Raw genomic sequence first — 71,551 nt, 5'->3', positions numbered from 1 at the left:
GTCTACGACGCTCCTGCGGCCGATGAGTACCCCAGCGAGGTACTTGACTTTTCTGGCTCCCCCATTTCCCTCGACAGCAACGCTCCTGCCGGGGCAATGGACCTCTGCATGGAGGTCTTCGTCACCGACACCGGCGCCTCTTCCTCGTCTAGCGCGGCAAGGAAGGCCGCCGCCACCAAGGCTGCAGCTGAACGGGCCGGCTTCCCCAACCCGCTGCACGCCACGATGCAGAGCCTTCGCGTCCCCATCAGCACCGACATCGACGCCTCAAAATCGTCGAGGCCCGAACTCGGCTCGAGGAGGACCGCCAGCGCGTGCTGGACCTCATCGAGATCCTCGCCGCCACGCAGCATCGCCTGGACTCCGCTCAGCTGGAGCGCAACCCCGCCTACGGCTTTATGCCGGCCGCGCCCGAGCCAAGCCGGGTCGCCGATGTGTGGGCCCAGGCGGCGCGATCGGGCGCGCCTTCGGCGCCCTCCCGCCCGTTTACGAGACTCCCGTGAAGAACATGCGCGTCCCTCGGGCGGCGGTGGTCGGCCTGGATCAGCTCGCGGGCAAAGAGCTGCAGGACCACCTCCAGAGGTTGGACGACCTCCTCGCTGCGGCCAACGCACAGCAGGACCGCCTCAACCAAATCGCGAAGCCGGCGGGATCCGCCTCCCTCCGCGATGACAAACCCGGCGACCATCAGCACACGACGTCTTCACCATCCGGCGAGGCGCACTCCGGCCGCACCCGGACCCGACGCAACCCCACCCCGACGACTACCGGAGCCCTGGGCGACAAGCCGGCCTTGGAAGACTGACGCCGGCTTGATCCCCCTCCCCAACCCAGTCGACGTCCGACTGCAGTCGACACGGTCACTCATGGCACGGGTACCAGCCGGCCGGGCCCCCGTGCCATCGACGACACCGACGCCTGCCACCGCCTCGACCGGCTCGCCCTCTGCCAGGAGCTGGAGGAGAGCGGTCTTGTCGGCCCAACATGCTTCGGATCATGCATCCGGGACGAGCCCTTCACCGAAGGGTTCACGCTCCCCCGCGACACCCCCAAGTACAACAGCACCATGAAGCCGGAGGACTGGCTCCCTAACTACACCACCGCCATCGGCATCGCCGGTGGCAACCACCGCCTCGCCGTGCGCTACGCTCCGCTCATGCTCCAGGGATCGGCCCGCCCGTGGTTGAACAGCCTGCCGGTAGGCAGCATCAACACGTGGGTCGACTTCGAGCAAGCCTTCGTGCGCAACTTCACCGGCATCTACAAATGACCCGGCCTCCCCAGTCAGCTCGCCATGTGCGTGCAGGGACCGGCGGAGACCGGTCGTGCGTATCTAGCTGCTGGACCGAACTCCAGAACAGATGTGAGGGCGTCCACGAAGTCCAGGTGATCCAGTACTTCGTCAACGGGTGCCGGGATGGCACCCTCCTCAAGCACAAGCTCTTGCGCTCTGAGCCGGCCACCATGGCCATGCTCATGGTGACGGCGGATAAGTACGCCAACACCGACTCCGCCATGAAGATCCAGGTGGCACTGGATGAAGCCGGTAAAGCGAAGCCGGTTCCCCCTCCAAAGCCGGCCGGCGAAGGAAGCCGGCAACAGCACAACCAGTAGAACAACAAGCGCAAGGCCGATCAGCCGGCCCAGCGATATGACAACCGGCTCATCGCGGCCGCTGAGCAGGCGCCCGCGACCGACCCGGACGCCAAACGTCGGTAGACCGGCAAGATGGCGTGGCAACCTGCCATGAGCTTCGAACAGATGCTCGACGCCCCTTGCAAGCACCACAGCAGAGCAAAGCCATCCACGCACATGCTGCGGCAGTGCGCCATCACCAAGTGCCTCATAAGGGGCAACATCCCGCCTCCTCCAGCCCCGGCTCTAGGAGCAGGGCAGCCGCCTCCGCCTCCATCGCCGCCTCCGGCAGGTGCCGCGATGCGCGACGACACCTACCCGGCCCAGAACACGACCTATGTGGTTTTCACCAGCCTCGGCGACGACAAGTGCAGCGAGCGCCTCCTTCCGTACGAGGTGAACACCGTCATCCCGGCCAAACCAGAGTACATGCATTGATCGGAGCGCCCGGTCACATGGACCCAGGAAGACAACCCAGCTATCATGCTGAGTCCAGGTGGCTAGGCCCTCGTCCTCGACCCCACCATCGTCGTGCCTCGGTGCACGTGCAAGTTCTCCCGAGTCCTCATCGACGGCGGCAGCAGCATCAACATCCTCTACCGCGACACCATGACCAAGTTCGGCCTCGAGGCCAAAGACCCGGAGCCGACCCGGACGATCATTCATGGCATCGTTTCCGGCCTCTCCTGCTCTCCGATCAGCCGGGTCTGACTCGACGTCCTGTTCGGCAATAGCGACCATTTCCGACGCGAGCCGCTCTGGTTCGAAGTGGTGGATCTAACCAGCGTGTACCATGCACTGCTGGGCCGACCCGTGCTTGCCCAGTTCATGGCGGTTCCCCACTACGCCTACCTGGAGATGAAGCTACCAGGTCCGAAGGGCCTCAACACCATCATCGGCGACTGCCGCAAGTCCATAGAGTGCGCCCGAGATGGCGCCAAATTGTCGAGTCGCTGGTCGTAGCCAGGGAGCGGCGCCAACTCGACCGGATCATCGCCCTGGCCAACGAAGCATCGGCCACGCCGATCCCGACTGAGGAGCCAGCCGACGAGGCCAAGCCCTCCAAGGAGACTAAGAAAGTGAAGCTGAACACGGAAGACCCCAGCTGCAGCAAGTACGTTGTCGTGGGCACCCGCCTCGACAGCAAATAGGAAGGCGAGCTCGTCGACTTCCTCCGTGAGAATCGGGATATTTTTGCATGGACCCCAAAGGACATGTCGGGTATCCCGAGGAAGTACGCCGAGCACAAACTCCACATCCGCAAGGATGCCCAGCCTGTCCACCAACCCCTGCGACATTTTTCCGAAGAGAAGAGAGGGACTATCGGTGAAGAGGTCGCCAAGCTTTTGGCAGCCGGCTTCATCATGGAAGTATTTCACCCCGAGTGGCTGGCCAACCCACTCCTCGTCCTGAAGAAGAACAAGGCCTGGCGCATGTGTATTGACTGCACCAGCCTGAACAAGGCCTGGCCCAAAGATCCATTCGCCCTCCTGTGAATCTACCAAGTCATCGACTCCACCACCGGGTGTGAGCTCCTGTCCTTCCTGGATGCTTACTACGGCTATCATCAGATCAAGATGGACCCGGCGGACGCCCTGAAGATGTCCATCATCACGCCCTTTGGGGCATATTGCTACATCACCATGTCGTTCGGCCTGAAGAACACCGGCGCCACCTTCCAGCGCTACATGTAGAAATGCTTGTTGCCGCAACTCGGTCGCAACATCCACGTCTATGTGGATGACATCGTGTAGGATCGAAAGTATGTCTAGAGGGGGGTGATTAGACTACTTGACCAAATAAAAATCTAGCCTTTTCCCAATTTTAGTTCTTGACAGATTTTAGCTATCTTAGCACAAGTCAAGCAATCTCCACACAATTCAAGCAAGCATGCAAAAGAGTATATGAGCAGCGGAAAGTAAAGCATGCAACTTGCAAGAATGTAAAGGGAAGGGTTTGGAGGATTCAAACGCAATTGGAGACACGGATGTTTTTGTCGTGGTTCCGATAGGTGGTGCTATCGTACATCCACGTTGATGGAGACTTCAACCCACGGAGGGTAACGGTTGCGCGAGTCCACGGAGGGCTCCACCCACTAAGGGTCCACGAAGAAGCAACCTTGTCTATTCCATCACGGTCGTCGCCCACGAAGGACTTGCCTCACTAGCGGTAGATCTTCACGAAGTAGGCGATCTCCTTGCCCTTACAAACTCCTTGGTTCAACTCCACAATCTTATCAGAGGCTCCCAAGTGACACCTAGCCAATCTAGGAGATACCACTCTCCAAGAAGTAACAAATGGTGTGTTGACGATGAACTCCTTGCTCTTGTGCTTCAAATGATAGTCTCCCCAACACTCAACTCTCTCTCACAGGATTTGGATTTGGTGGAAAGAAGATTTGAGTGGAAAGCAACTTGGGGAAGGCTAGAGATCAAGATTCATATGGTTGGAATGGAATATCTTGACCTCAACACAAGTGTAGGTGGTTCTCTCACAGAAAATGTGTATTGGAAGTGTAGGTATGTTCTAATGGCTCTCTTCACGAATGAAGAGTGGGTGGAGGGGTATGTATAGCCTCCACACAAAATCTAACCGTTACACACAATTTGCCAAACTTGGTGGGACCGAATGGTTAAACTCGGTCGGACCGATTCAGCAAACCTAATGACCGTTAGGATTTTCGGTGGGACTGAGATGCAACTCGGTAGGACCGATATGGTTAGGGTTAGGGCATAACGTAATCTCGATGTGACCGATTACACAAACTCGGTGGGACCGATTTTGGTAATAAGCTAACCAGAGAGTTGGTCAGGTAAACTCCGTGGGACCTATTCGCTCATCTCGGTGAGACCAAAATGTTATAAAAGGGAAACAGAGAGTTTACATTGCAATCTCGGTGGGACCGATCGCTCATCTCGGTAAGACCGAAACGTTACGAAGGGAAACAGAGAGATTACAATCCCATCTCGGTGAGACCGAGATCCCTATCGATGAGACCGATTTTCCTAGGGTTTCTGGCAGTTGCTATGACATTTGAAACTCGGTGGCGGCGGATAGAAAGAATCGGTGGGGCCGAGTTTGACTTTTGGTTTAGGTCATATGTGGATGTGGGAAGGTAGTTGAGGATTTTGGAGCATATCACTAAGCATTTTGAGCAAGCAAGCCATTAAGCAACACCTCATCCCTCCTTGATAGTATTGACTTTTCCTATAGACTCAATGTGATCTTGGATCACTAAAATATAAAATGTATAGTCTTGAGGTTCAAGCTTGAGCCAAACTTTTTGTCCATAGAATTTTGAGGGATCCACTTTCCTCATCCATGCTATGCCATTCATTGAGCTTTTCCTGAAATATTAATCTTGGAATAATGTTAGCTCAATGAGCTATATGTTGTTAGGAATTACCAAAACCACCCAGGGATAGTTGCACTTTCAATCTCCCCCTTTTTGGTAATTGATGATAACATATAGATCAAAGCTTCGACAAATGATAATAAGAGTGAAAGATATTGTCGCTTTGAGAAGTATGTGAAAAGCAAGAGCTCCCCTAAATTTGTGCATATCTTTAGATTTGCTTTGGACTGCAAATGCACAATGAGTTAGGATCATGGGTTACTCTTCCATGTCACATACATCTTGGTGGAGCACTCAAAATAATAAAGATTGAATACATGCACTCATCACCAAGCAAAGTGAATGATCATATAAGGATAAGTAAGATAATATCATCTAACAAGCATAAGTGTAGCTTATGATCAACCACATGATCATCAATGTCTCACAGATAATAGCATAGTATCTCAAGCAATCAAAAGGCAAACAAAGTTCAACCATCAAAGCAAGAGAGAATAAAAAGCAACGCTCTCTCTCGAAGCCTATGATCTATACATGTTTCTCCCCCTTTGGCAACAAGTTACTAAAAAGTTCATAGAAAATGCATAGCACTAAAACGTCTCTCAAGCTTGGTCTTCAGTTGGTGGTGTCCGGATAAGTCCAAGAACGAAGGCTTCAGTCGAAGTAGATGGAGCTGTTGGGGCTGGTTGCGCTGAAGCTGTAGCTGGTGCAGATGAAGTGGCTCTAGTGTCTGGAACAGGCACTGCAGAAGTCCTCTGAGCTCTAGGCACTCTGGAAAATGCATCAGTGGTTGTCTTGCCCTTCCTCTCCTGCATATCATCTTGAAGTTGCTCCACAACAGACTGAATCTTAGTTACCTTCACATACAAGTCATAGAATTTTTGCTCCATGATTCTTTCCAAGCTCTCCTAGTTTTGATTCAGGGTGGCCTGTCCCTTCTCAATCCTTAGAGTGGATGCAATCAGGTAGCCAAGCTGATCTTGCTTGCTCTTCAGGAGATACTGAGATGCTTCTTCAGTAGTTGGCATCCTTGCAGCCTTTTCAGCTTTTGCCTTCTCCTTCTTGGCTTGTGCGTGCATAGAAGATGGTTCATCCTCATTCATAACCATAATGTTGTCCTCGAAGTCTGGATATATAGGCATGTGCTCCTTGTCCAGCAGATATGTACCAGTGCCCATCTTGGAGTTGATCAGCTCCTAGATCTGTGGGGCATACCCGCAACTCCTCTTCTGATCTGCAGCTGTCCTCTTGATAGTTTCAACTATTAGGCTCATGACTTTGAACTTCTGTGGGACATCAAATATGCGAAGCAACTTAATTGCATGGCCTCTGATCATCTTGTGATCACCTGACTTTGGCAAGAGAGTGTGCCTGAGGATCCAGTTGATGGTTGTCAAGCCTGACAGAAGGTAATGTACAGATCCAAACTTATGTGTCTTAAGAGCAGCATCTGGGATCTCCTTGTACATGTGTGCCATTGTGTTGTGATCCTTCTTCCTATTGGCATAGACATCCAAGTCATCTTCACTCTCTTTTGGGGCATTGATCAACTTCGCCCATTCAGCAACCGAGGGCTGGTACCTCGTACCTTCAAACATCCAGACAATCCTTCCATCTGGGTAGAAATGAGCTGTGGAGTAGAACTTCATGATGAGCTCATCATTCCATTTTGTGAGCTTATGAGCCACAAACTCATCGACTCCACAAGCCTTGAAACTATCATGTACACCTGGATAGTGATCCTCATTCTCCTTGATGTAGTCCCAGTCGACCCATCGCATGTCACACACTATGGGCTTCTTGTCAAGCAACATTGTCTCATAGAAGTCCTGTTGTTCCTTTGTGTGGAACCTGCAATCAATAGCAGTCCTTCTCCTGGTGGCATATGGATCTGACTCTCTCCATAGCCTCAGACCTGAGTCCTTCCTTATCTTCATGTTCTCAGCTACTGGATGAGCATCATTGTGATCTGGGATTTTTGGCTTCATCTTCCTCAATACATGTGACTCATCATCTTCTTCTTCCATTGCAGCTTCAGGAACAGGGGCCTTGTTCTTTTCAGCAGCCGGTATACTCCTGGTATTCCTCTTAGGTGCACTCTTGGGCTTGGAGGCTGCTTTGGATGCTTCTTTGGGCTTTGATGTTGCAGCCCCTGACTTTATAGCATCACCCATCAGCTTTTGTGCCTTGGGTGCTGGTGCAGCAACCTCTTCTTCCTCTTCCTCTTCAGAATCTCTCATGATGGAGGATCTCCCAAGCACTCTAGCAGTGGTCTTTTTGATCCTCTCCTTCCTCTTCTTCCCTTCTGCAGCAGCCTCTTTGGGTTCAGATCCCAAAGGGACTTGAGTAGATGCTCTGGCCTTAGACATTGGAATTCTCTTTGCAGGAACCTTTTGCTTCATGCCTGGCTTGGTGGCAGCAGCAGTGCTATATTCCTTATTAACCACTTTCTTCTTGGAAGTGGCCTCATCCTCAACTGCCACATAGTCTTCATCCTCAGATTTAGAGGTCTTCTTCTTTCTGGCCCTGGTGGCAGCTTTGGGTAAGTTGCTTGGGGTGCTCCTGCTACCATCATCTGAACTGCTAGAGGGACTAGTGCCCTCACTCAGGTGAACCTGCTCCTCTGACCTATTCTGGCTGTCACTCTGATCAGACATATTGCAAACACTGACAGCAGACCCTGTGAATAGATATAAATGAGATAGAGTGGATGAGCATCACAAAATGCAGAGGTTTTTGCAAAAGAATGAGTCAAAAACTTAGTTTTACCACAGAAAGCATTTCGGATCAACCAATTTGCAAACTCGGTGATACCAAAGCAGCTGTTGGAACCTAAACTAGTGAACTCGGTCAGACCGAGTCACAGTTCGGTGGCACCGAGACTGCTAGGGTTTCACAAAGTCCTAAACTCGGTCACACCGATTTGCAATTCTCGGTCAGACCGAAAATTACATGTGCAATGGCCTGAGCCGAATCGGTGGTACCGAGTTCCACAACTCGGTGGGTCCGAGATGGTTTCGGCGGAAACCTAACCCTAAATTTTCAATTCATGACTAAACTACGGAGTGTTTTGACTGGATAAGAATGATCTCAATCGTGGCAAGATACATGGTGAACACAATGTGCTAGGAATCAGATAGGGATAGCACAGTGATCGAGTTCATACCCTAGTTCAGTGATGAACTCGCTACGGCGGCAACGGCAGGGATGATTCCTGTTGACGGCGGCAGAGACCAGCGGCAGGAGGCGGCTGGCGACGAGGAAGACGATCCGGAGATCCTGGAGGCAGAGCGGGCTAAGCGCGGGTCGAGAAGGTTCGGAAAGTTTTCCAAACTTTGACCCATGGGTATATATAGCCCGACCCTGTCGGTGTGACCGAGTGGAACAACTCAGTGGCACCGAGATTCATAACTGCAATCAGTTACTGAAACTCGGTGTGACCGAAAGGTTCAAATCGGTTGCACCGAGATTGAAAACCTAGATCGACTTAGTGATCTCGGTATGACCGAAATGGATGAATCGGTCAGACCGAAACGCACAAAGAAGTTTTGGAAGTTTAAGTCTATGACGAATCGGGGACTCCGAGTGCTCCTCACGCAGAGTGGTTAGAATCTGACTTGATCAAATTTTGTGATGTAGCATGAATAGAGTTTGAGAAGAGAAAAGCATAGATAGCTACAGAGGGTTCTTAGGCATTCTTGTCCATCCACTTGGCAAAAGAAAAGAAAACCAATCAATCAAAACAACAAGTGGATGTCCTCGAATGAGTAAAATATGCAATCAACATGCTCACACAATAAAATGGCAATTGAAATATGTGGCAAATCATGCACAACCAATTCTAGCATCTATCAAACAATTTGCGATGACTAGGTCATCTATATATGAGTATATTGACTTAGGGGTCAAATGGGAACATTTGATCATAGGTCATACTCATCGTTTAAGCACAAGTGGGGTTACCACTTTTACATAAAGCATTGTTGTGTTCACACCATTAGAGTTGATTTAGCTCAATTCTTAGAGTAAAGCTCCCCCTAGATGTGAGATCCACCCCTAAGAGGGATGAACTAACCTTGGTTTTTGTCGATGATGACTTCATGTAGATGTTGAAGATGTGGATGCTCAATGTTGATGTAGATCATTTGAAGCTATCCATTGGAGTGAGTTGCACTCTCAATACCTACACGGGTTAGTCCCACAAGGAACAAACAAGGATATCCATAGACATAAAGTTATGCACACACAAGATGATGTCTATGGAATCTTTTAGGTTACCTTGTCCCTTGTCTTACCAACAAGAGGGTTTGTGACTCCTTGAACTAGTGCAAGATGTGGAAGTTCATTGCACTTGTTCTTGCCAAGATGATAAGAGTGAAGTATGTTGGCGGAGACACCCTCAAGAACTCTCTAGTTCTTCTTCTTAGGGATCCACACCATCTTGATGGGAATCCTCGGTGTTGTAGTTGTACTTGATGAAGTGGAACTTGAAGTAGTCTTGGGAACCCACTTGACCAAGGCCTTAGGAGCTTCTTCAAATGCATCAATTTCCTCTTGAAGCTTGTCCTTGCCTTTTTGCTTGTAGTCTTGTGGTGGAAGATCATCTTGATCTTGTGTCCCTTTGAAAGAAGTAGGATCATACCTCTCTTGTTGAGGAACAAACTTCGTCTTGGGGTGTTGATCTTCTTCCCACTCAACTCCATTGGCATTGAACTTTCGTTCAAAACCAACACCTTGATTCTTCCGGTGCCTTCCTTGCTTGCGTACAATTTCCTCGAATTTCTTACTTCCGGCAAGGCTCTTGTAAACACATTTCTCTATAATTCCCTTCAATAAGCTATTTTCTTGCTCAAGTGTAACTTGGCTAAGAGAATCATTAGTGGAATCAAGAGAACTACTAGAAGCAACAATATTGGAATTAGCATGATTATTGTTACTACTAGAGGAAGAATCCTTTTTGTTCTTGTTACTAGACTTGACTTGAGGCATGTAAGTGGATAAGAGTAAATGCTTGGCAATGTAAGAAGAACTTCTCTTACGAAGATCATCATTGATTGCTTTTAAGAACTCATGCTCTTGCTCAAGGTTGAGCTTTTCAAAGCGTAATTTCTCATGAGTCCTTAAAAGTTCTCGATGATCTCCTAAGATAGTTTCATGAGCTAACTTAAGAGTGTTTAGTTCTTTAGTTAGAGACTCAATCTTCTCCTTATCATTGTCATTCGTTTTATCTTGATTAGCATGATTAATTGATGTTTCATCACAGTATTCATCACTAGAGTTGTCAACAAGTAAATCATCATCACCTAACAAGTCATCTTCATCACTATTGAAATCAACATACTCGGGGTGAGATACCTTTGGGCCTTTAGCCATGAAGCATGTTCCAACTCCTTCATTCAGTGAGTCAAATATGTCGTAGGAGTTGGTTGTCACAAGTGCTAGACCAGCAACACCTTCATCTTGAGTATATTCGGAGTCGGAGTGATAGCTTCTCTCGGAGTGGTTGTCGGAGTCGGAGCCGGATACCCATTCACCAACATGAGCTTGATGTCTTCGTTTTGTGTAGCTCCTTGATGACTTGTCCTTTCTTTCTGAATCCTTGCTTCTCCGTGAGGGTCTTCGTTCATAACGATCATCTCTACTCCTTCTTTCTCTATATGGTGATTCTTCTCTTCTACTTCTTCTCTTGGGAGAATCTTCTCTTCTCTTGTAGGGGGGCGTACACTCATTGGAATAGTGTCCGGGCCTTCCACAATTGTAGCAGTTTCGCTCTCGACTAGAAGATCTTTTGTCATTGTAGGACCTTGACTTGGAGCTTCTCTCCTTGCTTCTACTCTTGTAGAACTTGTTGAAGTTCTTCACCATTAAGCTCAATTCTTCATTGAAGGTTTGTTTCTCACTCGATGATGTGGGGGCTTCACATGAGGCTTTGTAAGCACCACTTGATTTGTTGTGAAGTTCCACTTTATCCTTGAGTGACATCTCATGAGCAACAATTCTTCCGATGACTTCCGTTGGCTTGAGATCTTTGTAATTTGGCATCATTTGGATCAATGTGCACACGGTATCATATTTTCCATCCAAGGCTCTTAGGATCTTCTTGATGATGAATCTGTCTGTCATCTCTTCACTCCCTAAGCTGGCAATCTCATTTGTGATAAGAGCAAGCCTAGAGTACATTTCAGCAACACCTTCACCATCCTTCATTTTGAACTTGTCAAGTTCACTTTGAAGCACATCCAATTTGGATTCCTTGACGGAGTCGGTACCTTCATGCATATCAATCAAAGTATCCAAATTTCCTTTGCATTCTCAAGTGGTTGATTTTGTTCAATTCTTAGGGGCACAATCCGTTGAAGAGGATATCACAAGCTTGAGCGTTGTATTGCAGCATTTTCAACTCTTTTGCGGTGGCTTCACGGTTCGGTTCTTTCCCGTCAAAGAATTCACCTTGCAAGCCAATACACACAATAGCCCAACGGCGGGGTTATGTCCAAGAAAATGCATTTTCATATTATGCTTCCAACTAGCAAAATTACTGCCATCAAAGTAAGGACCTCTACGGTGATAATTTCCCTCGCTAGACGCCATACTCTCCTAGGTTGTGAAACCAAGGCTATGACCGCCAAAAGCTATGGAAATCAAAGAAAATGGAGACCAAAGCTCCGATACCACTTGTAGGATCGAAAGTATGTCTAGAGGGGGGTGATTAGACTACTTGACCAAATAAAAATCTAGCCTTTTCCCAATTTTAGTTCTTGACAGATTTTAGCTATCTTAGCACAAGTCAAGAAATCTCCACACAATTCAAGCAAGCATGCAAAAGAGTATATGAGCAGCGGAAAGTAAAGCATGCAACTTGCAAGAATGTAAAGGGAAGGGTTTGGAGGATTCAAACGCAATTGGAGACACGGATGTTTTTGTCGTGGTTCCGATAGGTGGTGCTATCGTACATCCACGTTGATGAAGACTTCAACCCACTGAGGGTAACGGTTGCGCGAGTCCACGGAGGGCTCCACCCACTAAGGGTCCACGAAGAAGCAACCTTGTCTATTCCATCACAGTCGTCGCCCACGAAGGACTTGCCTCACTAGCAGTAGATCTTCATGAAGTAGGCGATCTCCTTGCCCTTAGAAACTCCTTGGTTCAACTCCACAATCTTGTCGGAGGCTCCCAAGTGACACCTAGCCAATCTAGGAGACACCACTCTCCAAGAAGTAACAAATGGTGTGTTGATGATGAACTCCTTTCTCTTGTGCTTCAAATGATAGTCTCCCCAACACTCAACTCTCTCTCACAGGATTTGGATTTTGTGGAAAGAAGATTTGAGTGGAAAGCAACTTGGGGAAGGCTAGAGATCAAGATTCATATGGTTGGAATGGAATATCTTGACCTCAACACAAATGTAGGTGGTTCTCTCTCAAAAAATGTGTATTAGAAGTGTAGGTATGTTCTGATGGCTCTCTTCATGAATGAAGAGTGGGTGGAGGGGTATATATAGCCTCCACACAAAATCTAACCATTACACACAATTTGCCAAACTCGGTGGGACCGAATGGTTAAACTCGGTCGGACCGATTCAGCAAACCTAGTGACCGTTAGGATTTTCGGTGGGACTGAGATGCAACTCGGTAGTACCGATATGGTTGGGGTTAGGGCATAACGTAATCTCGGTGTGACCGATTACAAAAACTCGGTGGGACCGATTTTGGTAATAAGCTAACCAGAGAGTTGGTCAGGTAAACTCAATGGGACCGATTCGCTCATCTCGGTGAGACCGAAATGTTACAAAAGGGAAACAAAGAGTTTACATTGCAATCTCGGTGGGACCAATCGCTCATCTCGGTAAGACCGGAACGTTACGAAGGGAAACAGAGATATTACAATCCCATCTCGATGAGACCGAGATCCCTATCGGTGAGACCGATTTGCCTAGGGTTTGTGGCAGTTGCTATGACATTTGAAACTCGGTGGCGCCGGATAGAAAGAATCGGCGGGGCCGAGTTTGACTTTTGGTTTAGGTCATATGTGGATGTGCGAAGGTAGTTGAGGATTTTGGAGCATATCACTAAGCATTTTGAGCAAGCAAGCCATTAAGCAACACCTCATCCCTCCTTGATAGTATTGGCTTTTCCTATAGACTCAATGTGATCTTGGATCACTAAAATATAAAATGTAGAGTCTTAAGCTTCAAGCTTGAGCCAAACTTTTTGTCCTTAGAATTTTGAGGGATCCACTTTCCTCATCCATGCCATGCCATTCATTGAGCTTTTCCTGAAATATTAATCTTGGAATAATGTTAGCTCAATTAGCTATATGTTGTTAGGAATTATCAAAACCACCCAGGGATAGTTGCACTTTCACATCGTGGTGAAGACCAAGCGACACCTCACGCTCCTCGACTATCTGAAGGAAACCTTGGCCAACTTGCGTGAGTACAAGGTCAAGCTCAACCCGAAAAGGTGTGTTTTCAGCATCCCGGCCGGAAAGCTACACGGATTCCTCGTCTCGGAGCGCGGCATTGATGCAAACCCGGAGAAGATCAAGGCCATCGAGCGCATGCGCAAGCCGGCTCGGCTGCGCGATGTCCAGAAGTTCACCGGCTGCTTGGCCTTGGTTAGCCAGTTTCTCAGCCGGCTGGGCGAGAAGGCCTTGCCCTTGTACCAGCTGATGAAGAGGACGACGCCGTTCGAATGGAGCGACCAGGTGGACGAGGCTTTCCGGGACCTCAAGCGCATGCTCTCCACCGCACCCATCCTGGCCGCACCAACCGAGGAGCCGTTGTTGCTCTACATCGCCACAACCTCACGGTCAGTCAGCACGGTGATGGTGGTCGAGCGACCAGAGAAGGGCAAGATCCAAGCCGTCTAGCGTCCCATCTACTACCTGAGCGTGGTGCTCTCCGCCTCCAAGCAGAACTACCCGCACTACCAGAAGATGTGTTACGGCGTGTACTTCACCGCCAAGAAGTTGAAGCGGTACTTTCAAGAGCACGTCATCACCATGGTCAGCACGGCCCCCCTCGGCGAGATCATCGGGTGCCGGGATGCCTCTGGCCGGGTCGCCAAGTGGGCGCTCGAGCTAGCCGCTCACACCATCCTCTATGAGCCCCGCACCACGATCAAGTCCCAAGAACTGGCCGACTTCCTCGTCGACTGGACCAAGACTCAGTACCTGCCGCCGCCGCCGGACTCAACGCAGTGGCACATGCACTTCGACGGCTCGAAGATGCGTCTCGGCCTAGGGGCCGGCATCGTGCTGTCCTCCCCAAAAGGCGACCGCCTCAAATACGCACTCCAGATCCACTTCACCGCCTCCAACAACGTTGCCGAGTATGAAGCGCTCGTGCATGGCCTCCGGCTCGCCAAGGAACTCGGCATCCAGCGCATCCTATGCTATGGCGACTCGGATCTGGTGGTGCAGCAATGCTCTGGCGAATGGGACGTCCGCGACCCCAACATGGAGAGCTACCACTTCCTCGTCCAGAAGTTATCCGGGTTCTTCGCGGGTTGCGAGTTCCTCGACCTCCCGCGCGCAGAAAACGAGGTGGCCGACACGCTCGCCAAGATCGCCTCGTCACGGCAATCCATCTCGTCCGGTGTCTCCCTCGAGCACCTGCGCAAGCCGTCCGTCAAGCCGTCTCCGTACTCCGAGTCCATCTACGTCCCGAACGCCCCGGCCGCACCTCAACCCATCCCGGGGACTGCTGAACCCGGCCCGGGGGCTGCTGTCGTCGACCCGGCCGCCGCCGTACCCGACCCGGGTGCCGCTGAACCCGGCTCGGAAGCTGACGTCCTGGAACCCACCATAGTGTCCATCCTTGCCGTGGTGACGGCACCATCATGGGCCCTTCCCATCTTAGAGTTTATGGAGAACATAGTTCTCCTCATGGACGAGACCGAAGCCCAGCAGGTGCAGCACCGGGCGTCCGCCTACAACATCATCAACGACGAGCTTGTCAAACACAGCTCCACCGGTGTGTTCCAGCGTTGCGTCGAGCAAGACAAGGGCATTGAGATCCTCCTCGACATACACCAGGGCGAGTGCGGGCACCATGCTGCCTCGCGGTCCTTGGTGGCCAAGGCCTTCCGCCATGGTTTCTACTAGCCCACGGCCCTCGAAGACTCCGAGTCACTCATCCTCAAGTGCGAGGGATGCCAGCGCTTCAGCAAGCGCAGCCACTAGCCGACGTCAGCACTCCGAACCATCCTGATCGTCTGGCCCTTTGTAGTCTGGGGACTCGACATGGTGGGACCTTTCAAGACCGCTCGAGGCGGCATGACGCATTTGCTGGCGGCGGTGGACAAGTTCACCAAATGGATCGAAGCAAGGCCAGTCAAGAAGCTGGACGGGCCAACGGTCGTCCGATTCGTCAAGGACATCGCGGTGCGCTATGGCATGTCGAACAGCATCATCACGGACAACGGCACCAACTTCGCCAAGGGCACACTCGCATAGTACTGCTCCATCTCCGGCATCCGCCTCGCCATAGCTTCCGTTGCACACCCGCAGTCCAATGGACAGGTCAAGCGGGCCAACGGCCTCATCCTATCCGGCATCAAGCCATGGCTCGTCGAGCCGCTTGTCCATTCACCCGGCAGCTGGCTTCACGAGCTGCCGACCGTCCTCTGGAGTCTTTGAACAACGCAAAACCGGTCGACCAGGTTCACCCCGTTCTTCCTCGTCTATGGAGCGGAAGCCGTCATCCCGACTGACCTCGAGTTCGACTCGCCGCACGTCGCGATGTACATCGAAGCCGAAGCCAAACAAGCCCGTGAAGACGGTGTCGACCTGCTCGAAGAAGCATGTCTCCTAGCGCTCAGCCGCTCAGCCATTTATCAGCAAGGCCTGAGGCACTACCACAGCAAGAAGATCAAACCCCTAGCGTTTCGGGAGGGAGACCTCGTCCTCCGACTCGTCCAGTAGCAAGCCGTCCAACACAAGCTGACCTCCCCGTGGGAGGGCCCCTTCATCATCAGCAAGGCCTTGTGTGATCGCAATGCCTACTACCCCATCGATGCCAGCAAATCATACAAGGGCAAAAGAGACACCGCCGGCGAAGAAACAACCTGGCCGTGGAATGCGAAACTCCTCCGCCCGTTTTACAGTTAGCCATGTGCATGTATGTATCGCTGCCTTTTGTAATCATCTGAAAACTATGGAGTCCCCGAACGATGCTCGGGGGCTGCCCTTTCCGACCAAGCTATTGTGTCTCCTACATTAGTGCATTATTTACCTCTCCATCAAACCCGGCCACCGGTCCGAATCGCTCGACCCGGGGGCTTGGGGGCTGGCAGGCTTGGTCACTACCCGCCGCCTTACTTAGTGGTTCCTGACACATTGGGATCGATGCGGTCTTCCACGTCGCCCTAAGCCACAGAACCGGCTCCGGCTGTCGGTCGGCAAGCGCGCAAGGCCAGAGCACCAGCGCGCCATGAACACTAAGTTAAGGACCGCCGGGTTAACCAACCCGGCCACGCCACTTTAAGTTACCGCACGACCGACTGCTCACCAACCGGCTTTGCCGGGTTGCCGCCAGCCGGCCCAGTGGGTGTTTCGCTCGTGCTCAATGTCTCGACAGCTAAAATAATGCGTGCTCCTCTCAAAGGTCGAACTCCTTGTCACGGACTGGAGCCTCGGCCGTCAGATTCGCGGGGAGGGGGCGAGAGGGGAAAATCGCAAAAAACGGCTCGAGGGACAAAAAGCAAGAACGCAAACATCCATGAAATTTATACATCACAAGTTCAAATTTAAGCAGGCCCCAAGGCCAGTATTCATTACACCCGGAAACCCCCAGTGGGTGGGTGGACCTACTACCTAACAGAAATTTTTGCTAAGGTAAAAAGCAGGCGGCTTCAGGCATCACCTTCGGTGGCCTTCGGCTCCGCTGAGGTGCCAATGTCTCCCTCCTCGGCGCCCACGTCGTGGTAGACGCCCGTCTCCTCGGAGCTACCCTCCGGGTCGTCAAGAAGAAGGTCGTAGTCGTCAGCAGGCACGACTCCGCCATCTTCCGCCCACTCCGGCCGGAACTTGTCATGGAAGGCAAACCCGCCGATGTAGCTGGCCCACACAGCAATTCGGCCGGCCTCCGCCTGCAGCTGGCTCTCCGAGCCGTCTTGCTGGCCCGTCAACGCGTCCAGCGACAGGTCCGGATGCCAAGACATCATGAACCTGAGCGCCATCTCGGCGATAGCACGAGCGGCAGAAACACGCCAGTCATGAAGCCGATCTGGCCCCGCCTCCAGCCACCGCGCCTGCCGCGTGACACTGTTCGGCGTGACGGAACCCGGCCAGAGGGCCGCCGTCATCGCCACGCCAGCTTGAGAGAGCCGCCCCATTTGGTCGCCCAAGACTCATAGACGAGCCTCGGCGGTCACGATCTCCGGGAAGGTCCAGGCCACCTATGGATCGGTCCTGGAGCCGACAACCCCTTGCAGGTCACGCTGAAAGCGGACGGCCTCCTCCGCTAGCTCGCGCGTCTCCGGGAAGGCCCCTGCCAAGAAAAAGAGCAAGTCAAAAAAATTAATGCACCACTCCAGGGCAAGGGTGCGGTCGCGCTCCGGCAGCGACTTCTCCATCTCGGCGACCTTGGCAAGGGTCGCCTTCAGCTCGGCGTCCTTGGCCTCGGTCGTCTTCTCGGCCTCCTCGCACCAACGGCTTTCCCCCTGCCGGGTCTCCTCCGACGCGGCCACCAGCGTCTTCAGGCACTCCACCTGGCCAGGAGCTTGGCCAGCTTGCCGCGTTGCTGGTCCGCCTCGGCAAGGGCCCGCTGCACCTCCACAACCTTGGCGGCTTCCGCCTTCAGGCGCTCCACCTCGGCCTCGAGGCGGCCCTTGTCGCCCTCCAGCCGCTCCCCCAGCCGGCTGTCTTCGTCGAGCGCCTGCCGGGCTCCCGTCGCCTCCGCCCTCGTCCTCACCACCTCAGCCCCAAGCCGGCCGGTGTCGGTGACAAGCCTGTCGTAATGAAGGCCGGCTCGAATCAGTCGGATCCTCCAAGATAGTACCTCGGCTGTAGAAGAAAGAGTCAGAAACGAAGACAACAATATAAGATTCGACCCAACTGCTACACAGTTGGCCCGAATCTTGGGGGCTACACCCAGTGGGTGCGCTAGCGCGCCCCCACTAAAGAAGAGAACACAAAAGAATACCTGTCGTGGCGCGGAGCTCCTCCTCCTTGGCGGCGAGTTGCTCCTTGAGCTGCCGGTGTTTGTCGAGGAGCCAGTTGAAGATGCTGACCCAGTAGGAATCCAGTTGATTAAGGAAGCGACGGTCAAAGGACAACAACTTAAGATTCGACCAAACTGCTACCCATTTGGCTCAGATCTCGGGGGCTACACCCAGTGGGTGCGCTGGCGTGCCCCCACGAAGAAGAAGCAACGGGAAAAGAAAAGGCAGAAGGCAAGGAAAAAACTTATGGTCACAATGCGCTCCAGCTCCCGCGCCTGCTCCACCTCGGACTAGGCGAAGGCCTCGATCCGGTCCGCCCGCCCTCGCAGGCGCCGGGTCACGGCGGCCATCGCCGCCTCCTCCTGGGTCAGAGGCCCGAAGAAGACCTCGCTGGGCCCGCCCCGCGTCGGCTGCGACCCAATGGTTCAGCGCCCCCCTGGCCTAAGCACCAGGGCGCGCTCTCCGATGGTCGCCTCCCCCGCGGCCGGCGCCATCGCCGGTTCGATGCCAGAGGTGGCATGCGGCCCCACCACCATTGACGCCCCCTCGGGCACCCCCTCCGGTGCCGTCCGCGGCGCCTTCCTCAAGACGGCGTCGCCGCCGCCTCCGCTAGCCCCCGCCCGCTCGACCACGTCGGTCCGCGGTGGGGTGCCGTCCTCAAGCACCACGACCTCTTGGTCGAGGTCCATCACGTCCGCACGGCCATCCCGGCCGTGCTATCCCCCGACGCCGGCACGAAGACCATCGCCGCCGCAACCGTCCCCACCGGCATCTCCGGCCACGCCGGTCCCTCACCGGCCCACGCCCACATCGTCGTGGCGTTAACCCAGGCCTGGGTCAACATCGCCTCTAGCTCTGCCATGGCCCGGTTCCGGTCTCGCCAGCCCTGGCTTTCGGTGTCGGCCAGGTCCAGACCGAGGTCCGGATCCGCCGCCTCCGCCCGCTCCTCCTCCTCATCCCAGTCGACGGTGCCGGACCGGCTCCTCCGAAACGTGGCGCCCTCATTGGACGCAGCGTCTGCCGCCGCCACCGCCAACGAGATCGGTGACCTGAAACAAAAGGTAGAGTAAAAACACAAGAGCCAAGAAGAGCAGCTCAGCCACTCGATTCAAGCAAGGAAACTCACCCCGGCACCACCGAAATGGTGGGCCTCGCCGCCCTCTCCTGCGGAGTGCCGCGCCTCCTTTTGGTGGGCGGCTTTGCGCCACCAGCCAGAGCCCGCGGCACGACGCTCTCCTTCCCATGCGGCCGGCTCGTTGCCGCCGCCCCCCGAGATGACCCGGCTCCGGCTGCGCCGCCTCCACCACCTGCCACCACTACAACAATAACTCGCGTTAGCATCGCCAAGACCGTCCCGGAGCCGGCAACTCAAAGAAATGGAGACAAGCTTACCCGCACGTTGCCCTGCACCCGCATCGGCGGTCGCCCCCACCCCTCTGTCATGGGCCTCGGGCCCCTCCGAGACAGCACGGGCCACCTGCATCCGTGCCCAGTCGTAAGGATGCCGGATGGTGTTCAGAAGTATCTCCCGCGTCGCGTCGGGACGAACAAGAAGATGAGTAGCAACAAAGTATGGAGACCAAGGACTCACCGCAGGCGCCGGGTTCGTGTGGCTGTACGGAGACTTCCCGAACTCCCAGTCGTCCCGCGGGTTGGCCTGGGAGATGTCGTTGACCCGACGGGCGACCTGGTCCGCCCCCAGCCGCATGTTCGACATGTGGGTGGGGTCCTGAAGCCCCGTCATCTCGCCAATGAGATGGCTGCGCTGCTACAGCAGCAGCACTTGGCGCCTAATGAAGGCGGTGACGAGGTCGGTGCCGGTGAGCCCTTCCCGCTCCTTCATCACCGACACTCGTTCGCACAGGATGAGCACCTCCTGCGACGGGTGCTTGGGGTAATAACCCTAGTTCTTCTTCTCCTTCTGCGGCAAGTTGACGAAGGGCGGCTAGTTGATGCGGTCCATGCCGAGGTCGCGGACGTAGAAGAAGGAATTCTGCCATTTCTTGGCAGAATCCTCCAGCGGCATCTTCGGGCAGTCAGCGCCCGACCGCTTGGAGATGATGGCGGCCCCGCACTAAGACATCTCCCCGACCCTCGACCCCTTCTGATTCAAGGAGAAGAAGCGCACCCAGAGGTCGATCGAAGGCTCGACCCCCAGGTACCCCTCGCAGAGGGTAACGAAGCCAGAAAGTTGCACGATGGCGCCGGCGCCAAGATGGTGGGGCTGGATCCCGAAGAACTCAAGAAAGTCGTTGAAGAAGGTGCTCGCCGGAAGCCCAAACCCGCGCTTGAAGTGCGGGTAGAAGACTACGCGCTCCGTGCCCTCTGGCCGCGGCTCTCACTCGCCCCACGGCAGGCGCACGGCAACCTCTGTCTCCCCCGGCAAGCGCCTGGAGGTGCGAAGATAGGGGATTTCATCGGGGGTGACGGTCGAGCCCATCCACGAGCCCGACAGCAGCGCCATGGACGAAGGCGAAAGAGGGAAAGGAAGGAGATGACGATGAAGCTCTGCTCGAGGCAACAGGCGTCGCAGTGCGCGGTGGTCGCAAGAAGCAGAGGAAGGAAGAAGAAGCGGGGGAGCGTGTGCGAGAATGACTTCCGTCGTCCCCTCCCCCAATTTATAGCCCACAAGTCGAAACGTGGGGAAGTGGGATCATTTGCGCTCGCCCCTCCCACTTCCCCGCAATAACTGCACACGTACACGCGCAGTAACTGCATCGAGAATGGCAACCGGCCCGTGGACGCCACAATAAATCCGCGCGCATGTGCCGAGGGAACGCCGCCGCGGGCCCCCAGTGCGTCGCTCCTATCGGCGTTCTGGGAACGGGGGTCCCCAGACTTGCCTTCCTGTGGCCTGCGGCGTGGACCAAGTGGGGGCCCAGCGCGGCCCATCTTCATCAGCTCAAGCTCAAGACCCTCGCGAGGGACCAAGCCTCGCAGGGCGGATGACAGGAAGCTTCCTTAGGGGCAGACTCATCAGGCAGGCTCGCAAGGAGGCGGAGAGATCAAGGCAGGGGTACCTCGCGAGGAGCCCGTGACGCAAGCCATGACGATCGAGACCGGACGGGCACCAAGCAGGCGCCGGCCTGCGCAGTGTCCTTGTTTCCCCTTTGGTGCAAAGGGGGTAAGCACAGGCCAAGGCATCGGGCAAAGGTTACCATTCCGGTGCAACGAGACCAAGACCAACAGAGCGGCAGGATGGAGGTCACCGTGGAGCCCAAGACGGCGTCACCACCAGTGCTTTTGGCAGCCGAAGACCACCTTTGGTCAGGATAACTTGTACTAGATGTTCCCCTTCAAAATGGCCAATTGTTGGCGCCCTTCCCGCTCATTATTTGGGAAGAGTCCCAAGGCCTCTATAAATAGAGCTAGCCACCGCAGAGAGAAAAGAGAGAGAAAAAGGGAGAGACATCAAGGGACGGTGAGACATCGAGACATCTAGAGAAAGAGAGTCATGGGGGGGTCGACACACCTAGACATCTAGAGATCTGATAGAGCCCTAGCGGAGAGAGAGGGAGGCGACTGAACTTATCCAAGCAGTTCATCGCACCAGCTCAAGAACACCTCTCACGAGGCTGTTCTTCCCTTGTACTGTTCATCATCAGCCCCTGAGGCAATCCACCACACCACACACTGGAGTAGGGTATTACACCGCAACGGTGGCCCGAACCAGTATAAACCTTGTGTCCCTTGTGTTGTTCGTTGTTTCCAGCTTAGATCACGTGAGGAGATTGGACGTAGATCGGTAGGGGAGATATCTCTGCGCGCACCCAGTGTTCGAACCTCAAGGGTCTGCCAGAACCCAAAATCCGACATTTGGCGCGCCAGGTAGCGGTGCGCCGGAATCTTTCTTCCGGTGTTCGAGCGTGATCTTCCGTCGTGTCCATGGCCGACGCTCGTCGGGCTCGCGCCGAGCGCCGGGCTGCTCTCGCCACCCGCGTCGCCCAAACAGCGCCCGTCGGCGGACGCCCTCGTCGTTCCCCGTCGCCTGCCGCCAACGCCGCCACCGTCCCGGCGAGGAATGAGCAACAGGCCTCGTCCCAGCATCCTTTGGTGCGGCGGGAGGGCCGCACCGCCACATCGTCGTTAACTGTAGCTGCTTCGTCGTCCCACGCCCGTCGCGCCCCCATGGACGCGCACGCCGCGCTGCTCCTAGCAAGAGAGCTCCTGCACTACCGCCCCATCGACGACCTCTACGAGGACTGGCTCGCCCGCATCATCGAGCTCATCAGCGTCGCAGGGGGCTCCCCCGTGTCGTCCCTCTCGCTGCCTCGCCCACCATTCCACGCAGGAGGCGAGGATAAGGAGGTGCCTCCACCACCTCCTCCCCAAAAAGGCGCCTTGGCTCCAAGGCGCGCAGCCCCAGGGCGAGACCCTCCGCGTCCAGCGCCTGCACAGCAAGAAAGGAGCTGCCAAGAGATCCCTCGTCCCCAAGAAGGTGCTCGCGCGCTCCCAGCGCCGGCGCGCCAAGATCGCGTCCCTGCACCTCCACGCCAAGACCCCGCGCTGCTCCAAGTGGCGGCGCGTGGTAATCCCCAGGAACAAGCCCAGCACCAGCAAAAGGCACTGGTGGCCACAGCAGGCTGTCGTGCCCTCACCCCCGAGCTACGCGGCGTCGCATGGCCAGGCAAGTTCAAGCCTGGCCTGCCCCCTCGCTACGATGGCACGGCGGACCCCGCGGAGTTCCTATAGCTCTACGAGCTATGCATCGAAGCCGCCAACGGAGACGAAAGGGTTATGGCGAACTGGTTTCCCATGGCACTCAAGGACGGGGCCCGCACCTGGCTCCTGGCACAATCTCCTCCTGGGACGAGATGCGCACTCACTTCATCGCCAACTTCCAGGGCACTCGCGACCAGCCCCCGGCCGTGAGCGATCTGCGCCGCATCAAGCAGCAGCAAGGGGAAACCCTGCATAAATACATCCAGCCCTTCAACAACGCTCGCCTCAAGATCCCCAAGGTGACTGAAGAAGCCATCATCTCGGCCTTCTCCGATGGCGTACGCGACATCAAGATGAAGGAGGAGCTAGCAATCCATGAAGACCTGTGCACATCCATGGAGCTGTTCAACTTGGCAACCAAGTGCGCGAGGGCTGAGGAAGGGCACCTTTCCCTCCTCGAACTCCCGGCTGCCGACCCAGAAGAGAAGAAGCCCAAGGCCAAGGATGTGAAGCGCAAGGGGGCTGCCGTGCTTGCAGCGGAACCAGACACCAAGAGAGGCAGGGATCAGCCTGAGTCATCCAAGGGCAGCCGGTACTGCATGTACCATGACCTCCACACCCACAACACCAACGAATGTCAAGAGCTCAGGGCCGTGAGAGATGGACGTGTCGGCCGACGCCGCGAGCGCAACGACAGGGGCTATGGCCGAGGAGGAGGAAGAGGTGGCGGACGATGGGAAGACCGTGGCCCTCGCCAAGGGTGGCGTGACCGACCTCGCGAGGATCGCTGGCAGGACCAGCCTCGCGAGGGAGGCTAGAGAGATCAGCCTCATGAGGATCGCCCGCACAGCAACGCAGGCCTTCCTCCTCTGCCGCCACCGCCAAGGAGGAACGAAGATCAACATCAAGACGAGGGAGCTGGGGGCTTCCAGGAGCCGCGCGCAATCGCTTGCATCTTGGGTGGAGCGCAGGCCCCAGCCTCACAGCGCATCTTCAAGCAGTTTGCTCGTGAGGTGAATGCAGTCCTCCCCAAACTTGAGGCCACGCGCCCTCTCAGGTGGTCTGTGTGCGCTATCACGTTCAGCTCAGTGGATCGGCTCAAGTGCACGGCAACGGCCGGAGTCCTCCCGATGCTTTGTTCCCCAGTCATCAGCAACGTGCAGGTCACCAGGACCCTCATTGATGGCGAAGCAGGACTCAACGTCCTGTCCGTCGAGACGTTCGACAACCTCCAAGTGTCGTACGATCAGCTTCAGCCGACCAAGCCCTTCTTAGGAGTCACTGATGTTTCCACTGTTCCAATAGGGCAGGTTCGCCTTCCAGTCACCTTCGGCCAGCGCAACAACTACCGCACCGAGCTCATCGACTTCGACGTCGCCCACATCCGTCTGCCATACGACGCCATCCTCGGGTACCCAGCCCTGGCCAAGTTCATGGCAGTGACTCACCATGGGTACAACGTCCTCAAGATGCCAGGAAGCAGTGGAGTCATCACCGTACCATGTGAAGAAAGGGACGCAGTGTGTTCACTTGAGCGCGCGTTCCAAGCCGCGGCAATCGAAGACCCGGACCACAGGAATGGAAGGCTTCCCGAGGCGACCCTTAAGAAGAAGAAGGTTTCGCCTGGCCTAAGCCATAAGGAGGCAGGCGCCTCCGGAGGTGTTGCGTCAGGATCTGCGCCCAATCAGGGAGCGCCACCCTCTCTCGCATAGGAAGGCGCGCCCGGCGCCCTCCTCAGGTAGGGCTCGGGGGCTCTTTCTTAGAGAGCCACCGACTTTGCCAAGGTCGCAAGGGAGGCGCTCGGGCACCACTTGGAGGGGTGCTTCCAGGCACGTTTCCCTCAGGAAGGTACAAGGCAAGGAAGACCAAACCCTTAGGAGTTCATCGCAAGAAACACCCAGGAGCTACAGGAGTCGAGAGTCATGCACGGCAGCCGCCGTTTGCCCACCGTAGCCCCACATCCAGGCGAGGATGGTGGGCTGCGCGTCTACATCAATGTGTCAGGGCTCAACCGAGCCGCGTCTCAGGAGCGCCTCTGGCCTTCGCGCGTGGGACGTTGCGGGGTCCACCTCACAGCTACGTTCGCATGCCTTTCAGCCTACCGAACGCGGTCGCCGCTCATCAGCGCTTGCTGAGGAGCATTCTGGAGGCTCAGGAGGTCAGGCATCATGCGGTCCTGGCGGAGATGGAGATGGCCCTCGGAGACCCACCTGCGCCCCCGGAGCCTCCTGAGGCTCCTGGGCCTGGGGACCCGTGAGGGTCGACGTCTTCATCGTGCATCGCCCGCTTCTTCAGCATCACTTCATCTTCAACGACACCAGGTGACATCTTTCTAAGTTCCGTTTTTAGCTGGGAGCGCCCACAGAGCTGCATCATTCCCAGGTCGCGTGGGTCCGTCCCTGCGGCATGTATCCGTTTTGCTTATGCTCTTTACTTACCTTGTTGGGGCGCCCCTCGGGCTGCATCATCCCCGAGCTGCTCGGGCCTGGCCCGGCGGCGTTTGCTTTTCTCGCGTCTATTTAAATGAATTTCCTCCTACGTGCTTAACATACCTGACCTAATCGCCTGCTCGATTGACGCCTACCAATGGAGCCGCTCGCTCTGGCACGGCATTTGTGCACGGGTCCGTCCCTGCAACGCCGATAAACCTGAGTGGTCGAACTCTGGCCGCGGCAGCCCCGCAAGGCGCCACCTCAATAGGCCCTCAGTGCCCCAATCACTTCCCCTAAGCGACCAAAGGTAAGCTGGCAACCGTAACGACAGGTCTTGCTTCTCTTCATGATTGGTGTGCAGGACCTACTCCAGGAGCAATGCTGGGGACGTCGCGAGCTGTCTCTCCCTCTCTCCAGCACGGACCGCTTGCATGTTAAAAGGGGGGCGCCTGAGCATCGCGACTCATGGGCTCCTACTGGCTCTCCATCCCTCACCCACTGGCCTTGACCCACGGCATCGCGACCTGTCATACCAGCGGCGGCTGAGCTCGCTCGAGGGCCGGGACCTGAGGATGTAGAGCATTAAGGAAAATGCGGGGAAGTGGGAAGAAGCTCGCGAGGACCTAACCCAGCAGCGCCTCAGCTGCCACCACTCGGGTCGGGCGCTTCATCGAGGAACTACACCAAACTCAAGAGATAAGTCACGCCCTTACAGGAGTTGGATCAACGCAGCGCCAAACCCTCGCCCAGTGCGGCTCTGTCATGGCGATGTTGCCTTCCTTTCTCGCCCAACGAGGGCTGCTTGAGCGCTAAAGGGGACCTCCCGAGCATCGCGACTCGGGGGCTCTTACCGGACCTCGGGCCGCTCACCTCCTGGCCTTGACCACGGCATCGCGACCTGGCATACCAGCGACGGCTGAAGCCTGCCTGGGGACTGGGACCTGTCAGCGTAGAGCGCCAAGTCCTCGTGAGGATAGAAAGGGGGAGCCGAGCCGAGACAGGACAAGCACCTTGCATTGATTCATATTAAGATATAATGTTCACAAAAGACATGGCAGACGCCTTACATGCCCCCACGGGGTGTTGCTTCGATTCCTCGCAGGGAACAGAAGTACTAATCCTAAGGAACGCTAATCGCCCGCACCTCCACAAGGGACGCCATCATCAATAGTGGGCTGCCCAACACCGGCGCCAACCCCATCCAGATCAATGGCGTCGGCGGTTGGACGCAGCTGCCCCGCTCCGAGCACGGCGCGAGCTCGGGGGCTCGTAGCTATCATCGCTCGTCTCCGGAGTCACGAGGAGCTCGGGGGAGCCGCTGGATTCCCCAGCTCCTCCGCTGCTGCCTGAGGAGCTGCTGGAGGGCCGATGGGCGGGCCAGGTCCTCGCCGGTTCGTTGCCCCTGCCGCTCTCCCTGGGGCAGCACTCCAGCCGGCGTCCTTCAGCATCAAAGACCTTGAAGAACATCAGGGAGGCGCCGTCATATTCAAGATGAATTATGAGGGCACCTACCGTCCGGCAGACCCGGGCGATTTCGCCCCAGCCCCGGGTCATGAAGACCTTGCCCGGAGCGACGACCGCGACCTCCGCTCCGGTCGCAAGGGTACTGTAGTCGGCGTGCTGCAGCCATAGCTCCAGAGCCCCACTCGGCGGCATCTCAAAGGCGAAGGAGGGAGGAAGGCGAATCCAAGAGCTCGGAGGCATGGCGGCGTGGAGCACGAGCTCGCAAGAGGAGCGCTCGGCGTGGACTCCAGGAGGAACTACACGCACCATTGTGACTCGCCGGCGTCGACGGCGGCACCATCGGTGTCGCTCGACGCCTTCTCCCCCAGGACCCACGACGCGGGCGTACAAGGGTAGCGGATACCCAGGAGACGGCCGCTCATACCAGGGCCTCGGTGCCTCCTGCTGAGCACCCTCATCTCGGTGGCAGAGGACCAGCCGCTTCTTCGGCGGAAGTGGGTCAGGACCCTCTCGGGGGGCCTTTCCCTTCTCTTCTGCAGAAAACCGGCAGATTTGTGCCATTGACGTAAGGAGAAGCAAGAACAAGGAAGAAGAAGGAAAGGTGCAGTAGCAAGGGATGGACTGAAGGGGCTCGCGCAGCCCCGTACTTATAGCCGGAGGAGGCCAACCGCCGAGCACCATGATCGCATGTAATCATGACCAGTTTCTCTGCATGCAGGGACTTGTCAAGTCGTGCGGTCACCGAGGAATCGTGGGGAAGCGCAGACGCCCACGACCAATCAATCACCACGCGGCGCCCTAGGCTGCAGGCTATTGGGGCCCGCGGCACTTCGCGCTTGCCTCTTTGCTTCCCTGCCAGGCCAAGCCCGGGCGCGCCTTGGGCTCGGGGGCTACTATCGGCGTTCTGGGAACGAGGTCCCCAGACTTGCCTGCCTGCGGCCTGCGGCGTGGCCCAAGTGGGGGCCCAGCACGGCCCATCTTCATCGGCTCAAGCTCAAGACCCTCGCGAGGGGCCAAGCCTCGTGGGGCGGACGACAGGAAGCTTCCTCAGGGGCAGTCTCATCAGGCAGGCTAGCGAGGAGGCGGAGAGATCAAGGCAGGGGTACCTCGCGAGGAGCTCGTGACGCAAGCCATGACGATCGAGACCAGGCAGGCGCCGGCCTGCGCAGTGTCCTTGTTTCCCCTTTGGTGCAAAGGGGGCAAGCACAGGCCAAGGCATCGGGCAAAGGTTACCATTCCGGTGCAACGAGAGCAAGACCAACAGAGCGGCAGGACGGAGGTCACCGTGGAGCCCAAGACAGCGTCACCACCAGTGCTTTTGGTAGCCGAAGACCACCTTTGGTCAGGATAACTTGTACTAGATGTTCCCCTTCAAAATGGCCAATTGTTGGCGCCCTTCCCGCTCATTATTTGGGGAGAGGCCCAAGGCCTCTATAAATAGAGCTAGCCACCGCAGAGAGAAAAAGAGAGAGAAAAAGGGAGAGACATCAAGTGATGGTGAGACATCGAGACATCTAGAGAAAGAGAGTCATGGGGGATCGACACACCTAGACATCTAGAAATCTGATAGAGCCCTAGCAGAGAGAGAGGGAGGCTACCGAACTTATCCAAGCAATTCATCGCACCAGCTCAAGAACACCTCTCGCGAGGCTGTTCTTCCCTTGTACTGTTCATCATCAGCCCCTGAGGCAATCCACCACACCACACACTGGAGTAGGGTATTACACCACAACAGTGGCCCGAATCAGTATAAACCTCGTGTCCTTTGTGTTGTTCGAGCTTAGATCACGCGAGGAGATTGGACGTAGATCGGTAGGGGAGAGATCTCCGCGCGCACCCCAGTGTTCGAACCTTAAGGGTCTGCTGGAACCCGAAATCCGACAGCTCCGTCCTATCACGCGTGTGGCCTGTCAGGCCTCTACAGCTTCCGGGCGCCACGTGGCGTCCGCGCGAAGTTCAAAAGATGACCCCAAGATTCGACGGACTCTTCGGTTTCCCGCCCCTGCCGGGGTGCCGCGATCTGGCTCCCGGAAGCCGGCACACAGTGGGTGTTGCCGGACCCGGCGGCCGCGAAATACACCTTCTCAAGGGGGGGAAACTGCGAAGGCCCTCCCTTCTGAAGACGGTGGACCTTCACAGCTTCGGGGACTACTATCGGGGGGATGAACCCCAGGCAGGCAACGGAACCCGGATCCTTCTCAAAAACAATGGGGCCAGCAACGCCCCTCGAACCGGCTCACGCTTGGTCGGGTCGCTCGACCCGGCCGAACTCTGCAACTCGGTCGAACTCCTCGACTCGGCCCCAACAACCAGCTCAAGACAGCCGAACCCAGCACGTCAAGACTTCGCCAACAAGCCAACTCCACCCTTGGCGTGTTCCTCAACCCGTCCATGGGTCAGCTCCTGTCCCATCCCAGCCGTACGATGGGACGAGTCTCCACCTACCGATGACCGAGGCAACAGTGCCCCGCCCATGCCTCTGGTCAGCCGGAGCGTGGCAACAGTGCCCCACCTACCCGCTGACCAGGGCCGGTGTGGCAATAGTGCAACCACCATCACTAATGACGCCAGCAAGCGGCAACCTGACGGAGCACCACTGTAGCCGACTCAACCCGGCCACTCCCTGACGATCAACAAGATGGCCAACAGTGCCCCCGTACCCGGCGGGCCCCATGCCCGAAGAACCCGGCGAGCCCGGACCCCCGGCGGGTCCCAGCGCCGGCTTCCCGAACAATGACAACCCGGCCCCACGGCCTTGTAACATTACCATTATACCCCTGGGGGTTGACCTATAAAACCCCCAGGAGGCCTCGATGCACGGGGGTGAAGAAACCGATCAGTAGAACACACACACACACACAGAGGGAGCAGCCTAAGCCTTGGCCAGCCTTCCTTCTTCCCCGACACAACTCAAGGAGCAACTCTGTACTGATACATATCAACCCCACTCGGCGGGACTAGGGGTATTATCTCTCCGGAGAGCCCTAAACCTGGGTATGTCTTGCGTCCCGCGCTCGCTCATGCCGACCTCGTCTCTGGAGCCCACCAGTGCCCTTGAGCCTCCTCCTATCTTTAGCCATCCCTTGGCATCTGTCGTGCGCCCACCACGACATTCTCCTACTGGTTCGATAACCTTGGTCTCATCACTGAGGGAAATACCTACTGCTTCTTGTGCTGCATCATCCCTTCCTCTTTGGGGAAATACCGACGTAGTTCTAGCAGACATCAATGTCCATTTTGCATCATGTTTTCCTAGTATTATTTATAATGTTTTTTGTCATTATTTCACTTTATGATGCAATTCTAATTCATTTTCTCTCTTCATTTGCCAGATCTACATGGGGAATTTACCGGCAGCTGGAATTCTGGACCTAAAAGAGCTACAACAAAGATAGCTATTATACGGAGCTCAAAAGGACCTGAAACTTCACGGAGATTTTTTATTGAATATAAACAATATTGGAACGACGAAATACCAGAGAGGGCCACCTGCTGCCCACAAGGCATCAAGGCATGCCATACCCCCCCCCCCAGGCGCACCCGGATGCCTTGTAGGGCCCACAGCTGGCCTCCAGCCCCCTCCTTCTGCTATATGAAGCCAATTTCCCTAGAAAAAATAAAAGAAGACTTTCAGGATGAAGCGCCTCCGTCTCGAGGCGGGACCTGGGCAGGAACACTTTTGCTCTCCAGCGGAGTAATTGCGCCGGGGATACTTCCCTCCTAGAGGGGGAAATCGAAGCCATCAACATCAACAACGATCCTCTCATCATGGGAGGACCAATCTTCATCAACATCTTCACTAGCGTCATCTCACCCTAGTTCATCTCTTGTATTAAATCTTTGTCCCAAATCCTCAGATTGGTACTTGTGGTTGCTAGTATTGTTGATTACATCTTGTAGTTGATGCTAGTTGTTTTATTTGGTGGAAGATTATATGTTCATATCCTTAAGCATATTCAATACATCTCTGATATTGAACATGAATAAGACTTGTGAGTAGTTACTTTTGTTCTTGAGGACATGGGGGAAGTCTTGTTATAAGTAATCATGTGAAGTTGGTATCCATTCTATATTTTGATGATATGTGTGTTGTTATTTCTTTAGTGGTGTCATGTGAACGTCGACTACATGGCACTCCACCATACTTGGTCCTAAGAGAAGGCATTGGGGAGTAATAAGTAGATGATGAGTTGTGAGCGTCACAGAAGTTTAAAACCTAGTTTATGTGTTATTCTGTAAGGGGCTGATTTGGATCCATATGTTTCATGCTATCATTAGATTTATCTTAATTCTTCTTTCGTAGTTGAGGATTCTTGCGAGAGGGGGTAATCATAAGAGGGTTGTTTCTTAAAGTAAGAACAACACCCTAGCACCGGTCCACCCACATATCAAATTATCAAAGTAACGAACGTGAATCAACTATACATGATGAGCGTGACTAGATGACAATTCCCATGTGTCCTCGGGAAAACTTTGCTTACTATAAGAGAACTTTCCGGCTTGTCCTTTGCTATCAAAAGGATTGGCCACCTTGTTGCACCTTTGCTACTACTATTACTTGCTACTTGTTATGAATTGCCTTGCTATAAAACTATGTGTTACCGGTTCTTTCAGTACTTGCAGAGAATACCTTGCTGAAAATTACTTGTCATTTCCTTCTGCTCCTGGTTGGGTTCGACGCTCTTACTTATCGACAGGACTATGATTGATCCCCTATACTTGTGGGTCATCAGGAGGGCCAAGGTCGAAAGTAGGACAAGCAAACATACACCCACTACACAACCTACAGCTATGAGCAAGACCAAAGCCTAGTAACTAAGAGGAGGAAAAAGGTTATGAGTGTTCGGCCACTCTAGCTAGTACCCTGACCACTACATGTCACACCCCGACCACCACCTTTGTAACACTTGAGCACTTGTACTCTCCGGATTATATCAATACCAACAGAATATAGGGTTTTACGCTAACATGGTGGCTCGAACCTGTATAAAATCCATTGTGTCCTTGATTCTTGTCGAACTCATAAATACTGTGTATTCTTGATCCCTGGTGTCTGGAGAACACACTCCGACAGTAAGGATTGGTGATGTGCATGTGTATGCATTTGAAGTGCCAAGAACATAGTTGAATTGGATACTAGTTAATAGTGCATATTAAATGAACATATAAACAACCTTTTGTTTTCTCCAACATTCATTATATTTGAATGTATTTTATTTCATAAGCTCTAAATAAACAAGAAATGATGAGTCATGTCATGATTTTATATTTTTCCTTCTCTTTAGTAGTCTATGTTCCTTGACAAGGACAATAAGTACTAGGTCGTTATGTTCGGACTCTAATAATATGGAGTTGTCACCATGTTCTTCATGGCACTGGCTATGTGTTTAACATGACTATCAAGTAATAATAGATCTAAGAGGAACCCCTCAATAAGGACAGAGAACAAGCACCACATATTTTTGTGTTAACCCAATATATGCCAATGATTTTAGTAACAACAGCAATAGCCAAATTAGCACATTTCTATTCACCATGTGGAGTTACTTTAAGCGGTGATGAAGCAAGTTACTCCTAGTACGAGAGAATTTTTTGGCACTAGTGTACTGTCAAAAACGCTCATATATTACGGGATGGAGGGAGTATTTTTTAACCTTTTTTATGAAAATGAATTATTTTGTGTTGAAAAACAACATTATGCTTAGAAAATGAAGTTTTGGGATACCATGGATTGTATTTTGATGGGTTAGCCCACTGAATTTCTTGAGGGTGTACAATATAACACGCATAACAGAAGAAAAGAAAAAGCCCAATGCACAACGAAAAAGGACTAAACGGCAAGGCAAAGTGCGTCGTCTACTTCTAGCATACAACCTTGTTACCAAAACGTAAGACTTTTTTTGGTTTTGCATAGGGCATAAAAAAACATCTTACATAATTATTATCGAGGGAGTACATTATTTTCAGAATTTCTTAGCCGTGATGCATACAGCATCGGTACTTTGTAAAATCAAGGGCCCCGATAAATCTCGAACATCCGGATTTAAGCATGTCATTCCGAACGTTTTTTCATGGCAAGTTTAGTTGACCCGAGGTGGCAAATTTAGTTGTTAAAACATGGCAACTTTGTCCCAGTTCGGTTTTTTTTTCAGAAAATTGTTATGTCTGCCAACCTCGCGTGAACTAAAATTGTCATGAAAAATGTTCGGATTGCCATGCTTTAAAATTCAAACATTCAGGATTTATCATTTCCAAAAGTCAATCATCAATACGCTGCATATATTCCAAAAAAAATCCACTACGCGTCTTTTTTTTGGAATTGTTTGGATTGCGTTTGTGGCAGAGATGGACGCGGAAACAATATTTACCATGGTTCACAAACATGCAACGCGCATTCATTCCAATTTTGTTAACGCCGAAACCAAAAGTAATTGGTACTCGTAAGAGCCTCTCCCGATCCGAGCCCAAACCCACGCGGTTGAGAGAGCCCTATATATAAGACGGGCTTAAACCCTCTCCCCCAATCCACCAGAGCCCCAAACCCCACACCTAGCTCGATCGATCACCATGGGTCAAGCCGTCTCCGCCGCTTCTTCCCCCTTCCGCCGCAAATCGCAGCCGCCGCCGGTTCCTCAGGCTACCGCCCCTCCAGCAGCAAACGACCACGACACGGAGCTCGTCCGCATCTTCCGCCGCTACGACACCGACGGGGACGGCCGCATCTCGGCCGCGGAGATACGCGAGATTTGGGGCTGCACGGACGCGGAGGCGCAGGAGATGGTCGCCCAGGCGGACAGCGACGGGGACGGGTTGATCAGCATCGAGGAGCTCGCGGCGCTGCTGAAGGGCGGGGGCTCGGAGGACTTGCCGGCGGCGTTCGCGAAGTTTGACGAGAACGGCGACGGGGTGATCACCCCCGATGAGCTGCGCCGAGCGTTTCTCCAGCCGCTGCTCGGCCAGGAGAAGCACACGATTGAGGAGTGCTCCAGGATGATCGCGGCGTTTGACCAAGACGGCGACGGCGTCCTCTCCTTCGACGAGTTCAAGGCCATGATGGCGCCCAAGAGCGCGTGATCCGTTCGCACTGCGATCTGTCTATGCTTCTCCTTCGTTCATCGATGCGCGTAGTTACCGGCAAGTGTAAAGTGGGACCAGTTTTTTACGTTACAAGTTGTAATGGGATTAGTTTTTTTTTTTGAGGGAAAAGCCTTATGGCATTTTATTCAATTTGGGAAAGTGTTACATCAAAGATTACATGAGGTAATAAGAAAGAAGGCATCTAATCTAACCACTCTTCACATATTTTTGAATCATAGCATCGCCTAGCTAGAAAGTGTGCGACTCTGTTTGCTTCTCTCGGACAATGAGCAAAAGAAATATTCGGGATGTCATGGGCGAGATGAAAACAATCAGCAAGGGTAGCTGAGTAAGGGCTCCAAATTTCTATCTCTCCATTACATGCATGTACCAGTTCTTCACAGTTTGATTCTATTTTAACATTCCTGCACCCCACTGCATAAACCAGCCGTAGCCCCAAGCGAAGAGCAATTGCTTCAGCTGATTGTGCACTGAGAGTGTTATCTATAAGCTCTGAGACCCCGGCAATCGCTTCTCCACGGCAATTACGAAGAACAACAGCTGCAGCCCCACTCCCGTCCTCGAAGAAGGAGGCGTCCACATTCAGTTTGTACGACCCAGGAGCTGGACGTTGCCATCGAGCTTCAGAAGTTACCGCAGCTGGACGTGTCGCGTGATTTGAAGTTATAGCTTGGATAGCAAACGAGGAACTTGGTGCAGGTTTGACATTCACCCCCTTTACAGCTTCACGGCGTTCCCACCAGATGTACCATGCGCCAGCGGCAACCGTTTCCTGGAGCCCCAGTTGTCCCAAGACAGGAGATTTTTTCACCGGATTTCTGAGTAACTCCTCCATTACCACTGAGCCCGAGCGATCAATGCGAATAGCTGCATCTATTATCTCATCCAAACCCAAGGACTTCCAAACCTGACGTGCACGAACACAAGTGAAAGCCAAATGACGAATATCCTCTGGTCCTTGGTGACATATAGGACATGAAGGTGAGACTTTGATATGTCTACTTTGCAATACTCATATAGGACATGAAGGTGAGACTTTGTAATGGGATTAGTTTGTTTTTGGCTAGAACTTGAGAGGATGATCCGGGAATTTAGTTCCACCAAATGTTTCGATGTGATTTCCCTATGCAAACTCACCTAGTGATATTCATATTGATCAATCTTGTTCCAAGGAAGTTATCTTATACGATCGACCGCATTAGGAAGACATGAATCCGAGAAGCAGAGGCTTTAGCACTAACACATTTTTTTTCTTCCTGATTTTCTCGAATGCGAAGTAGCGGCGACAACTTAGATCTAGAGTACGGATAGTAGCGTGATCATGATGTTTGGCACCGGCCGTGCTCCTCCCTTTCGTCAACTGCTCGTCCCCTTCATCTCCGTCTCCGGCACCGACAGGTTGTGGCCTATCGGCGGGCATGTGCAGGACACGCATGTGACACCGTGGACTCGTGATGTTCTTTTGCTAGTTCATGGATGGGGCACGAAGGTGAGAACCTACACTACTGAAGTATGCAAAATGCACACGATGATTTGCTCATGTTCGTGCCGCATGGTTACGTAATACCCTACTCCTGCTTTTTGTGTATTTATGTGGGTGGATTAAGAGCTACAGGTTCTTCCCATGATAGGGAAGCCTAGTGCGCTCCTACTGGTGTTCTAACAAGTGTCCAATCTTGTTCTAATTGTCTTGCTTCTCACTATGTCCTCCCTTTTCCAATGTCTGGTCCTCCTTTTATAGCTCAATCAAGGGGTGTCACAATGGTGTAGTTGCTAAGGAAATATCATGGGTCCTGCCAAGTAGGTGAGTGTATTTATTGCTTGGGTGAAGTGTCAATGCCTTCTGTCTTCCGGGAACGAACACATGTCTTGTCATCACCGATCATGGTGCCACCTTCACGAGGCGTGACACGTCTTGGTACAGGTGTGCTCCATGCAACAAGATAGGGTTATGAATCAGCCCTTGCGTCTTGTCCAGCCCCTGACGTGCCTGCTCATTGGTCGCGTGGCGAATGTGTTCTGCGGATGCAGAACGGCCGCACCATGCGTAGGTGAGGAGGTAGCTTGTTGTTGAAGGCTTGCTGAGTGTACGCCAGCGAAGGACGGTCGTTGTTGAACGAAGTTGTTCACGGGTCTTGGCCGGTGGTTGTCGTTTTCGAATGTCTTGATTTGGCTCCTTCTTGTCTTGGGCAGGCTCGCTTGATGGGCATGGAGGTCTTCTGAACAAAGATTTGCATGTCACCATCGGGCCAAGCTTCATCTAGTGAGGTTACTTGTTGTTGTACTTCGCGAACATCTGCATACCCCCACTGAAAGGAGTAATGGTGAGAAGCTCTTCTGCCTTCTTGGATATGGTGTAGGGGCGATCGTGGCACGTGCACAGTTGGGTTCGTGACCCAAACTGTCACGGTACCGACATCGACGTCATCTCCCATGGAGGAAAGCAACATACAAGGGTATTTGGATCTCTTGAATGAAGGAAATCAACATACAAGCGTTATATCAACAATGTTGGGGACCGTTTTCGGTACTTGGATCGGTCGGATCGTGAAGACGTACGACTACATCAACCGCGTTGATATAACGCTTCCGCAAACGGTCTACAAGGGTATGTAGAAAACACTCTCCCCTCTCGTTGCTATGCATCACCATGATCCTGTGTGTGCGTAGGAAATTTTTGAAATTACTACGTTCCCCAACAGTGGCATCCGAGCCAGGTTTTATGCGTAGATGTCATATGCACGAGTAGAACACAAGTGAGTTGTGGGTGATATAAGTCATACTGCTTACCAGCATGTCATACTTTGGTTCGGCGGTATTGTTGGATGAAGCGGCCCGGACCGACATTACGCGTACGCTTACGCGAGATAGGTTCTACCTACGTGCTTTGCACACAGGTGGCTGGCGGGTGTTAGTTTCTCCAACTTTAGTTGAATCGAGTGTGGCTACGCCCGGTCCTTGAGAAGGTTAAAACAGCATCAACTTGACGAACTATCGTTGTGGTTTTGATGCGTAGGTAAGAACGGTTCTTGCTAAGCCCAGTAGCAGCCACGTAAAACTTGCAACAACAAAGTAGAGGACGTCTAACTTGTTTTTGCAGGGCATGTTATGATGTGATATGGTCAAGACATGATGCTAAATTTTATTGTATGACATGATCATGTTTTGTAACCGAGTTATCGGCAACTGGCAGGAGCCATATGGTTGTCGCTTTATTGTATGCAATGCAATCGCCCTATAATGCTTTACTTTATCACTAAGCGGTAGCGATAGTCGTAGAAGCATAAGATTGGCGAGACGACAATGATGCTACGATGAAGATCAAGGTGTCGCGCCGGTGACGATGGTAATCATGACGGTGCTTCGGAGATGGAGATCACAAGCACAAGAAGATGATGGCCATATCATATCACTTATATTGATTGCATGTGATATTTATCTTTTATGCATCTTATCTTGCTTTGATTGACAGTAGCATTATAAGATGATCTCTCACTAAATTATCAAGGTATAAGTGTTCTCCCTGAGTATGCACCGTTGCGAAAGTTCTTCGTGCTTAGACACCACGTGATGAACGGGTGTGATAGGCTCTATGTTCAAATACAACGGGTGCAAAACAGTTGCACACGCGGAATACTCAGGTTAAAATTGACGAGACTAGCATATAATAGATATGGCTTCGGAACATGGAGGCCGAAAGGTCAAGCGTGAATCGTATAGTAGATATGATCAACATAGTGATGTTCACCATTGAAACTACTCCATATTGAAGGAAATATGCCCTAGAGGCAATAATAAAGTTATTATTTATTTCCTTATATCATGATAAAAGTTTATTATTCATGCTAGAATTGTATTAACCAGAAACATAATACATGTGTGAATACATAGACAAACAGAGTGTCACTAGTATGCCTCTACTTGACTAGCTCGTTAATCAAAGATGGTTATGTTTCCTAACCATGGACAAAGAGTTGTTATTTGATTAACAGGATCACATCATTAGTTGAATGATCTGATTGACATGACCCATTCCATTAGCTTAGCACCCGATCGTTTAGTATGTTGGTATTGCTTTCTTCATGACTTATACATGTTCCTATGACTATGAGATTATGCAACTCTCGTTTGCCAGAGGAACACTTTGTGTGCTACCAAACGTCACAACGTAACTGGGTGATTATAAAGGAGCTCTATAGGTGTCTCCAAAGGTACATGTTGGGTTGGCGTATTTCGAGATTAGGATTTGTCACTCCGATTGTCGGAGAGGTATCTCTGGGCCCTCTCGGTAATGCACATCACTTAAGCCTTGCAAGCATTGCAACTAATGAGTTAGTTGCGGGATGATGTATTACAGAATGAGTAAAGAGACTTGCCGGTAACGAGATTGAACTAGGTATGGGATACCGACGATCGAATCTCGGGCAAGTAACATACCGATGACAAAGGGAACAACGTATGTTGTTATGCGGTCTGACCGATAAAAGATCTTCGTAGAATATGTAGGAGCCAATATGAGCATCCAGGTTCCGCTATTGGTTATTGACCGGAGACGTGTCTCGGTCATGTCTACATTGTTCTTGAACCCGTAGGGTCCGCACGCTTAAGGTTACAATGACAGTTATATTATGAGTTTATGCATTTTGATGTACCGAAGGTTGTTCGGAGTCCCGGATGTGATCACAGACATGACGAGGAGTCTCGAAATGGTCGAGACATAAAGATTGATATATTGGAAGCCTATGTTTGGATATCGGAAGTGTTCCGGGTGAAATCGGGATTTTACCGGAGTACCGGGAGGTTACCGGAACCCCCTGGGAGGTATATGGGCCTTAGTGGAAGAGAGGAGAGGTGGCCAGAGATGGTCCGCGCGCCCCTCCCCCCCTTGGTCCGAATTGGACAAGGAGAGGGGGCCGGCCCCCCCTTCCTCCTCTCTCTCCTCTTCCCCCCCCTCCACGAATCCTATTCCAACTAGGAAAGAGGGGGAGTCCTACTCCCAGAGGGAGTAGGACTCCTCCTGGCGCGCCTCTCCTGGCCGGCCGGCCCCCCTCCCTTGAACCTTTATATACGGAGGCAGGGCACCCCCTAGAGACACAAGTTGATCCACGTGATCATATTCTTAGCCGTGTGCGGTGCCCCCTTCCACCATAGTCCTCGATAATATTGTAGCGGTGCTTAGGCGAAGCCCTGCGACAGTAGTACATCAAGATTGTCATCACGCCGTCGTGCTGACGGAACTCTTCCCCGACACTTTGCTGGATCGGAGTCCGGGGATCGTCATCGAGCTGAACGTGTGCTAGAACTCGGAGGTGCCGTAGTTTCGGTGCTTGATCGGTCGGGCCGTGAAGACGTACGACTACATCAACCAAGTTAACGCTTCCGTTGTCGATCTACAAGGGTACGTAGATCACACTCTCCCCCTCTCGTTGCTATGCATCACCATGATCTTGCGTGTGCGTAGGAAAATTTTTGAAATTACTACGAAACCCAATAGTGGCATCCGAGCCTAGGTTTTATATGTTGATGTTATATGCACGAGTAGAACACAAGTGAGTTGTGGGCGATATAAGTCATACTACTTACCAGCATGTCATACTTTGGTTCGGCGGTATTGTTGGACGAAGCGGCCCGGACCGACATTACGCGTACGCTTACGCGAGACCGGTTCTCCCGACGTGCTTGGCACATAGGTGGCTTGCGGGTGACAGTTTCTCCAACTTTAGTTGAACCAAGTGTGGCTACGCCCGGTCCTTGTGAAGGTTAAAACAGCACCAGCTTGACAAACTATCGTTGTGGTTTTGATGCGTAGGTAAGATTGGTTCTTGCTTAAGCCCGTAGCAGCCACGTAAAACATGCAACAACAAAGTAGAGGACGTCTAACTTGTTTTTGCAGGGCATGTTGTGATGTGATATGGTCAAGACATGATGCTAAATTTTATTGTATGAGATGATCATGTTTTGTAACCGAGTTATCGGCAACTGGTAGGAGCCATATGGTTCTCGCTTTATTGTATGCAATGCAATCGCGCTGTGATGCTTTACTTTATCACTAAGCGGTAGCGATACTCGTGGAAGCATAAGATTGGCGAGACGACAACGATGCTACGATGGAGATCAAGGTGTCGCGCCGGTGACAATGGTAATCATGACGGTGCTTCGGAGATGGAGATCACAAGCACAAGATGATGATGGCCATATCATATCACTTATATTGATTGCATGTGATGTTTATCTTTTATGCATCTTATCTTGCTTTGATTGACGGTAGCATTATAAGATGATCTCTCACTAAATTATCAAGAAGTGTTCTCCCTGAGTATGCACCGTTGCGAAAGTTCTTCGTGATGAGACACCACGTGATGATCGGGTGTGATAGGCTTTACGTTCAAATACAACGGGTGCAAAACAGTTGCACACGCGGAATACTCAGGTTATACTTGACGAGCCAAGCATATACAGATATGGCCTCGGAACACGGAGACCGAAAGGTCGAGCGTGAATCATATAGTAGATATGATCAACATAGTGATGTTCACCAATGAAACTACTCCATCTCACGTGATGATCGGACATGGTTTAGTTGATTTGGATCACGTAATCACTTAGAGGATTAGAGGGATGTCTGTCTAAGTGGGAGTTCTTTAAGTAATATGATTAATTGAACCTAAATTTATCATGAACTTAGTACCTGATAGTATCTTGCTTGTTTATGTATGATTGTAGATAAATGGCCCGTGCTGTTGTTCCGTTGAATTTTAATGCATTCCTTGAGAAAGCAAAGTTGAAAGATGATGGTAGCAATTACACGGACTGGGTCCGTAACTTGAGGATTATCCTCATTGCTGCACAGAAGAATTACGTCCTGGAAGCACCGCTGGGTGCCAGGCCTGCTGCTGGAGCAACACCAGATGTTGTGAACGTCTGGCAGAGCAAAGCTGATGACTACTCGATAGTTCAGTGTGCCATGCTTTATGGCTTAGAACCGGGACTTCAACGACGTTTTGAACGTCATGGAGCATATGAGATGTTCCAGGAGTTGAAGTTAATATTTCAAGCAAATGCCCGGATTGAGAGATATGAAGTCTCCAATAAGTTCTATAGCTGCAAGATGGAGGAGAACAGTTCTGTCAGTGAGCATATACTCAAAATGTCTGGGTATAATAATCACTTGATTCAAATGGGAGTTAATCTTCCAGATGATTGCGTCATTGACAGAATTCTCCAATCACTGCCACCAAGCTACAAGAGCTTCGTGATGAACTATAATATGCAAGGGATGAGTAAGACTATTCCCGAGCTCTTCGCAATGTTGAAAGTTGCGGAGGTAGAAATCAAAAAGGAGCATCAAGTGTTGATGGTCAACAAGACCACTAGTTTCAAGAAAAAGGGCAAAGGGAAGAAGAAAGGGAACTTCAAGAAGAACAGCAAGCAAGTTGCTGCTCAAGAGAAGAAACCCAAGTCTGGACCTAAGCCTGAAACTGAGTGCTTCTACTGCAAGCAGACTGGTCACTGGAAGCGGAACTGCCCCAAGTATTTGGCGGATAAGAAGGATGGCAAGGTGAACAAAGGTATATGTGATATACATGTTATTGGTGTGTACCTTACTAATGCTCGCAGTAGCACCTGGGTATTTGATACTGGTTCTGTTGCTAATATTTGCAACTCGAAACAGGGACTACGGATTAAGCGAAGATTGGCTAAGGACGAGGTGACGATGCGCGTGGGAAACGGTTCCAAAGTCGATGTGATCGCAGTCGGCACGCTACCTCTACATCTACCTTCGGGATTAATATTAGACCTAAATAATTGTTATTTGGTGCCAGCTTAAGCATGAACATTATATCTGGATCTTGTTTGATGCGAGACGGTTATTCATTTAAATCAGAGAATAATGGTTGTTCTATTTATATGAGTAATATCTTTTCTGGTCATGCACCCTTGAAGAGTGGTCTATTCTTATTGAATCTCGATAGTAGTAACACACATATTCATAATGTTGAAGCCAAAAGATGCAGAGTTGATAATGATAGTGCAACCTATTTGTGGCACTGCCGTTTAGGTCATATCGGTGTAAAGCGCATGAAGAAACTCCATACTGATGGACTTTTGGAACCACTTGATTATGAATCACTTGGTACTTGCGAACCATGCCTCATGGGCAAGATGATTAAAACGCCGTTCTCCGGTACTATGGAGAGAGCAACAGATTTGTTGGAAATCATACATACAGATGTATGTGGTCCGATGAATATTGAGGCTCATGGCGGATATCGTTATTTTCTCACCTTCGCAGATGACTTAAGCAGATATGGGTATATCTACTTAATGAAACATAAGTCTGAAACGTTTGAAAAGTTCAAAGAATTTCAGAGTGAAGTTGAAAATCATCGTAACAAGAAAATAAAGTTTCTACGATCTGATCGTGGAGGAGAATATTTGAGTTACGAGTTTGGTGTACATTTGAAACAATGCGGAATAGTTTCGCAACTCACGCCACCCGGAACACCACAACGTAATGGTGTGTCCGAACGTCGTAATCGTACTTTACTAGATATGGTGCGATCTATGATGTCTCTTACTGATTTACTGCTATCGTTTTGGGGTTATGCTTTGGAGACGGCCGCATTCACGTTAAATAGGGCACCATCAAAATCCGTTGAGACGACGCCTTATGAACTATGGTTTGGCAAGAAACCAAAGTTGTCGTTTCTGAAAGTTTGGGGCTGCGATGCTTATGTGAAAAAGCTTCAACCTGATAAGCTCGAACACAAATCGGAGAAATGTGTCTTCATAGGATATCCAAAGGAGACTATTGGATACACCTTCTATCACAGATCCGAAGGCAAGACTTTTGTTGCTAAGTTCGGAAACTTTCTGGAGAAGGAGTTTCTCTCGAAAGAAGTGAGTGGGAGGAAAGTAGAACTTGACGAGGTAACTGTACCTGCTCCCTTATTGGAAAGTAGTGCATCACAGAAAACTGTTTCTGTGACACCTACACCAATTAGTGAGGAAGCTAATGATAATGATCATGAAACTTCAGAACAAGATACTACTGAACCTCGTAGATCAACCAGAGTGAGATCCGCACCAGAGTGGTACGGTAATCCTGTTCTAGAAGTCATGCTACTAGATCATGATGAACCTACGAACTATGAAGAAGCGATGGTGAGCCCAGATTCCACAAAATGGCTTGAAGCCATGAAATCTGAGATGGGATCCATGTATGAGAACAAAGTATGGACTTTGGTTGACTTGCCCAATGATCGGCAAGCAATTGAGAATAAATGGATCTTCAAGAAGAAGACCTTCTCACCCGTAGCGATGCTTAAGTCTATCCGAATCATGTTAGCAATTGCCGCATTTTATGATAAAGAAATTTGGCAGATGGATGTCAAAACTGCATTCCTGAATGGATTTCTGGAAGAAGAGTTGTATATGATGCAACCGGAAGGTTTTGTCGATCCAAAGGGAGCTAACAAAGTGTGCAAGCTCCAGCGATCCATTTATGGACTGGTGCAAGCCTCTCGGAGTTGGAATAAATGCTTTGATAGTGTGATCAAAGCATTTGGTTTTATACAGACTTTTGGAGAAGCCTGTATTTACAAGAAAGTGAGTGGGAGCTCTATAGCATTTCTGATATTATATGTGGATGACATATTACTAATTGGAAATGATATAGAATTTCTGGATAGCATAAAGGGATACTTGAATAAGAGTTCTTCAATGAAAGACCTCGGTGAAGCTGCTTACATATTAGGCATAAAGATCTATAGAGATAGATCAAGACGTTTAATTGGACTTTCACAAAGCACATACCTTGACAAGATTTTGAAGAAGTTCAAAATGGATCAAGCAAAGAAAGGGTTCTTGCCTGTGTTACAAGGTGTGAAGTTGAGTCAGACTCAATGCCCGACCACTACAGAAGATAGAGAGAAAATGAAAGATGTTCCCTATGCTTCAGCCATAGGCTCTATCATGTATGCAATGCTGTGTACCATACCTGATGTGTGCCTTGCTATAAGTCTAGCAGGGAGGTACCAAAGTAATCCAGGAGTGGATCACTGGACAGCGGTCAAGAACATCCTGAAGTACCTGAAAAGGACTAAGGATATGTTTCTCGTATATGGAGGTGACAAAGAGCTAATCGTAAATGGTTACGTTGATGCAAGCTTTGACACTGATCCGGACGATTCTAAATCACAAACCGGATACGTGTTTACATTAAACGGTGGAGCTGTCAGTTGGTGCAGTTCTAAACAGAGCGTCGTGGCGGGATCTACGTGTGAAGCGGAATACATAGCTGCTTCGGAAGCAGCGAATGAAGGAGTCTGGATGAAGGAGTTCATATCCGATCTAGGTGTCATACCTAGTGCATCGGGTCCAATGAAAATCTTTTGTGACAATACTGGTGCAATTGCCTTGGCGAAAGAATCCAGATTTCACAAGAGAACCAAGCACATCAAGAGACGCTTCAATTCCATCCGGGATCTAGTCCAGGTGGGAGACATAGAGATTTGCAAGATACATGCGGATCTGAATGTTGCAGACCCGTTGACTAAGCCTCTTCCACGAGCAAAACATGATCAGCACCAAGGCTCCATGGGTGTTAGAATCATTACTGTGTAATCTAGATTATTGACTCTAGTGCAAGTGGGAGACTGAAGGAAATACGCCCTAGAGGCAATAATAAAGTTATTATTTATTTCCTTATATCATGATAAAAGTTTATTATTCATGCTAGAATTGTATTAACCGGAAACATAATACATGTGAAAATACATAGACAAACAGAGTGTCACTAGTATGCCTCTACTTGACTAGCTCATTAATCAAAGATGGTTATGTTTCCTAACCATGGACAAAGAGTTGTTATTTGATTAACGGGATCACATCATTAGTTGAATGATCTGATTGACATGACCCATTCCATTAGCTTAGCACCCGATCGTTTAGTATGTTGCTATTGCTTTCTTCATGACTTATACATGTTCCTATGACTATGAGATTATGCAACTCCCGTTTGCCAGAGGAACACTTTGCGTTCTACCAAACGTCACAACGTAACTGGGTGATTATAAAGGAGCTCTATAGGTGTCTCCAAAGGTACATGTTGGGTTGGCGTATTTCGAGATTAGGATTTGTCACTCCGATTGTCGGAGAGGTATCTCTCGGCCCTCTCGGTAATGCACATCACTTAAGCCTTGCAAGCATTGCAACTAATGAGTTAGTTGCGGGATGATGTATTACAGAACGAGTAAAGAGACTTGCCGGTAACGAGATTGAACTAGGTATAGGATACCGATGATCGAATCTCGGGCAAGTAACATACCGATGACAAAGGGAACAACGTATGTTGTTATGCGGTCTGACCGATAAAAGATCTTCGTAGAATATGTAGGAGCCAATATGAGCATCCAGGTTCCGCTATTGGTTATTGACCGGAGACGTGTCTCGGTCATGTCTACATTGTTCTCGAACCCGTAGGGTCCGCACGCTTAAGGTTACGATGACAGTTATATTATGAGTTTATGCATTTTGATGTACCGAAGGTTGTTCGGAGTCCCGGATGTGATCACGGACATGACGAGGAGTCTCGAAATGGTCGAGACATAAAGATTGATATATTGGAAGCCTATGTTTGGATATCGGAAGTGTTCCGGGTGAAATCGGGATTTTACCGGAGTACCGGGAGGTTACCGGAACCCCCCGGGAGGTATATGGGCCTTAGTGGGCCTTAGTGGAAGAGAGGAGAGGTGGCCAGAGATGGGCCGCGCGCCCCTCCCCCCCCCTTGGTCCGAATTGGACAAGGAGAGGGGGCCGGCCCCCCTTTCCTCCTCTCTCTCCTCTTTCCCCCCTCCACGAATCCTATTCCAACTAGGAAAGGGGGGAGTAGAGTCCTACTCCCAGAGGGAGTAGGACTCCTCCTGGAGCGCCTCTCCTGGCCGGCCGGCCCCCCTCCCTTGAACCTTTATATACGGAGGCAAGGGCACCCCCTAGAGACACAAGTTGATCCACGTGATCATATTCTTAGCCGTGTGCGGTGCCCCCTTCCACCATAGTCCTCGATAATATTGTAGCGGTGCTTAGGCGAAGCCCTGCGACAATAGTACATCAAGATCGTCACCACGCCGTCGTGCTGACGGAACTCTTCCCCGACACTTTGCTGGATCGGAGTCCGGGGATCGTCATCGAGTTGAACGTGTGCTAGAACTCGGAGGTGCCGTAGTTTCGGTGCTTGATCGGTCGGGCCGTGAAGACGTATGACTACATCAACCAAGTTAACGCTTCCGTTGTCGATCTACAAGGGTACGTAGATAACACTCTCCCCCTCTCGTTGCTATGCATCACCATGATCTTGCGTGTGCGTAGGAAATTTTTTGAAATTACTACGAAACCCAACACATATCACGTGATGATCGGACATGGTTTAGTTGATTTGAATCGCGTGATCACTTAGAGGATTAGAGGGATGTCTATCTAAGTGGGAGTTCTTAAGTAATATGATTAATTGAACTTAAAATTTATCATGATCTTAGTCCTGGTAGTATTAGCATATCTATGTTGTAGATCAATAGCTAGCATTTAGCTCCCCTGTTTTATTTTTGATATGTTCCTAGAGTAAACTAAGTTGAAAGATGTTAGTAGCAATGATGCGGATTGGATCCGTGATCTGAGGTTTATCCTCATTGCTGCACAGAAGAATTATATCCTTGATGCACCGCTAGGTAACAAACCTATTGCAGGAGCAGATGCAGATGTTATGAACGTTTGGCTAGCTCAATATGATGACTACTTGATAGTTTAGTGCACCATGCTTAAACGGCTTAGAATCAGGACTTCAAAGACGTTTTGAACGTCATGGACCATATGAGATGTTCCAGGAGTTGAAGTTAATATTTCAAGCAAACACCCGAGTTGAGAGATATGAAGTCTCCAACAAGTTCTATAGCTAAAAGATGGAGGAGAATAGCTCAAGCAGTGAGCATGTGCTCAGATTGTATGGCTACTACAATCGCTTGAATCAAGTGGGAGTTAATCTTCCAGATAAAATAGTGATTCACAGAATTCTCTAGTCACCATCACCAAGTTAGTAGAACTTTGTGATGAACTATAATATGCAAGGGATAACGGAAACGATTCCCAAGCTCTTCGTGATACTGAAATCAACAAAGTAGAAATCAAGAAAAACATCAAGTGTTGATGGTAAACAAAACCACTAGTTTCAAGTAAAGGGACAAAGGGAAGAAAGGGGAACTTCAAGAAAAATGGCAAGCAAGTTGCTGCTCAAGTGAAAAAACCCAAGTCTAAACCTATGCCTGAAACTGAGTGCTTCTACTGCAAAGGAACTGGTCACTGGAAGCGGAACTACCCAAGCAATTGGCGGATAAGAAGGATGGCAAAGTGAATATAGGTATATTTGATATACATGTTATTGATGTGTACTTTACTAGTGTTTATAGCAACCCCTCAGTATTTGATACTAGTTTAGTTGCTAAGAATAGTAACTCGAAACGGGAGTTGCAAAATAAACAGAGACTAGTTAAGGGTGAAGTGACGATGTGCATTGGAAATGGTTCCAAGATTGATGATCATCATCGCAAACTCCCTATACTTTCGGGATTAGTGTTAAACCTAAAATAAATGTTATTTAGTGTTTGTGTTGAGCATGAATATGATTGGATCATGTTTATTGCAATACGGTTATCCATGTAATAATAATTGTTGTTCTGTTTACATGAATAAAACCTTCTATGGTCATACACCCAACGAAAATGGTTTGTTGGATCTCGATCGTGGTGATACACATTTTCATAATATTGAAGCCAAAAGATGCAAAGTTAATAATGATAGTGCAATTTATTTATGGCACTGTCGTTTAGGTCATATTGGTGTAAAGCGCATGAAGAAAATCCATGCTGATGGGCTTTTGGAATCACTTGATTATGAATCAGTTGATGCTTGCGAACCATGCCTCATGGGAAAGATGACTAAGACTCCGTTCTCTGGAACAATAGAGTGAGCAACAGATTTGTTGGAAATCATACATACTTATGTATGTGGTCCAATGAATATTGAGGCTCACGGCAAGTATCATTATTTTCTGATCTTCACAGATGATTTGAGCAGATATGAGTATATCTACTTGATGAAACACAAGTCTGAAACATTTGAAAAGTTCAAAGAATTTCAGAGTGAAGTGGAGAATCATCGTTAAAAAAATAAAAGTTTCTACGATATGATCGCAGAAGTAAAATATTTGAGTTATGAGTTTGGCCTTCAGTTAAAACAATGTGAAATAGTTTCACTACTGATGCCACCTGGAACACCACAGCGTAATGGTGTGTTCGAACATCATAACCGTACTTTATTTGATATAGTGAAATCTATGATGTCTCTTACCGATTTACCACTATTGATTTGGGGTTATGCATTAGAGACAGCTGTATTCACGTTAAATAGGGCACCATCTAAATCCGTTGAGACGACACCATATGAACTATGGTTTGGCAAGAAACCTAAGCTGTCGTTTCTTAAAGTTTGAGGTTGCAATGCTTATGTGAAAAAGTTTCAACCTGATAAGCTCAAACCCAAATCAGAGAAGTGCGTCTTCATAGGATACCCAAAATAAAAATGTTGGGTACACCTTCTATCACAGATCCGAAGGCAAGATATTCATTGCTGAGAATGGATCCTTTATAGAGAAGGAGTTTCTCTCGAAAGAAGTGAGTGGGAGGAAAGTAGAACTTGATGAGGTAACTATACCTGCTCCCTTATTGGAAAGTAGTTCATCACAGAAATCTGTTCCTATGACTACTACACCAATTAGTGAGGAAGCTAATGATGATGATCATGTAACTTCAGATCAAGTTACTACCGAACCTCGTAGGTAAACCAGAGTGAGATCCACACCAGAGTGGTATGGTAATCCTGTTCTGGAGGTCATGTTACTTGACCATGACGAACCTACGAACTATGAGGAAGCGATGATGAGCCCAGATTCCACGAAATGGCTTGAGGCCATGAAATCTGAGATGAGATCCATGTATGAGAATAAAGTATGGACTTTGATTGACTTGCCCAATGATTGGCGAGCCATTGAGATTAAATGGATCTTCAATATGAAGACAGACGCTTATAGTAGTGTTACTATCTACAAAGCTGGAATTGTCGCAAAAAGGTTTTCGACAAGTTCAAGGTGTTGACTACGATGAGAGTTTCTCACTTGTATCTATGCTTAAGTCTGTCCGAATCATGTTAGCAATTGCCAAATTTTATGAAACCTGGCAAATGGATAAACAAAATTACATTCCTTAATGGATTTATTAAAGAAGAGTTGTATATGATGCAACAAGAAAGTTTTGTCAATCCTAAAGGTGCTAACAAAATATGCAAGCTCCAGCGATCCATCTATGGACTGGTGCAAGCATCTCGGAGTTGGAATATACGCTTTGATAAGTTGATCAAAGCATATAGTTTTATACAGACTTGCGGTGAAGCCTGTATTTACAAGAAAGTGAGTGGGAGCACTACAACATTTCTGATAAGTATATGTGAATGACATATTGTTGATCGGAGATAATATAGAATTATTCTGCAAAGCATAAAGGAGTGTTTGAAAGGAGTTTTCAAAGAAAGACCTCAGTGAAGCTTCTTACATATTGAGCATCAAGATTTATAGAGATAGATCAAGACGCTTGATAAGTTTTTCAATGAGTACATACCTTGACGAGATTTTGAAGTAGTTCAAAATGGAACAGTCAAAGAAAGAGTTCTTGCCTGTGTTACAAGGTGTGAAACTGAGTAAGACTCAAAGCCCGACCACGGCAGAAGATAGAAAGAGAATGAAAGTCATTCCCTATGCCTTGGCCATAGGTTCTATAAAATATGCCATCTGTGTACCAAACCTATTGTATACCCTGCCCTGAGTTTGGCAAGGGAGTACAATAGTGATCTAGGAGTAGATCACTGGACATTGGTCAAAATTATCCTTAGTGGAATAAGGATATGTTTCTCGATTATGGAGGTGACAAAAGGTTCGTCATAAAGGGTTACATCGATGCAAGTATTGACACTGATCCAGATGACTCAAAGTCTCAATCTGGATACATATTGAAAGTGGGAGCAATAAGCCAGAGTAGCTCCGTGCAGAGCATTGTTAACATAGAAATTTGCAAAATACTTACGGATCTGAATGTGGCAGACCCATTGACTAAACTTCTCTCACAAGCAAAACATGATCACACCTTAGTACTCTTTGGGTGTTAATCACATATCGATGTGAACTAGATTATTTACTCTAGTAAACCCTTTGGGTGTTGGTCACATGACGAGGTGAACTATGGGTGTTAATCACATGGTGATGTGAACTATTGATATTAAATCACATGGCGATGTGAACTAGATTACTGACTCTAGTGCAAGTGGGAGACTGAAGGAAATATGCCCTAGAGGCAATAATAAAGTTATTATTTATTTCCTTATATCATGATAAATGTTTATTATTCATGCTAGAATTGTATTAACTGGAAACATAATACATGTGTGAATACATAGACAAACAGAGTGTCACTGGTATGCCTCTACTTGACTAGCTCGTTGATCAAAGATGGTTAAGTTTCCTAACCATAGACATGAGTTGTCATTTGATTAACGGGATCACATCATTAGGAGAATGATGTGATTGACTTGACCCATTCCGTTAGCTTAGCACTTGATCATTTAGTTTGTTGCTATTGCTTTCTTCATGACTTATACATGTTCCTATGACTATGAGATTATGCAACTCCTGTTTACCAGAGGAACACTTTGTGTGCCACCAAACATCACAACGTAAATGGGTGATTATAAAGGTGCTCTACAGGTGTCTCCAAAGGTACTTGTTGGGTTGGCGTATTTCGAGATTAGGATTTGTCACTCCGATTGTCGGAGAGGTATCTCTAGGCCCACTCGGTGATGCACATCACTATAAGCCTGGCAAGCATTGCAACTAATGAGTTAGTTGCGGGATGGTATTACGGAACGAGTAAAGATACTTGCCGGTAACGAGATTGAACTAGGTATTGAGATACCGACGATCGAATCTCGGGCAAGTAACATACCGATGACAAAGGGAACAACGTATGTTGTTATGCGATCTGACCGATAAAGATCTTCGTAGAATATGTAGGAGCCAATATGGGAATCCAGGTCCCGCTGTTGGTTATTGACCAGAGAGGTGTCTCGGTCATGTCTACATAGTTCTCGAACCCGTAGGGTCCGCACGCTTAACGTTCGTTGACGATATAGTACTATGAGTTATGTATGTTGGTGACCGAATGTTGTTCGAAGTCCCGGATGAGACCACGCACATGACGAGGAGCTCCGGAATGGTCCGGAGGTAAAGATTCATATATTGGATGATATGGTTTGGCCAAGGGGTCAGGCCCATGGGGCTATAAGTCGGTGCAAAAGGAGTTTTGCAGAGGCCAGGGGGCCAAACGCCGGAGACCCTGGCGTCTGGGCCAGACGCCAAGGATTATGGCGTTTGGTCCTGGAGTCCGAGTGGGACTCTTGCCTTTCGGGCAAAACCGACTTTGAGGAGGCTTTTGCTCCAAGTTTCGACCCCAGGGCTCAACATATAAATAGAGGGGCAGGGCTAGCACCAAAGACACATCAAGAAACACCAAGCCGTGTGCCAGCAACCCCGTCCCCTCTAGTTTATCCTCCGTCATAGTTTTCGTAGTGCTTAGGCGAAGCCCTACGGAGATTGTTCTTCACCAACACCGTCACCACGCCGTCGTGCTGCCGGAACTCATCTACTACTTCGCCCCTCTTGCTGGATCAAGAAGGCGAGGATGTCACCGAGCCGAACGTGTGCAGAACTCGTAGGTGCCGTGCTTTCGGTACTTGGATCGGTCGGATCATGAAGACGTACGACTACATCAACCGCGTTGATATAACGCTTCCGCAAACGGTCTACAAGGATATGTAGACAACACTCTCCCCTATCGTTGCTATGCATCACCATGATCCTGCATGTGCGTAGGAAATTTTTGAAATAACTACGTTCCCCAACACCACCTACTAGTAAAACTCCTTCGAAGATACAGATGAGCTATAGATGGTATCCATATTTCAAGATGAGTGTTACTAACTTCTAGTTCAAGCCATGACATGATTGTATTGTTGTGAAACATAACAATTTGTTCATGCTATCATAGGATTAACTTGGTGTAATTGATGGTACACATGTGACTATTAGAGTGTCGAGGTCACACGCTACAACATACAAAGGTAGAAAACACTATACAAGCCAAAATGTGCTTGATGTTGTTGGTTTCAAGTTCACGCATGTGTTAGTTGGCTTGGAAGGATTAGCCATGATGCAAAAATTCTTGGTGACAACATGACTCAATTTGATGGGATCACTATTCCTGGCGGTAAGTTCTACCTACCAGATGTTGGATATGCTTGTCAATCTAGGGTTCTTCTATCCTTCAAGAAACCAGAAACCATCTTTATTAGTTCTCTACAAAGAACTTTCCTAACACTGCCATGCAATTTTTTCAAACTCAGATAGGTTATCATAATCGTGATTCTATTGTGCGATTCTACGACTTTACGATCCAAACTAACCACTCTGATTCTATGATTTGGGTTAGTAGAATTTCCCCATACATTATATGACTCTAATAGTTTAGATTCTACGGTTTGCGGTCGTACCATTAGAGCATCGAGCCGATTCAGAATAACGATTCTGACAGCCATTTCCTAGGCACTCTAGCCTTAGAGATACGGTTGAGAGGGCATTCGGTGCTTTGCAAAACAGATTTAAGATCGTTGATTAGAAGACATTCAACCCCTTCTCTACCCAAATTAAGCTTGTTCTTACATGTTGCATTCCTTATAACTCTCAAAATAGGCTTTCGCCCCACTTTATAAATAAAGCAACCGTGTTCTTGCATGTTGCATTCTTCATAACTAGATCTTAGGGGTTGGCCTTCATGAGTATGTGCCCGATGAGGATGATGAGACCGCTGATGATATTTAGCAAGGCCGTGGTGTGAAGGCACATGATAATGAAGCTTGGAAGCGCAAAAGGTTGGAGTGTGCTTAGCCAATGTGACCGCTAGAGGTAATATAAAGATACAAATAATAATAATAAGTAGAAGAAGAGGATGGTGAACTACCCCCTTGATTGCATTGATGAACCTCCTTCCTATCCATATAACTGGCATTAGTTAGTAGATAGGCCTATCAGAACGAACGGCCATTTGCTTAGTAGTTACGATTGAAACTATGTTTGGTACTATCTCTATAGTTGTAGTTTGTAGTAAGGTCACTACTTGTGAAAAAAGGTGACCACAATATTAGGTTGTCGGCAATTAAACGCCACGTATTTGCATCTTTCAGGCTTCAACCAGACATCATGTATGAAACCATCTCTTGATGCAATGTGGTAGCCAAACTAGTTGTAGAACATGGTTGAAGCCTTGGCCCAATTGACACTGGCTCCACTGAATCAGGATGGGTGGAAACATAAAAAATCGGCCGGAAACTAAGCACGCCCCTAACCCGATCAGGTGGCTATTGTTGGAGCCTTCGGCGATAGGGAAACGAAGGCTACCGCTGCGGCCCTTGGAGTTGGTGGTATACAGGGCCGGCCCTGGGGAGGGGCAAGGGGCGGTCGCCCCGGGCCCCAAAAATTCAGGGGGGCCCTCCCACCAGGTACGCATGTAGCCCACGACAAAACCACAGTAAATCCTCCTGCTGTTTACAATCGCAGAGGCCTGGCCAGATTACGTGTAGTATGTAGCGCACATCAAAGGAGTCTCGGGGCGACATGGGGCCTGACCCAACACATGGCCGACGGCCTGACTAGTACAACGCACGACACAATCTCCTTTTTTCCATCATCGACGCCCAGTTCAAACTTCAGTCCCCAATCCCAGCAAGGCCGCCGTCGCTGCATTTTTTCCATCATCGACGACCACGTCAAACTCTATTTCCCAATCGCGGCGCGAGAAGGCCATCACCGCTGATACAATTGCCGTAGCGGCCGTGGAAGAGAAGCCAGCAGGACCGTCTTCAGTCTCTGGTAGGAATTGCGGCGGCTGCTTTTTTATTGATGAATCATGTGAGTTTGTAACTTTGTATGGATTTTGAGATTTATTCCCTTCCTTGCTCCACGTGGAAAAAAATATAGTCCCTTCCATGTAGAAAATACAAACTTAGATCAGGATCAAAGTGGACAGAAAATGATGCTTTGGTATCTGCATATTATATCAAGAAATACTTGAATCTTCCGCTAAACAGGTTTCTATTGCTTATAACATTTAACCCAATATCCATGTTATTTCTATGGCTTAGAACATGGTTCTAATACTTCATCAAAGAGCAAAAATCTTATCAAGACATGTACAAGGAGGCGTCGGATGTATTGATAATGGCTGAGGTATGGGTCTTGTGTGATTGCTTTTCTTTTAACATCAATACAGACGCAAGCGCTTATACATACGCGCATACACTCACCCCTATGAAGGCACACACACCCTATCTCTATGAGCACCTCCAAGAGACTGAGCCGACATATTATCTTGAGATTTACAAAGTTACCGTAGGCACCTCGTCGTCGACGGGGACGTCTCCTCCCACTGAAAGCGCATCGTCAAAAATCCTGAAATAAATTCAAAAATAATGCGAACACCAGGACTTGAACCTTGGTGCGCTGGGGATACCACTGTCCCTCTAACGATCCAACCATAGGTTTGTTCGCTGTGTGATTGCTTTTGTCCTAGTGTAAGAAGCATGCAACATTTAAATAGCTACGGTATATTTGACGAAAACAGTACGAGGTCTGTAAATGTCTCAGGAAAGGTTAGGTTTGACAAATTTACACACCGAGAACAATTGTAGAATAAGATTGATATTCATATCATTACCAGTGACTTTGCATTTAGGAAACTAAAAGAAAATTTTAAGTTAACATATAAGGGCCCCTAGGTTCTCTTTTCGCCCTGTGCCTCCGAAATCGCAGGACCGACCCTGGTGGTATACTTCTGTCATGTGACCACCGTCCGTATGTCTAGGGCTCCCGCCGCTGACTATAACGGTAGCTTGTACTACCTCCGTTCTGGTTTATTGATCCCATTGTAATCTGCATTAACATTTTATTAGTTAAATCTTTAGTTAAAATTTAGCATAAATTATAAAGGAGACTAATAAATCAGTACGGAGGTTGTATATCGTAACACCGTTGTAGTGTCCGCGGGTAGCTGAATGGTCAAATCGCTGAAATGTTTTGGAAGCAGGTTTTTTTTTTTTTGCTAATATTATCATCGAAGGGCGAAAACAGTGATTCTAGCCCTGTGAGTAAACTGTAGCTCTTTTTTTTTACAGAAGAGAGTAAACTGTAGCTCCTGGTCATATGGATGGTCACATCCCTTTTCAGAAACAAATATATATATTGGCTGGCCACACAGTGCCAAGTGTTCATGAACAGTAGAGTCAAAGCACGCCTCGGAAGTCGCTTAATATAATCAGCCTCTAAACGCCTTTGCAGGTTTTGCTTGTACCCTTCCCCACCCACACAACAGTCAAAAGCTCAGGGCTCGAGCATTCACTCGTCTCACCGGTCACGGACAGGGGCCGGCCGCCGCAGGGCTCCCTTGACCCGCTGCTGCCCTGGCGCCACTGCCACCGTCTGCGTCTGCGTCTGCGTCTCGCAGCGCATAAAGCAGCACCGTCCCGTCCCGGCCCGCGAATCTCTCCGCCCTCGACGCCGGAGGGGACAAATCTTGCAAGTACGCCCATCGCCCACTACAGTGTCACGCCCGCTGCCGCAGAGCATCGCAGCGTACGTTCTCGCCGGAAGGGAAAGGAAGGAAGGACGCCGATGGACAACGACGCCGGCATGATCCCCTCCTCGCCCTCCGCCGAGTCGTCGTCCTCTTCCTCCGACATCGACACCGAGGTGCGCACGCGCTGAGTCAATCTTGTTGGTGTTCATGCTCGTGTTCCATTGACATGCGCGGTTTAATCCGTTCGGTGTAGTCCACATGCTCGTTCTTCCGGGACCGGAGCACGACGCTGGGGACGCTCATGGGCGTGTCCCTGGCCGACGGGGAGGACCGTCCTCCGGAGACGCAGCAGGCGGCGGACGAGCAGGAGCGGCCCCGCGCGCCGGCGCCGGGGGAGGAGGGCTGGACGTGGTGCCGGAGGTGGAGGCCCCGGCGCGGTGCCAGCTGGTGGCGGCTGTGCAGGGACGACGTCGGCGGCACGACGTCGCTGGCCCACTTCCTGCACATGGAGAGGCAGCTCTCCGGCGACGGCGGGGAGGTGACGGTGCCGCTGTTCGAGAACGGGAGGGTGCTGCCGTCGTCGTCCGCGACGGCCACCGCGGTCGTGGAGGATCAGAGGGCCAAGTGGAAGCTGCGGAGGTCTGCCCAGGGGTCGTTGTCGCTGGCGAGGCTGCCGGTGCTGCTCACCGGCATCTGCAGCGGCGGAGCTTGAGTGGAACTGTGGAAATGGTTTCGGCAGGGCACGCTGTTTTTTTCTTTTTCTTCTGTCAATTTTTTTTGCTCCGTTTCCCTCCTTAATTTTCACACGCGGATGCAACTGATGAGCGATGATTGTACTGATGAATTGAATCACTACCACATCAAGTGCCATGGCGTGATCCCATTCTTTTGTCTCGCAAGTCGCAAGACATCATACAGCAGCAGAATTTCATTGCATTTCCATTGCGGGATGAAAGATCCTGATGACCTGATCATGTCGTCAGTGTATCATATCATAAAAAAGAGGGCTACCAGGAAGCAAGAGACAAAAATGTACTCTACGCACACCAGAAAGACTCATCAAAGTGGATCCTCGATTGGTAGCCGCCCGTGAACAGAAGCTTGCCATGTGATCTCTACGGCTGATAGTTGCCGTCATCATCTTTTTCTCTCTATATCTGTTCAGATGCTATAGCCGCCCGTGAACATATCTGTTCAGATGCTATAGAAACGTCAGAGGAACTAGAAGCTCTGTTTATATTCCACTTGTTAAACATTTCCTCTTTCTTTTTGAGTTGACTTACTAAACATTTTCACATTAGCTAAAGGCAGTCGACTCGACTGCCTTTAGCTTTTGGGTCAGTCGATTTTGAGATGGACGAAGAAGTTCGTCGAAGGAAGGCTGGAGAGAAGGAAGGGGCTTGTTGGCTGGACACCCCACCATCTATCTTACAGTGAGGGTGGGGCGGAAGAACGGCGGCGATGGTAGGGCAGTGCGACGAGGCTACGCGAGAGCACGGGTGGTGGAAGCATGCGGCTAGGCTGGCGGCGCAAGGCGGTTTGAAGTAAAGAAGAAGACCAGCGGAAGGAAGAAGAAACAGATCCGGCCATTGATCTTGTATCCGACAGCTGAAAAATCGACTAGCCCAATTTTTTTTCAGGCGCCTCCCGTATAGCGAGAACCAATTTTTTTTAAATAGTGCTTGTAGTTCCTTTGCTAAGCTAGTACTAGTGAGGTATACTCAGGCCAACTCTAATCGATCCCTTAAGAATAGAGGAGCAAATCGATGGAGTAAATTGTGGTGAAGGATTTTTACTGCACTACATTTTGGTGGGACTAACCGAACTCCTAAATTTAATGGAGTAGAAAGAAAATTTTCATAAGTTAAACATAGATTTGATTTTAAAAAACAAAATTCGATACGTAATGTACATGATCATCCGCTGAAACATAGTCTAGTTTCTAAATCAAACATGAACTTGAATTTAAAACAAAACATGAATTTAAACTGAACCTAAACATCATCATCACCCTTATTGAGGGTAAGCCAATCCGCCCGCGGCATCCCACCGGCCATGAGGTCCGGCCCTGTGCCATCGTCGCCACTGTCGGGGAAGCCGCGCCGCCATTTTTCAACACTGAAGTCCTGGTCGTCCTCCGCACCATCGTCTTCCTCGCCATCCTCTGCGCCGCCGTCCTCCTTGTTGTCCGAGAGGACGATGACCCACCCCTCCCCGCCCCATCGGCCCCGCGCTCTGCCTCCACCAGCTCGGGGTACTTGCGGCAGAGGTCCGCCATGTACTCCTCATCTACGGCCACCGTCGCGATGCGCTCCCGCGCCTCCCTAACCACCACGATAGTCACCACCCCCGCAACGGCGGAGGCTGCAGCGGACCCTCGCCCGACGCAAAGTTGAGGCGGGCGGCAGCACCATGCAGCCGGATCTGCCACCGGTCGTACTACTTTGCGGCGAGCTCGGCAGCCTTGAAAGAGCCCACCCAATACTTCTTGTGGGTCTCCTGGTCCGTGATTTCTGCCACCCACGTCCGCTGTCAGATGCTGAGGTACTTCCTCTACGACGGTGGCGGCGCGAGAAGGTCGAGGAAGCCAGCGAGCCCACCAGAGGGGCCATAGTGTCGCGGTGGCGGCACGAGGAGGACGTACCCACGTTGTGCTTGTGGCAGCATAGATCCGTGCTGCAAACGGGTGGCGGGACTAGCAGCCACAGGATCTAGCCATTGGGGCGACGGGGGACGGCGGGGATTCGCCGGTGGCGGGGATTGGGGAGGATGAGAGGGAGAGGAGGGTGAAGTTTGTTTGCTCCGCCGTCGAGCAGTGGAGTAAATAGGCGGGTTAAGCGGTGAAGGATAAATTTTACTCTTTAATGGTTCGGCTAGGTCCCAAGAGAGTTTTACTTCTAGTCATTGGTTAGAGTTGGCCTTAGGCCTTGTATAATGGGAGGTGCTTAAGGGATTAGAGAAATAAATTAGATTTTCTTTAAGCACCATCGGTGTTTATTTGTACAAGATAGACGCTTCTTAACTAAGCGTCTCTCATGTAGAAATAGGCACCGGTGTTTCAGAAAATCTCGATTTATTTTTCTAAACACCCCCTCTAAACATCTTCCATTGTACAAGCCCTTAGCAGGCCAGAAATCTTACAACTTGCAAGTATGACACCACCTACGAGTACAAACTCAGTATCTGCCATGTGATCTCATCGGCTAATATTTCCGGTCAGCATCTTTTTCTATCTGTCTGTAGCCACCCATCACCATTTTCTAGACGTCAAAGAAACTAGAAGCTCTTTTGCTGATGAACATTTTACATAGTGCCAATATTCAAGCACGCTAGATCTTACAAGTATAACATTGCAGATACAGCCTATACAGCGCCCTGATCTTTTCTTTTCCGCAGGAGAGGAAATGGCTGCCGATAATAATAGTAATTAGTTACAGTTAAACCAAACAAATGAATGACGCTAAAGCTTAGTACTAGTGCACTACTCCTGCAGTACGCCGAAGTCAGTCAGAGGCATTTTATTTTTCATGTATATATCATCCTCCTGCTGCTGGGTTTTAGTCGTCGGCCCACTCGGCCGGGTTGGGGTGGGCGGAGAAGTAGGCGAGGAGGCCCATGAGCGGCGCGTTGATGTACGTGGTGGGCTCCGACTGCTGGAACACGGCGCGCGCGTCGGGGAAGGCGTCGGTGGCGTCGCTGGGCCCGCCGACGACGGCGCCCACCAGCAGGTTCGGGTTGGGCGCCGCGCTGGCGTAGTAGGCGGCGCCGGCCTTGCACCCGATCCTCGCCGGGTGCGCCGCCACGGACGGGATGGAGCTGCCGCGGTGGTGGATCCGGCGCGGGAACCGCGGGCCGTAGCCGACCATGTAGGACATGCGCAGCGGGTTGTCCCCGAGGATGTAGTCCACCTGCCGCTTAGCCACCTGCCGGAGCTTCGTCGGCGGCGCGGACCTGCCGGCGCCGCAGGAGACGTGCGCGCCCGCGTGGCTCAGGTAGTTGGAGTAGGCCAGGATGAGGAAGGAGAGCGACGTCACGTGCTGCATGTTGCTGCCCCCGACCTTGAACAGCAGCCCGCCTGCATTCCATTTCACATTTGATTACCCCAGTTCACCGGAGAAGAGACCATTTTCTTGCTGCGTTTGATGCGACGAACCTGGGGAGTACTGGATCTGGGGGTGGTCGGAGATGCCGGGGAGGAGGGTGCACATGAAGTTGTTGGCGTTGGCGCGGAAGGACTGGAAGTACTCGTCCTTCCCCATCAGGACCTCCTGATGATCAATCAAGAACACAAGAACATATTATTGGCAACAAGTTCAGGCATCTAGCACCGTGATCTACTTCTACTAGCTGGTAGTAGTAACTTGATTCAGGCCTTCTTTGGTTTAAAAGAATTTCATAAAAATTCTAAAGGATAGGATTCTTTTTTTAGAGCCCTTTGATTTGTAGGAATGGATTTCTATTACTATATAGGATTGGTTCCTATCTTTCATATTTCATAGGAAAATAAAAAAGAGCCTAAACTCAATGGAAAAATTCTTTTGATGTCAACCAAATGACATCTTGTTTTCTATTCCTATTCATAGGATTTGAGATACATATCATCTCATTTTCTATAAAATTTTTATTTTTATAATAATTTTATCCTATGAACCAAAAGATGCCCAACTGGCAAAAAGAACATGGGGGATTCTGGAGTCTGGACTGGCATGACAAGTCGAGAGTGGAGGCCCGTGAGCCCCTGAAAAGTGCTGCTACCGCTTGCTGCGCCGGCAGCACGCGGAGCACGGGGGCCTAGGTAGGAGAGGCCAAGATAGAACAGACAAGCATCCTCCTCGTCTCCTATTTGGTGGTACCGGTACGCCACCACCCTGCACTACCATAATCAGAATGCATGCACACTCCATTAGTTTACTACTGCCTGGTCATTGATTAATCTAATCTGAACCGGGGGATCATGCAGAAGATTCACTAATCAGTAGCATCTGCCGTCAGGGTAATTTCACAATGGCTCCGCTGGCAAGATTGCCCATATGCATATGCATCGTCAGAAACTAACTGAATCCACATACAAAGCTTAGGTCTCCTTTGGTTTGTAGGAACTTTGTAGGAATCTTATAGGATAGGATTTGCAAAGGAAAAATTCTTTGAAGCTCTTTGATTTGTAGGAATGGATTCTAGGATATCCTTCACATTTTGGAGGAAAAAAAATATTAGCCTAGATTTAATGGAAAAATTCCTATCCTGTGTACCAAATGACATCTTTTTTTATATAGGAATTGAGATGTATGTCATCTCACTTCTTATGATTTTTCTATTTCTATAAAATTCCTATCCTATGAACCAAAGAAGGCAATAAAGGTGTAAAAAAGCAGCAGGCAAGACAGTCAATCATTAGATCGAGTGGCTTGCTAGCTTATGTGTAGTGCTCTTTTATCATCATCATCAGTAGTAGCTGTATACTACACACAAAGACCAAAGTTGCATTCGGAAAGAATATCGCATAACTTGCGCTGTGGGGAAACCAAAGATCGACGGTGGAAACAACCAAAGTGCAAATGCTTCTTTCAGGAAATGTTGTGTCGCATGGAGAGGAGTAATGCAGTACTTTATGTACTGTATGTTACTGGTACCTTGGAGATGAGGACGTTGATGCCGGCGTGCTTGTTGTCCCAGCCGAACTCGTTGATGGAGTCGCTGGCGCCGAGCACCACCTCGTTCTTCTTGATGTACTGCCGGTACACCCTCTTGCGCGACGCCTTGTGCAGCCACGCCGCCGCCCACAGCAGCTCGTCCTGGTACCCGTCGAAGTCGCAGTAGCACGGGCACACCGCCGCGTGGAGGCTGCTGCTGTAGGCGCCCCGGTACCTGTCCGCGAACTTGAACACCTGCTCGTTCGTTTGATTCTTTCATGTCAGAGCAGCTGACAGATACAGCGCATTTGAGTCGTCAGAGTCGAGAGCTTACGGCCATGGCGCGGTCGAGGAGGCGCTGGGAGTAGACGGGGTCGGCGTCGCGGAAGACGATGGAGCCGGCGGCGAGGGCGGCGGCGGTCTCGGCGGCGACGTCGGAGCCCGGGTGGGAGGGGTCGACCTTGTAGACGGTGCGCGGGGTGTCCATGTCCTCGGGCCGCTCCCAGCAGGAGTGGTCCTTGAAGGCGTCGCCCACCTGCACGTACACCGTGTTGGGCTTGGCCGTGGCCTTCATGAAGTAGTCCGTCGCCCACCGCACCGCCTTCCTGGCCTCCTCCTTGTGCGGCCCGAAGCTGCGGCCGAAGTCGATCAGCCCCCACGACATGAGCGTCGCCGTGAACGCCATCGGGAACCCGAACTTCACGTTGTCGCCGGCGTCGTAGTACCCTCCCGTCAGGTCCACCTGCAGCAGCAGCATTGCCATGGAACCATCAGCACTTTCTGTAGAAAGGAAAATGTAGAGCGGGATAATGCAAGAGGAGAGTGCGTACGCCGGCGGCGGCGCCGTCATGGAGGCCGGAGTCGCGGCGCCAGCGGAGGCGCTGGTCGGGAGGAAGCCTGCCGGAGCGCTGCCCCTCGAAGAAGAGAATGCTCTTGTGGAGGGCGTCGCCGTAGTCGTGGTGCCCGGCCGACGCCACCGCCGGCAAGAGCAGCAGCGCCAGCACAAACACAGACGACAGCCTCATTGCTGCCCTGACCGCCGAGGTAATTAAACTAATGCAACGGCAATGCAGCACTGGCTAGCTACTTATCGGTGCTTCGGCGGCTGAGAGACAGAGTGAGGAGAGTGTGTGTGTCTACTGGAGTCAGCAGGCCGTGGTTTCGGAGTCAGCAGGCGAGTGAGGTGAGGTGGTGTCGGAGCCGAACGGGCGGGGGGTTAAATACGGCATGTGACGGGCGCAGGCGTGAACCGGTGGACTGACCGGAGGGGAAGGAGGCCTAGGATGCCGGGCAAAGGCCAATGCGGCGGCGGCAGGTGGACGTGCCGAACGTTGCGGCGCCGGTGACTTGGTTGTCCTGGAGCCGAATGCTTGAATGTGCAGTACGTTACGTACTAGTACTACTCCACAGGACTACTGTTACTCCCTTTGCAGTTGCAGACATCTGTGCCGTCGGCTGGTTTGTTCGTTTCGGCCGTTGCTCCACCGGATTAAGTGTGACGTGACACTCCTAAAGTCATACTCGTATTTTGTGTCTAAAAAGAATCATTTAGCCAGGACCGAATGGATAAAATGGTTTCGCAATGTCTCTTTTCGCGGGGATTGGGAACAGGTTTGGTGTGATGAAAGAAAGTTCACGAAGTACTCCGGTTCTCCTTTTTTGAGGGGAAAAAAATTTCCACTTCTCAACCGGCGATGATGGATCAGTGATCGACGCAGCATGCATGGCATGGCACTCACTCATCACAGCAGGAGTAGAGGACGGCGGTGTTGTAGATGGGAGAAACGGTCATCCGGTGCAGCAGTTACGACGGCGGGGCCCGGTGCCCTGTCCGTGCCGGTCAGTGATTCATCAGTGCTGTTCTCTCTCGGGCTCCGCCGTCACTTCTGCTCTCTCTCTCTCTCTCTCTCTCTCTCTCTCTCTCTCCTGATTAGCCCTACTACTTAGGAGTAGGTCTTTGAAACAAGCTGAATAGCGTCTAGCGATACTAATTAATGACTAGCGTAGTTTTCGGCTCTGAGCCCAGCCTCGCCGAATGATCCCTGGTCCATAAGCAGCAGTACTCTCCGGAGATCGACCCGTGCGTTGCAATCCTATGTTGCCATGACGACAAGCACGACGATCTTGTCATTAGCGCGCTCATCACTGGCGCATCCGTAGCAGCTTCGCCGAATCTGACCGTTGGGCCTGGAGGGAGGGAAAAGGGGACCGTAGCCCGTAGGCACGATGCATGGGGCCGCCCGAACCCGAACGCAAGGGGGCGAGGCCGACGGGAGGAGAGCCGTTAAAGCGTAGTACGTGCTGTGCTGTGCTGGCTGCCAAAGAAGAAGAACCTGTAGAAGAAGAAGAGAAGCGTGGCGACTGACACAGCTACAGATCGGTTGCTACGTGCCTACGTGCGTGCTCTGCCGTGCGCGAGGGGGAATTAAATGGTTGGATTGGATCCTTGCGGCCATGGCCGCCGATCGATCAATCGATTTTCTAACGGCTAGGGGGAGGGGGAGGGAGAGGGTGTGGCCGGACGGACGGGCGGAGGCGTCTCGTCGTCCACTTTGCGTGCCAGTCCCGACGGCCGGAGCCACATGGCCTGCATGCGCGCTGGCGGCGGCTGCAGCCGCGGTACTGTGGTTTAGTTGGGGATGGCCGCGCGTCGCATGCAGCCGCTGACCGGCCGGAGAGCCGGAGATGGGGGAGACTTTCGTGCTGCGGCGACAGGGGAATCACGGAAGGTAGTAGGCTAGCAGCTAGTAGTACAGTACAAGCAACAACGGTCGTCTGAGAGAGTGAATGCTGGTCAAGTTGCATGCTGCGGGTGAGTGAACGGAACGAGTTTACTGCCTCCGGGGGAGACAGACGGCCAACGGTCTGATCGGACGCTGAAATGGAATGGGCATCGGCCGCTTGTTGCGCAAGAATAGTTGTGATATCCCTGTCATCGTGCCGTGGTTCCGAGAAGATTGGAGGACCAAAATGGCACGCATCGATAATCCAAACCTATCCGCAGAGCAAGCATACGAACTAGCAAAGAGCTTCTACCTTAGGGCATCTTGAACAAGGACTCTCAAACCGCCCGCGACCGTCTCGGCCGAATGGTCCGGACACAGTTAGCTATTCAATGTGGTACCTCTTCAGTCTGTAGACCGATCCGGTTGTTCATTTTCCCGCAAGCCGAACGCAAGTCTAAGGGCTTTCCAGGCATCCGAACAGCAGCCACGTACACGTTTGACGCCATGGTGTCATCAAAATCCTCTCCGCTCGAAAGACCTTCTCCACATGAAGCGGTTGCCGTACTTTCATGTCGGTGAGCGCAACACCAGAGCACATGTGACTCCACGGCGTTGATGCTAGTTAGAGCGACGCGACCGGATGAGTAGTCGTCATCGATTCGAACCAACCACATGGGCCATTCCACATGAAAGAAGAGAACTCATGCTATTTCCACATGGGCCACCTGTCATGCCCGGGCCATGAGATAGAACCAACCACTGAAACGAATCTCTGGAACCCAACACCTATTTGTCGCCTGCAGTATCGGTTACAACCTTGTTCGTAAACCGCACCCACACACCTCGCCTCGACACATGTAGAATGGGTCGGCCCGTTGGGCATGAGAGGGAAGCTTCCGGCTTTGGGAAGCTTTTGAAGCTTCCGTCTTTTGTTGGTTTTCTGGGCTGTTTTAATTCTTTTTTTTATTTTCTTTTTAATGTTTTCTTTTTTTACATGCATGAACTTTCTTCCAGTTCGAAAACTTTCTTCAAATATGTGAACTTTTTTTAATTCATTAAACTTGTATTCCAAAACACATGAACTTCTCTTCCATTTAGATTTTTTTTCTAATCAGAGCATTTTTTCAGAATGCATGAAGTTTTTCAAATTCATCAAAAATTTCCCCAAAATCAATAAACTTCTTCAAATCCGCGAACTCTTTTTGTTTTCCCTCCTAAATCAATGAACTTTTTTCAAATCAGAGTTTTTTTAGAAATTAATGATCCTTTTTCGAATTCATGAACTTTTTTTAAAATCACAAAATACCTTTGAATTTCATGACTATTTTGAATTCCTTTTAAAAGTGAATTTTCAAGAAAAGTCAATGGTGGACCAGTTAATCGGCTGGTAAATCGCACCCAGCGAACCAGGGAAACTGGTGAGCGAGCAATTGATCACCTCCTTGTTGGTTCCGCCCATGAAGGGTGGCACTGGCTACTCTCCATGGCGCTTAAGGCGCCGGGAGGAGGAAAAATCATATTTGACGTTTACAGCGACAAACTGTCGAGCATCCGCACGGGCGATTCTCTCAAGTGCAAGAATTGGGCCGGCCCACTTTCGCACAATGAGACAGCCGGATTTTTGAACTGATAGGTTTTTATATACCGGTTTCTGTTTGGTTTCCTTTTTCTTTTGTTATTTTCCGGTTATTTTTTATTTTTTATGTTTCTTTTTCACCTTTAGATATATTCTTTTTGCTTCCCTTTTATTTGTGTTAAAAATCACAAATTTAAGAAAAAAATCAACATATGAAAAAATTGTTCATTTTTACGAAAAACATTCAAAAATTCCAAATTTTGTTCATGTTTCCAAAAATTATTCACCTTTTCAAAGAATGTCCGTAATTTCAAATTTTGTTCACCTTGTATAAAAAGGTTTGGAGTTTCAAAATTTTATTGATAAAAATTGTTCACAATTTCAAAAATATTTTGAATTAAAATTTTGTGCGTGTTTTAAAAATGTTCAAAGTTACAAAATATTGTACATTTTTTTCAAAATTCTTGCATTTTGAATATTTGTTCGCGGCTTAAAAAAAGTTCAGAATTTCAAAATTTGTTCTTAGTTTTAAAATTTTGTTCATAATTTCAAAATGTGTTCCAGTGTTTCAAGATTGTTCGTGTTTTAAAAAACGTGTTCATACATTGAAAATTTTATTCACAAATTTAAAAATTGTTCATGTATCAAAATTTAAAAACGTTCAGAATTTCAAAAGGCATTCAAATGTATGGCTGTTCAGAGTTCTTAACACTCCGCGATACTCATTAGTCACAAAAGTTCGTTAGACTCAGTTGCTAGGCTCGCTAACGATCGCCCGGCTGCTAATAGGTGTTGAGTAACGTGATTGTAATAGGAAACGTAGATTAGACTAGGAAATATTCTGGCTTGCCTTGTACTTCAAGTAGATCATGTACTCATATATATATGCCCACGAGGCTCAAGCAATACAACGATTATTTCACTGAGGGAGTCCTGGATTAGGGGGTGTCCGGATGGCCGGACTATACCTTCAGCCGGACTCTTAGACTATGAAGATACAAGATTGAAGACTCCGTCCCGTGTCCGGAAGGGACTTTCCTTGGCGTGGAAGGCAAGCTTGGCGATACGGATATGTAGATCTCCTACCATTGTAACCGACTTTGTGTAACCCTAACTCTCTCCGGTGTCTATATAAACCGAAGGGTTTTAGTCCGTAGGACAACATACAGAACAACAATCATACCATAGGCTAGCTTCTAGGGTTTAGCCTCTCCGATCTTGTGGTAGATCTACTCTTGTACTATCCATATCATCAATATTAATCAAGCAGGACGTAGGGTTTTACCTCCATCGAGAGGGCCCGAACCTGGGTAAAACTTCGTGTCCCTTGCCTCCTGTTACCATCCGGTCTAGACGCACAGTTCAGGACCCCCTACCCGAGATCCGTCGGTTTTGACACCGACATTGGTGCTTTCATTGAGAGTTCCTCTGTGTCGTCGCCGCTAGGCTTGATGGCTCATATGTTCATCAATAGTGATGCAGTCCAGGGTGAGACCTTCCTCCCCGGACAGATCTTCGTCTTCGGCGGCTTCGCACTGCGGGCCAATTCACTTGGCCATCTGGAGCAGATCGAAAGCTATGCCCCTGGCCGTCAGGTCAGATTTTGAAGTTTAAACTACACGGCTGACATCCGCGGGGACTTGATCCTTGACGGATTCGAGCCACTGCCGAGCGCGCCGCACTGTCACGACGAGCATGATTTAGCTCTGCCGCCGAACAGTGCCCTAGAGGCCGCACCCGCATCGGCTTCGACCCTTAATTCGGAGCCAACTGCGCCGATCGAGGATGGGTGGTTGGACGCCGCCTCGGGGGCTGCGATCTCAACGACGATCGAGCCGAACGCCAGCCCCACACTCCGCGATACTCACGACTCCAAGGAGCCGGACTCCTCTCCGGACTCCGAACCCTCCGCGCCCCTGCCGATCGAATCTGATTGGGCGCCGATCATGGAGTTTACTGCCGCGGACATCTTTCAGCACTCGCCTTTCGGCGATATTCTGAAGACACTAAAGTCTCTCTCTTTATCAGGAGAGCCCTGGCCGGACTACGGCCAGCAAGGTTGGGATACGGACGATGAAGAAATTCAAAGCCCACCCACCACCCACTTTGTAGCCACTGTCGACAATTTAACCGACATGCTCGACTTCGACTTCGAAGACATCGACGGTATGGACGCCGATGCAGGAGACGATGAAGAACCAGCGCCTATTGGGCCCTAGAAAGCCACCTCGTCATATGACATATACATGGTGGACACCCCAAAAGAAGGAGACGGCGATGGAACAGCGGAGGATGACCCCTCCAAGAAACAGCCTAAGCGCCGGCGTCAGCGGCGCCGCTCAAAATCCCGCCAAAGCAAATACGGTGACTCCAGCACAGGAGATAACAATACTCCAGAGAGTGCCGAAGAAACCTCCCTCCAGCAAAATTCAGCACAGGAGGATGGAGAAGCCAACCCTCACGAGAGAGCGGCAGACAGAGAGGTTGAGGACGATAACCATATGCCTCCCTCCGAAGACGAGGAAAGCCTCGACGACGACGAATTTGTCGTGCCAGAGGATCCCGTCGAGCAAGAGCATTTTCAATGTAGGCTTATGGCCACGGCAAGAAGCCTAAAAAAAACAGCAACAGCTTAGAGCTGATCAATATTTGCTAGTCGACAGATGGACTGAAGTCCTTGCGGCCGAAGAGCATAAACTCGAACGCCCCTCCAAGAGCTACCCAAAGCGCAGGTTGCTACCCTGATTAGAGGAGGAAGCACTTAAACCTACATCACCAGCACTTGATACGGCCGACCGACCACCTCGTGGCCGCGACAGAGAGGCCTCTCGGCCCTCCACTCAAACCGCACCCCGTACCAAGGCACGAAAAAATGCGCCAGACCTGCGAGATATGTTGGAGGACAAGGCAAGGCAAACAAGGGCGATCTACGGATCGCGTGGGCGCCCCACGACCCGAGACGGTAAATGTCACGTCGGACACAAATCCGGTAGGGTCGAACATAGTAGACAAAGCTCATTGGACCTACGTCGTGATATAGCCCAGTACAGAGGCGCCGCACACCCACTATGCTTCACAGACGAAGTAATGGATCATCAAATCCCCGAGGGTTTCAAACCCTTAAACATCGAATCATATGATGGCACAACAGATCCTGCGGTATGGATCGAGGATTATCTCCTTCATATCCACATGGCCCGCGGCGATGATCTCCACGCCATCAAATACCTCCCACTCAAGCTTAAAGGACCAGCTCGGCATTGGCTTAACAGCTTGCCAGCAGGATCAATCGGTTGTTGGGAGGACCTGGAAGCCGCATTCCTTGACAATTTCTAGGGCACTTATGTGCGACCACCAGACGCTGATGACCTAAGCCACGTAATTCAGCAGCCAGAGGAATCGGCCAGGAAATTCTGGACACGGTTCCTAACAAAGAAAAATCAAATAGTCGACTGTCCGGACGCTGAGGCCCTAGCAGCCTTCAAGCACAATATCCGTGACGAGTGGCTTGCCCGGCACCTTGGACAGGAAAAGCCGAAATCTATGGCAGCACTCACGACACTCATGACCCGCTTTTGCGCGGGAGAAGACAGCTGGCTTGCTCGTAGCAACAATATGACCAAGAACCCTGGTAATTCGGATACCAGGGACAGTAGTGGCAGGTCGCGTCGCAACAAGCAGAAGCGCCGCACTAACGGCGACAATGCTGAGGATACGGCAGTTAATGCCGGATTCAGAGGCTATAAATCTGGTCAGCGGAAAAAACCATTCAAAAGAAATCCTAGGGGCCCGTCCAGTTTGGACCGAATACTCGACCGCTTGTGCCAGATAAATGGCACCCCCGAAAAGCCGGTCAATCACACCAACAGGGATTGTTGGGTGTTCAAGCAGGTAGGCAAGTTAAATGCCGAAGATACAGACAAGGTGCCGCATAGCGATGACGGCAAGGAGCCCCGGCCGCCGAACAACAGTGGACAGAAGGGTTTTCCCCCACAAGTATGGACGGTGAACATGATATACGCAACCCACATCCCCAAGAGGGAGCGGAAGCGCGCGTTAAGGGACATATACGCGATAGAGCCAGTCGCCCCAAAGTTCAACCCATGGTCCTCCTGCCCGATCACTTTTGATCGAAGGGACCATCCCACTAGCACCCATCATGGCGGATTCGCCGCATTGGTTCTAGACCCAATTATTGACGGATTTCATCTCACTAGAGTCCTTATGGACGGCGGCAGTAGCCTGAACCTGCTTTACCAGGATACAGTGCGGAAAATGGGCATAGATCCCTCGAGGATTAAGCCCACCAAAACGACCTTTAAAGGCGTAATACCAGGTGTAGAGGCCAACTGTACAGGCTCAGTCACACTTGAAGTGGTCTTCGGATCTCCGGATAATTTCCGAAGCGAGGAGCTAATCTTCGACATAGTCCCATTCCGTAGTGGCTATCACGCACTGCTCGGGCGAACCGCATTTGCTAAGTTCAATGTGCTACCGCACTACGCATACCTTAAGCTCAAGATGCCAGGCCCTCAAGGAGTAATTACGATCAATGGAAACACCGAACGCTCTCTCCGAACGGAGGAGCACACGGCGGCCCTTGCTGCGGAAGTACAAAGCAGCCTCTCCAGGCAGTTCTCCAGTCCGGCCATTAAACGTCCGGACACCGTCAAGCGCACCCGAAGTAACCTACAACAAGACCGCCTGGCACGTTCCGAGCAGGCGTAGCAATGCGGCTCCAACCCCAGCCCTCGCAAAAATGCAACACCAGTACTTCGCGTACATAACTACGCTCTAGAAATACCATGGGTGCAGGGGGAGGGGCACCATCACAGCACGCCCGAAACACGGCTTAAACCGCACCAGGGGTTGCCAATTTTTTAATTTTCTCTTACTTTCAGGACTCCACTCTTCTGAAGGCCTGTTCGGCAGTTCAATTGCCGCACAAACGATGCAAGAACCAGGGAAGCAGACAAGCCATGCCGCATTACGGAACTCCCAGGTGGTCTCTATCACAAGCAGTATACCTGTTTCGCTTACCATTTCGCAGACCGCCCCTGAAACGGACATGTTAAATAGTCCAACCTTTTGCTTATCGCATTATTTGTATCGTTCTGCTTTGATCGCAACCCTTTTTAATAAACAATGCATAGCTTCTGTCTATTTTTGCATTACACTGTTTTTACAAATATATGTTCCGTAACGACATGTTGCACCCGTACACTTTGGTACGGCCAAAATACGCCAGGGGCTTTAGTACCCCTCAATATGGTGTGAGAAGTCCGAACACTTTAACAAGTGCGGCACCCCAAACTTATAGCATTATATGCATCGGCTCCGAATCATGTCTTGGGTCAATAGTTGGGTTTTCCCGGCTCCTATGTTTTGGTGTCTTACGTTTCGCTATATCGGCTAAGGTAGCACTAGGAGAACTACTGCGATTGTGCCCCAGTTGAGCTGGGTCGAGCACCTCAGTAGAGAAAGCTAAAACTGACTGTCATGATGAATCGAGAGCTGGTCGCTGTTCGAGAGGTTTTTCGAGTCCCTAAAGACTTATGCCGCTTAGAGCGAGGAGTCGGCTCTGTCCGGCCAAGGCGTGGATAGCGCCCCGAACTCGGTCTTCCGAATACCAGGGGCTTCGCCGCAATTTAAAATTATAGAATTCTATGGCTAAGTGAGAGTGTTCAAGCATTATAGTCCGATTACCTTGTTCGATGTGCTGAGCGCCTCCCTCGAAGGACCCAAACATGGGAAAAAGAGCGCTCAGGTTTATCCCCGAACACCCCAGCACTAGCGGCACGGAGGCAGAAGCCGACGACTCGCCATCTCTCAGAATTGATAAACAGCCGCACATAAGGTAATATTTTAAATTCTAACAGCATTGCTTAGCGCATATGAACAAGTTTTCAGCGCACAGGACAAAACAAGCGAGTTTTACTCAAAAATTACATCCCTGGAACATTCATCCGCCATAAGACAGGCACCCTTCAGAACATCCTTATAATAATTCTCGGGCTTGCGATGCTCC

The 71,551-nt window shown here is 50.4% G+C and overlaps 3 protein-coding genes across 3 annotated transcripts; 2 read left to right on the top strand and 1 right to left on the bottom strand.

Annotated features, from left to right (window-relative positions):
- The first annotated feature begins 33,262 nt into the window (after positions 1-33,262).
- Positions 33,263-33,893, top strand: LOC125512502 (probable calcium-binding protein CML20). Its single transcript, XM_048677599.1, has one exon. The coding sequence runs from the start codon at positions 33,282-33,284 to the stop codon at positions 33,786-33,788; it is 507 nt and encodes a 168-aa protein (XP_048533556.1). The 5' UTR covers positions 33,263-33,281; the 3' UTR covers positions 33,789-33,893.
- Positions 33,894-55,367: 21,474 nt separating this feature from the next.
- Positions 55,368-56,485, top strand: LOC125512501 (uncharacterized protein At3g17950-like). Its single transcript, XM_048677598.1, has 2 exons — positions 55,368-55,764; positions 55,845-56,485. The coding sequence occupies exons 1-2, from the start codon at positions 55,687-55,689 to the stop codon at positions 56,301-56,303; spliced, it is 537 nt and encodes a 178-aa protein (XP_048533555.1). The 5' UTR covers positions 55,368-55,686; the 3' UTR covers positions 56,304-56,485.
- A 2,373-nt stretch (positions 56,486-58,858) lies between these two features.
- On the bottom strand, positions 58,859-62,423 carry LOC125514521 (endoglucanase 6). Its single transcript, XM_048679860.1, has 5 exons — positions 62,052-62,423; positions 61,556-61,963; positions 61,222-61,476; positions 59,745-59,859; positions 58,859-59,666 (listed from the first exon to the last, which is right to left on the bottom strand). The coding sequence occupies exons 1-5, from the start codon at positions 62,244-62,246 to the stop codon at positions 59,149-59,151; spliced, it is 1,491 nt and encodes a 496-aa protein (XP_048535817.1). The 5' UTR covers positions 62,247-62,423; the 3' UTR covers positions 58,859-59,148.
- Positions 62,424-71,551: the final 9,128 nt, after the last annotated feature.

This window comes from Triticum urartu, chromosome 6 (assembly GCF_003073215.2).
Source record: "Triticum urartu cultivar G1812 chromosome 6, Tu2.1, whole genome shotgun sequence".
Lineage (NCBI taxonomy): Eukaryota > Viridiplantae > Streptophyta > Magnoliopsida > Poales > Poaceae > Triticum > Triticum urartu.
This window is presented reverse-complemented; position numbering and strand designations above follow the sequence as displayed.

Bases quoted from the DNA above. Each gene is read 5' to 3' on its own strand.
- LOC125514521 (XM_048679860.1), bottom strand. From the start codon at position 62,246: ATGAGGCTGTCGTCTGTGTTTGTGCTGGCGCTGCTGCTCTTGCCGGCG. The intron at 61,477-61,555 runs GTAAGCTCTCGA...ACGAACGAGCAG, and splicing joins TCCTCGACCGCGCCATGGCC to GTGTTCAAGTTCGCGGACAG. The intron at 59,860-61,221 runs GTACCAGTAACA...ATTGATCATCAG, and splicing joins TCAACGTCCTCATCTCCAAG to GAGGTCCTGATGGGGAAGGA.
- LOC125512501 (XM_048677598.1), top strand. From the start codon at position 55,687: ATGGACAACGACGCCGGCATGATCCCCTCCTCGCCCTCCGCCGAGTCG. The intron at 55,765-55,844 runs GTGCGCACGCGC...CGTTCGGTGTAG, and splicing joins CCTCCGACATCGACACCGAG to TCCACATGCTCGTTCTTCCG.
- LOC125512502 (XM_048677599.1), top strand. From the start codon at position 33,282: ATGGGTCAAGCCGTCTCCGCCGCTTCTTCCCCCTTCCGCCGCAAATCG.